Source organism: Leopardus geoffroyi, chromosome C1, assembly GCF_018350155.1.
Source record: "Leopardus geoffroyi isolate Oge1 chromosome C1, O.geoffroyi_Oge1_pat1.0, whole genome shotgun sequence".
NCBI lineage: Eukaryota > Metazoa > Chordata > Mammalia > Carnivora > Felidae > Leopardus > Leopardus geoffroyi.
In genome coordinates this window covers 69,127,518-69,199,606 of record NC_059328.1, presented here as the reverse complement: position 1 = coordinate 69,199,606, position 72,089 = coordinate 69,127,518, and the positions used below count along the sequence as shown (strand labels likewise).

Below are 72,089 nucleotides of genomic sequence, written 5' to 3'. Positions count from 1 at the left end.
TCAAATGATACAACTCTGGCTTAGATAATTTCTAAAAATCTGTCAGTGAATCTGATATTGCCACATTTATGAGCACTCTGTTCCCAGGGACTATCAAACAAAAGAGAAAAGAAGCCTGGATAAACATTTTATTACAAAAAAAGGCCAATAACACTATAAGCTGTCAGATCACGAAGTGGCCATTTTTCACTTATGTAAGAAAACATGGAGGTTCCTTTTCCCCCATCTGCCCAGAAACTCACAATTCACGACACATATGCACTTCAGAACAAATTAAGGTAAAAAAGATGCTCAGATATTAATGGAAATCTCCCATTTTCTTTTGATTAATTAAAAGGGTTTTAGGAGAAAACTAATAATGGTCCACAGGGAAGAAAAGGCCATTAAAGTCATGGAATATATATTAGCAATTAACTTACTTTATTTACAACCCATTTTTCTGCTGAAAACTGGAATGCATAAAATATATAAATTGTCATAAAATAATAAATATATGTAAAATTCATGAAAACCTGATAACAGATTGTGAGTGTAATGATATTATTAAGAATTAAAATAATTTAGTATTTTTCAGCGACCAAAATATATGAGATGAGCTTTCAAATAATGTTAAATAAGTAAAGTAGCATTGTAATTGGATATAGCCCTAATTAGATTCTCTCCATTTTGATCTTCATTTAAACATCTTCTAAATTCCTTTTTACAGAAAAAACATAGATTTGAAATTGGTGTAAGATTATATAATCAAGCAGGCAAATTCTGAACGTTTATTATTTCATAGAGGTTGGAATATCAAGATGGATTCCCACCAGTAAACACAGGAACTTCAAACTGCAACAAATATTAACAGTATAGTCGTGGTCTAGATTTGCTCTGGGTGCGCACTGACCCCTTTACTTAAAAATGGAATAATCCCAGGAGATCTATGTTTCAGTGTCTGACCTAGAATTTGGGTTACAATGGAGGGAAATTCCTGGTGGGAGTCTCAGGATTCCAGACTAAAGAGCCAGTGTTGTGCATTTGAACACAGATGTTCACCTCAGTAGACCCAGAGGTCAAGGATAAATTTAAGCACATTTTCCTAAAATAAAGATCACTTCTGAAATGAACCGACATGTAGTGACTAATCACCAAATACTAATTAAGTAACTTTAGTACACAGTACACTTTCCGATTATAGAAAATAAAAGATGTGTTTTAAGTTTAATTTAAAAAACGTACACTATTCATTAAAGGTAAGTAACACAGGGTAGAGTGGGGAAAGCTTAATCTTTGAAGTTAGATTCCAACCGGCTTGTAAATTTCTTCCCCTCCTTAATCCCTCAGTTTTTCCTCTATACAGTGGGAGTGAAAAAGATCTACTTCATAAGGTTATTCTGATGCTTAAATGAGAGTCTATCAAGCATTTAGCATATGCTATGCACTCAACTGATTGTAGCCATTAAGTAGATTTAAAATACTTGGTAGTATATTAGGTGTCCTTGATAAAGACTAGGTTCCTTTCTCCTTACACCATATGCGTCAATTTGGTAAGTGCCAAAATAATCATTCAAAAAATAAGTATTGCAGAAATTCATTGAGGATTAAGGCAGCGACAAAAGCTTTCCCAATAATGCAGAGCTTAAATAAGAATGTGGGAGAAGACACATCAGGAAAGTAAATGTACAGAGGAGGGAATTATTTGAATGTCTGAGGAATAATAAATGGAAAATTAGTCAAACCAGAAGCAAAATAATGTAAAACAAAATGAAGAATGTTAAGACTGGAGAAAAGGTGGTTGGAGAAATATCGAGTTTTTCATGAACATCACATAGAATATGGATGGCATTTTAATCAAGTAGAAAGAATTTAAGGAAAAGTGCTCTGAAGTGCTTTATAATAAGATATTCAAAAAGAAAGCTTTTCAGCAATGAATGTTACATGAGTTATATCAAGTTGCACTTTGACCATCTGTACCTATTAAGTAAATGGTTGCTGCTGTGACAATCAGACCCCAAATCCCAGTGGCTTAGTACAATCAAGTTTATTTTTCATTCACATAAGTGATATGTTCCTGGTCAGTGAACAGCCTTCCATATTGTCAATCATGGAGCCAATCAATTACAGTTTTGCCCTCCTGTGGATCCATAGGGCACTCTCTATTTGCCAAAGAACAGGGAAAGAAAGAGGAAGATTACTATAGAAGGTTTTAATTGGTTGATCCTGAAAGCAGTGTTCATCATTTTTGTCTAAACTCCACTGGCCAGAATTCAATCACATGGGCCCCATCCAATTGAAAGAGAGGCTGAGAAGAAAGAAAAAATTTTTTCTTTTTTAAAACTACAGAGTAATCTGACACACCATCTAAGATGTCTTTTTCATTCAGGCTGGAATTTATAGCACTCAACTTTTGATAAACATATGAACAAGAAAAGATGAAAACTGATGTCTATATTGTTCATCCGGGTGTAATTTCTGTTTAGAATTGACTTATCAGCCTCGTAAGAAAACACCACAATTTTCATTTTTTTAACAAGTAGATCTGAGTCAAGATGGGTGATAGCCTGGATTCTAAACTATGTAAAATTAAAAAAATATATTCTAATTAGTTAGGTCTATCTTAATGTCTTGATACAAGGAACTATTTCAATATATCAGTGAATTTTACATGTGAATTGCTAAAGAAAACATTTGCTGCTAAATATTAAAGAGTAAATACATGGAATATCCAGATGTAAGATACTGTAAATTTTAAAATGCACCTAAAATACAGACAAAAATTTCTTAATTACATAAAAGTATTACATAAGAAAGGATATCATATAAACTAGCTTATAAGATGTATAACAACAAAGAAAGTGCACAGTGAAGTTTCATTCTACTTGCTAATTTAAGTCATGGATATAGTATGCCATGATGCTGTCGTGGGCTGAACTGTGCTCCCCAAAAATTTATATGTTGAAGCCCTAACCCCAGTATCTCAGAATGTGACAATATTTGGAGACAGTGCCTTCAAAGATTTGATTAGGTTAAATGAGCCATTAGGATGGGCCCTAATCCCCTCGGACTGGTATCCTTCTAAGAAGTAGAAATTTGGACACACAAAGAAAGTAGGGATACATGCACACAAGGGAAAGACCATGTGAAGCTACAGTGAGAAGATGGCCATCTGCAATCCAAGGAGAGAGGCCTCAGAAAAAATCAAACACTAACACCTTGATCTTGGACTTCCAGCCTCCTGAACTATGAGAAAATAAACTTCCGTTGTTTAAGTCTATGGTACTTCACTATAGCAGCCCAAGGAGACTAAGATAGATTCTTAGGAAATAATGAGACTCATTTGAAATTGAAGGTCCCAAAGGCAAATATTCATCATAAAGTTTTTACTAAAGGAAATACTTAAAGTACTTCTGTAATCAGAAAATCCAGCAAACAGCTGAATATCACCAGAGACCTGTAGCACAGCAATTCTTTTGTGTATAATCCTGGCAAATTGTGGAATGTCACCCAAGTCATATAATATGAAAGTCGTTTATAGCCTAATTATTTAGCATATAGCATGCAAATTTTTATAGAAAAAAGTAATAGTAGGGAGTTATTAATAATAAAAGGTTACATTACCAGGAAGATATAAAATATTACTTTGTATTTACCTAGGAGCATGATCTCAAAATATATAAAATAAAACTCGAAATACATAAAAGAAGAACTCAAAAATATATAATCATGGGACCCCTCGGTGGCTCAGATGGTTGAGCATCTGACTCTTGATTTCAGCTCAGGTCATGATCCCAGAGTCGTGGAATGGAGCCCTGCTTAGAGCTCCTTGCTGAGCATGCAGCCTCCTTGGAATTCATTCTTTCTCTCTCTCTCTCTCTCTTTCTCTCTCTTTCACCCCTCCCACTCCCCCTGCCCCTTTTCCCTGCTCAAGCTCTCTCTAAGAAAAAATAATAAATAAATTAAAAAATATATAAGTATATATAATCATGAAATAAATTAAATTAATTAAATAAATTTTAAAAATTAAATAAATTAAATAAATTAAAAAAATATATAAGCATATATATAATCATGAAAGAATATTTTAATACACCGTTTTCAATACTTGATAAGACAAGCAAACAAAAATCAGTAAAAATAGAGAAATCTGCACAACATGAATGACAAGTGAAATAATTGTTGTATGGAACATTGCTTCCTACAATAGTAGAACATTTACAAAATCGACCATATGCAGGGACATAAAGCAAGTTCAACAAATTTCAAATGGTTGAAATTATATCATTTGCTTTTGGAATAAAATTGCATTAAGCTAGAAAATAACATCAAATGTTAACAAAAAAATCCCTAAATGTTTGGAGATTAAGCACTATACTTCTGAGTAACTCATAGGCAAAGAATAAATCTCAATATTAGAACTGTTTTTAACTAAATGAAAACCAAAATTAATTTAAAACTTAAATACGCATATTGAAAGAGATAAAAAAAGGCTGATAATAAACTATGTATGTATCCACCACAAAAAGGTAGGAAAAAAGCAGCTGGTTAAACCCAAAGATAGTGAAAAGAAGAGAATAAAGAAAAAAGGAGTGAAAAGTTTAAAAAAAAACCTCAAAAGAAAAAAAATGAATCCAAATTATGTTCTTTGAAGGACAAATAAGAGTAGCAAAATTCTAGCAAAGAAAAAATAAGCAGAAAATAATAAAATAATACAAATAATATCAGGAATGAAAAACAGACATCAATACAGAACTTAAAGAGATTAAAATACAAGAGGAAGCTATTATGCACAACCTTAAGCCAATATACATGAAAATCAGGATGAAAAGAAAGGTAACTATAAAAACTTAAGTTAGTAAAACTGATGACAAAAACCCAGAAATCTGAATAGTCTTATATGTACTAAAGACATGAATTTGGAATGAAAATCCTCACCTCATTAGTCATGAGAAAAATGCAGATTAAAACCACAACTAGCACTATACACACCCACCAGAACTCCTGAAGCTAAGAAGAGAAAATAGTTAAGTATTCCCCTGATACGAAGCTACTGGAACTTCCCCTTACCACCAGGAATATACATGTGTGCAAGCACTTAGCCACATGAAAAGGCAGGGGATCAACCTCACATATAAGATGGAACAAAAGAAGCGTGACACAAAACGTTCATACTATGTGATTTCACTTATATTATGTTCAAAAATAGGCAAAACTAATCTATGTCACCTTTGGTGTGGAAAAGAAGGGATATTGGTTAGGAGGGCATATGTAAGAAGCTTCTATGGATTGTTCAATTTCTTGTTCTGATTGGTGGTAAAATGAGAATGTTCACTTTTTGTCAAGCTAATTACTTCTGAGTGTGTGTGTGTGTGTGTGTGTGTGTGTGTACTTTGATAAAATGTCTATATAATAATAATAGTATGATATATGATAGTTATTTCACATATGTTAAGTTCCATTACAAAATTCTCTGGCCCTGTTATTATAAAGCAAACAAGTTGTATGACCTGGAGAAAACAGGTCATTGTGAATCAATCATCAGCAAATGAAGCAGTGAAATATCTATAACAGTAACAAAAACAGCAGCTTAGAATCTCAGCGGAAGAAAGGTTATTCCAAGTTTGTTCCAGAATCAGAAAAAAAAATTATATTTGTTAAAGAAACAGGGAAGAAAAATAAAAACTAAGGTAAATATTGAAGGACACATTTTGCACAACTATACCATAAAACTGTACAGAGTTTGATTACTCTAAAAGACAAGAAGAATAGAACTAGAGAATTTAAAAGAATCAATTGAGACATTGTTGTTCATGCTAATTAACAAGGAGGTGTTAATGTGGCATTTAACACTTAGATTTTAACTCCTAAACAGATGAAAATAAACTAGGAAAGACTGGGCCCAAACTGCAGTAAAAGTCCTAAGGAAACATTCCTACACAGTAATTAACAGCACAGCCACTTTCCCCATCGAGCAACTTAACCCCCACTGTTTTCAGCCCCAAGCGCTGGTCTGATTTGGCTATCCAGAATGGAGCTAGATATAGGAGGGAATTCCTGATTAGTCCTATCTAACAATGAATGCTAGTTACAGCCTCCTTGTAGTAAATAGGCATTAAAAAGATGGTGTTGCCTAATTTTACCACTGAGAGTGCTTCATGGAAAAGTAGCTCTGGAAGAGACAAGAGGATCAGGTATTTATTCCCCACCCCCCCCACCCCCAATTCTGAATGCTGTTGTGCTCTGAGATGTTACGACCAGCTTGCTCCATGAGGGTAGATCATCTATGTTTTTGTGAAGAAATAATAATTGTATTGTTGAAATATCACATGAGCAAAACATTGAGGCATCCTTCCATCCTTTACTGCAAGATAATATATCCAGTTGTTTACCTCAGTGATTCTCAAAGTATGATTCTCAAGTTAGCAGCATCCACATTACCTGGGAACTTGTCAGAAATGCAAATTCCCAGACACCACCCAAAACCTACTAAATCAAAACTCTGGGTAAGTGATCTTGATGGCATATTAAAGATCGATAACTACTGGTTTAAATCATTTTGAGTTGGGTTTTCCGTTATTTGTGACCAAACTTCCTATTTGATACAACACCAGTAGCAAGTAAGATAAAAATAAACGGGGATTACGAGATAAGAGAGATAAAGAAAAACTGTGAAGAGCAAAAGTTAAGAAAAAAACTAAGACTTGGTGAATTTCCTCGTACGTAAATTATACCTCCCAAACACATACAAGAGGCCAAAACTGAGTTTATTCCTCAAAGTCTATGCTACATACCTTAAGCAACTCTGAGGCTGACAGCAGATTCATATGCTACGAATACCTCAGGATCCCAGCATCATCCTTATTGGACTCTTTATGTAAGTAAAGAGTCATACATTTATTGTAGCCCCCCAGGATTGAAAGTCGATGAACAGAGAACTTACACTCCTGTCTTTATCTTCTCTTAGAAACCACTGAAAAACGATGAGCATAACTGAGGAAACACAATTAAAAATACTTTTATCTTTCCAAAATGACAGAACATTGTAACCCTAAACTCTAATATTTGCTGAAGAACCACCAAATGTAGCAAAGGAGGGACAGGTATGGGAAAACACCAAATGAGAAAGTCTGCAGATCCCAAACACAGCCAGCAGAGCATAGTTATTCATAAGTAAAAACTTCATCTGAGGAGTGAAAGCAATGATCTTCTTTAAAATCATTTGTTTTAAAACAGAAGAAACGGAATGCCCAGGCTAGTGGGAAAATGCCATATGGTACCATGATGTATCAGGAACTCCTCAAGGAAACACAAAAACATATTTGGCATGATTGGAGACATTGGAGACAGATTGGAGGAGAGAAACTTGGGATTTAAGAGTCTCCTATAGCTGTTGATCTTTATTGGCTCTGGAGTCATGACTAAAATAAATCTCTCACACATCCAACAAAGCATCTTGGGTTTCCTTGTGTACCAAGGTGAATTCTTACCACCCCATAGTATTACCATGATCCCTTTTTCACAAAAGCTTCTTGCAAAAAGCCATGCCAAGAAGAATTCGTTCAAACAATCAAACTGAACCAGTACAGAATCTCCCCTCCCCCAAATACAAGAAAGTAATAAGTGAAGGCTAGAAACAACTAGAAAAAAATAATAATCACAATGCCAAACAATTTTTCAAAATTAACAAAATAGCCAAAAGAGTTCAAGGTAAGTATAACGTAGGCCTTAAGGAAAATATATGATGGGTACAGAGAAAAAGGAGCAGAAAGAGCTCAGAAAAGTTGAGTTAAAAAAAAAAAAAAACAACCAACAATTGTTAAAGTGTCACTGATCACACTGCAAATGGAAAACATCACGCTAACCAGACAAAACAAGTAAATGGAGGTCAAGATTGAGGGTGGGGGGAATGTGCTATATATAGAAACGATGACTTTCAAAAGCAGTAGCAATGATTGGGACAGAAAAATATTTTAAAATGTAATTCAAGAATATTTTTTTAGAATTCTAAGACTAACCTACAGAGTAAAAGGGTAAAGCCACTCTCCAGGAAAACATGGATATAGAATGATCAATGCTGAAACACAGACCATAAAGGTGTCAGTCTTCTCTAAACAAAACAAATCAGAAAATTCTATTTGGCTTCAAGTCAAAAGTACAAAGTCACCACATTAAGTGAAGATTCAGGCCAGCCTTAGAGGCTTCTGCTCAGCTTTCTCCAATGGTAATTGAGATTGGCAAATGTGTACAGCGTTTTCAGGAAAAAAAGTATAACACAAAAACTTGATAACCAGTAAACTGTGAATGAAAACAAAGCCAGAAGACAGGCATCTTTACATGTGCAAGAATTCCAACTCCCATGAGTCCTTCTTTAAGGAAACCAACGGAGCCAAGGAAAAGATTAATAAAGAAACTATGGGAAATGATTGGTTAGTACATTGAATTCAAACAACTGAGAATAAGACCAAATATTTGATTTGATAAAATTACAGTTATAATATCAAAAGAAAATATAACAAACCACAAAAATAAAGCAAATGTATATGAGCAAAAAATTCAACACGAAAGGAAGAAATAAGATAAGGAGTAATATAAGTATTTTATTTCTTCATTGTTTTCTTTAAACTTTTTTTTTTTAACGTTTATTTATTTTTGGAACAGAGAGAGACAGAGCATGAACGGGGGAGGGGCAGAGAGAGAGGGAGACACAGAATCGGAAACAGGCTCCAGGCTCTGAGCCATCAGCCCAGAACCTGACGCGGGGCTCGAACTCCCGGACCGCGAGATCGTGACCTGGCTGAAGTCGGACGCTTAACCGACTGTGCCACCCAGGCGCCCCTATTTCTTCATTGTTAAGCTGGTAACTAAAATATATTTTTTAAAATGGATAAAAATATAATAGAAATACAATTGTGTTTAAGTATATAAAGGTATAGAACAGACTAAGAAAAAATGTTGTTTATCTATAATTTCAAATGGAAATAAAAAGAAGAGATTGGGGAATTATGGCAATTTTGTTATTGCACAAAATGGAGATTCAATAGTTACACCTAAAGATGCAGAGTAGTAAGTATATTATATAAAATGATGGTATAAATGTAATCACTAAAAGAACTGACAATACAGATACAACTTACAACTTACCAGAGAGAATCTACATACAAGACAAAGCCAAGGAGAAAAACCACCATATAATACAGGAAAAAAAAAAATCAAAGAAGTCATAAAAAAGTGAAAGTATCATATAAAAGACTATGAAAGAAGTGAAAGTATCATATAAAAGACTATGAAAGAACTAAGCCCAAACAAATCTGTCACCTCAAGAAATATAGATAGGCTAAGCACTCCTATTAAAAGAAAAAGAATTTCAGGTTGAACAAAGCTTATAGAAACACAAACAAAAACACAATGTGTCAAAAAATTGAAAATAACATGATAGGGAGACATATAAAGTAAACGCAAAGAAAAATAAGGCAGGATTAGCAATCTTAATACCAGACAAGGTTACATTCAGGGCAAAAAGAAAAAAGAGTCAAAGCAAATCAGAAAACTGAAAACTATTAAAAATCATAAGACTTGGGGGAATGAGGCTTTTAGATTATCTCTATACAAATGGTATGACAATATAACTAGAAAATCAAGGAGAATTAATGCTAAAACTAGCTTACAGAACAGGAATTCATTAAGATGACAGGATTAAAATTAGTATGTAAATATATATACTAATATATACTTACTATATGTTACTATACAAAATTATATAGATATATAAAATAACCAATTGAAGAGAAAACCATTTACAATAACAGCACAAAAATTAAACATTTAGGAATAAGCTGAATAAGAAATGTGGAACAAAAGAGAAAACTGTAAAAACACTCCTGAAGACACAAAAGTAGACTAGAACAAATAGAAAGCATTCCTCGCCATTAGAAAAGATTATTTTGGGGGGCACCTGGGTGGCTCAGTTGGTTAAGTGTCTAACTCTTGGTTTTGGCTCAGGTCATGATCTCATAGTACATGAGTTCAAGCCCCAAATGGGGCTCTGTGCTGACAGTGCAGAGCCTGCTTGGGATTCTCTCCTTCTCTCTCTCTCTCTCTCTCTCTCTCTCTCTGTCTCTCTCTCTGCCCCACCCCAATCACACTGTCTCTGTCTCTGTCAAAATAAATAAACTTAAAAAAAAAGATTACTTTTCAAATTTATTTTTCCCAAATAATATAGATTAAAAATTATCTCAAAAACATGTCACCAGTTTTGTTTGGGCTTTTGTTTTGAAGATAGACAAGTTTACTCCAAAGTTCATTTGGGAAAAATAAATGCAAGAAAAACTGGCAAAAAAGAAAACCCTACCGCTACTGAACTCTCACCAGATTAACCAAAATTTAGAAACAAAAACAAAAATTAAGCAATTGAAATTCACATACATTAGATAAAAGAATTGGCAGTTCCTTATTATACGACTAACCATTCACCTGTCTCATGTCCCCCCCCCCCCCAATTTTACTGCTAGGTACTTACATAAGAGAAATAAAAACATATATCCCCTAAATAGTTATTTAACAGTGTTCATTACAGCTTTGTACATAATAGCCAAATATTAGAAACAATCCAATAATCCATCAGTAAAAGATACATAACCAAAGTTTGGTATAGTTATACAATGGAATACTACTCAGCAATTAAAAGAAATAATTTAGGGGCGCCTGGGTGGCTCAGTTGGTTAAGCGTCCGACTTCAGCTCAGGTCATGATCTCGCGGTCCGCGAGTTTAAGCCCCATGTCAGGCTCTGTGCTGACAGCTCAGAGCCTGGAGCCTGTTTCAGATTCTGTGTCTCCCTCTCTCCGACCCTCCCCCATTCATGCTCTGTCTCTCTCTGTCTCAAAAATAAATAAACGTTAAAAAAAATTTTTTTTAAAGAAATAATTTACTCATGCACACAACATGGATGACTATCAAAACATACTGCCAAATAAAAGAAATTTGAAACAAAAGTTTACATAGTGTATGACTCAATTGCATGAAGTCCAAGAACAGGCAAAACTAACCTATGGTGTGAAAAAATCTAAATAGCAATTATCTTTAGAACATTACTAGGCATTTGCTGGGAAAGACAATGAGAGAACTTTACTGTATCACAAGGTATATGGATTTGTGAGAACTTAATGGATGCTACACTAAAGATTTATGCATTTCATTATATGAAAATTTATTTTAAAGATAAGACTTTAACCAATATTTAATTCTATTTGATATTATAGATACTGAAGTATTTGGGAGGATGATAGTGATGTCTATAATTTACTTTGGAATGCACCCCAAAAATAAGATGGGCTGATGTATACACAGAGGGATGGATAAATGAACAAATATGTAATAAAGTAAGATTAAAAGAAAATTCATATTATACTATGTGCGCTGGTGTATGAGTGCTCACTGTAAAATTCTTTCAAATTTTCTAAACATTTGAAGTTTTTAAGTGATAAGATGACCAAATTTGGGGGCGAGGGGAGAACAGAAGTGAAGGGCAGTAGCCCTATCAGAAATGAAAACGTATTATAATGTTCCTAAAATTTAGCAAGTAAGGTGTTATTGTTGCAAGAATACATATGCCGGTAGAATAGAACAGGCTATCTAGAAATTGACTTAAGTAGAGATGAAAGTTTATATATATGATAAAAGTGACCTCTCAAATCATTGAGAAAGGATAGACATTTTAACAAATGATGCTGACATACTAGATAACCATTTGGATAACAGATAAGACAGGAAACATGTCACCAAACATCATAATAAATTCCAAATGGATAAGGTATGTATGTTAGGGTTCTCCAGAGAAACAGAATCAGTCGGGTATGTCTATATACATAGAGGGAGATTTATTTTAAGGAATTAACTCTTGCAATTGTGGAGGCTTTGTGAGTCCAAAATATGATGGGGTGGGCTGGCAGGCTGGAGACTCAGGGAAAAGTTACAGTTTGGGACCAAAGACAGTCAGCTGGGAGTATTTCTTCTTGTTTGGGGGAGGTCAGTCTTTGTTCTTTTATTTATTTATTTGTTTGTTTTTATTTTTTAGTCTTGTTTTGTTTTGTTTTGTTTTTTAGTCTTTGTCCTATTAATGCCTTCAGCTGACTGGATGAAACACACCCACACTATGGAGGGCAATCTGCTTTACTCAAAATCCAGTGATTGAAATGTTAATCTCATCCCCAAAACACCTTCATAGAAGCATCCAGAATAATGTCTAACCAAATATCTGGGCTCTAGATATAATACAAGTAAAATATTAATAATTTTGAATACTTACAACATTTTGCATAGCAAAAAACAAAACAAAACAAAAACAACCACAAAAAAACATTATAAGAAAATTCAAAAGAAAAATAACCAAGAAGGAATGAACACTTGAATATATATAACAAATAAAACAATCTTCCTGATATATAAAGAATTCCTAAAAATTGAGGAGACAAATAGTTAAAACCAAAGAGTGAAAAGAATAAACAAATAGTTCATGGGGGAAGGTATAAAGCTTACCCTTACACATATAAAAAATATTCAAACATAATGAGAGAAATTCACATTAAAACTAAACTGTAAAGATACAGTTTCTTATCTGTCAGATTGAGCAAAATATTCAAAAGCTTGAGAATACACTATTTCTGCAAACTTTGGGTAAACAGATTCTCTTTATACTGTAGGAAAATGTGCAAAATGAGACAATTGCTATAAAAAGAATTTGGCAATATCTAACAACACTCTATATATGTTTACCTTTTAACTTAGAAATCTCACTTTTAGAAATTTTTTCTTGAAGGTATAGCTCCAAAAATGTGGGATAAAACTATGTACACAGTTTTTCATAGCTGCATTATTTGTAATAAAGAATACTGGAAACAACCCAAATGTCTGGTTATAGGAGAATGACTGAATGACTATGGTAATTCACATGACAGAATACATTACAGATTTTGTAAAAAAAAGAAAAGAAAAGAAAAGAAAAGAAAAGAAAAGAAAAAAAAAAGATCCTTATGAAAAGACATCACTTCTTACACACAGGTTTAGATTTAATTATAAATATAGATAAACATCTTTTTTTGAAATGAAATATAGGAAGGATATGGTGAAATATAGTAAATTGGTTACCTACAGGTGCCTACAGGTGTGTGTGGATATAAAAACGTTAGGGAATGACTAAGACTATTCTTAGTATACCTATGTGTTAGCATCCTGTCAGGAAAACAGAAACCACATAAATTATATTCACAATACAATTTAGGAGCTTGTCTAGATTGTTGGAAGAATGAAAAGGCAACCATGGAACACTTAGGTAACATAGAGATTATAACTGCCTGAAGCAGCTCCTACCCAAAAAGCTGGGATAAAAGGAAGGAAACTGAAGGGGGAAATTCGCAAAGTTGGAACACATTTTTCTGAAGACAGAGCACTCCCCAGATGGTGCTAGAACTTCAGGAGCTCTGAGGAGGGGCATCATGAAACCCAGACTCAGACCACTGAAAAAACAGAGTTCTTAGTGGCTAGTCTAAAAGTATTGGAATAAGTAATAAGCTGAAACAACTACTACCAGAAAGATCTCTGTCTGGGTAAAGCGTTATTGCTGGAGAAACTCAGAAAGGATCAAGTAAGCGAGAAGAAGCAAGTCTTTTCTCCATCTTCCTTCTTTTCTCTAGTCTCCCGTGATGCCCTATGGTAGAACCTAACAGGACAATGGGGGTGGCAAGGGTGAAATACAGTTTAGAGAGTGCCAGCATCATAGAGAAGAACATCAAGGGGGGTATTTGGAACTGAGAGACAATAGCCGGCACAGCCCACGTTTTTGGCTACTCAACAGCCATGCACACATTTCTAAACACATGTGATATCCTATGTAACAAAGTAATACTTTTAGGCTTTGATGAACTTGATAAAATGTATTAAAATTTTATGTACCTAAACCTTCATTCAAATAAGAATCTTCCCTCTTTCTCCCCTAAAAAGGTAAACACAAAGTCTTCATTGTATACACATATTTTTCTGGACAATGTTAATTACCCCCAAAGGCGATCACAGTAAACTTGAACATTAAGTAACCTAAACCAACTATTCTTATATAAAATAAGAAAAGGAGAAGGGATTAAAAAAATTTTTTTGAATAATGAAAACATAGTTTCAAAAAGAAATCAACAAAGATGTACTAAAACCAGCAAAATTAATTATACACAGAGACAAATGGAGACAACCATATCAAATGGAAAATATAATTACATAGGAATAACAGAACTAATTAAATATCTTTGACCATAGTATTTCAGCTGTGCACCCTGGATATATTCTAACTACAAAAACAGCAAGAATAGCTTCATCTTTACTCAGTGGGGGTGTGTTTTGAAGGGTTTTATTTAAGCCTCCTAATAAGTGAAAGATGATGATGATGATCATGATGATGAGGGAGGAGGAGGAGGAAGAGATGATGACGGAGAAGTGATAGATAGATGATAGATAGATAAGTCAATAGATAAATCGATAGATGATAGACAATAGATAGATAATAGACAGACAGACAGATAGATAGACAGACAGACAGACAGACAGATACATAGATAGATAGACAGCTAGATAGCTAGATAGATATAGGGCCAATGAGTAAACAGATGAATGTTACTTGGGAACCAGAGTTCTCACTGAGGAAAGAAGTATATGAGAGAAGGATGGGAAGAAACTGGAGGTCCCTGCAAGAACACATGATTTTTATATTTTGTTTGTTTCCTGGATCTGTTCAAAGAAAAGCCCTAGAAATGGAATGAATCCCAGGAACAATGAACAAAGTGGCACCAGATCTTGGCCTGTAAATGCCATTTTGGTTTGTAAATACCACTTGAAGGACATAACTGATCACAAATATGGGCAAAGAAATAAAATACCTTTTTATGCCTGAAAGCAAACTATCAAAGGATTTAAGAGGTTTCCACTGACTAAATTGGGGGAATCATAAACATATAAAACTAAAATAATTTTAATAAATTATTACACATCAAATTTTTAAAATCCCTGATTTCTACCCTTGGCTGCCCCTCCCCCCAAAAAAGGCAGAGAAGAAAAAAGGAAAGAAGGAAGGCTCATCTTTACATCTTTACAGAAGACTTCCAGCTAATAAACATAGAAGGAAAAAATTAACGATTTTGCAAACTCTAGGATAAAAATAGATTTAGGCAAGGATTTTCAATGGATGTTAAAACCATTAGAGAAGGTTATTGAGAATATAAAATCCAAAGTTTTAAAGCCTTGGTGAAACAGAGTTCCCTACAGATTATGTATTAATTATGAAGGATAATAGATAGCTTACCAGTGAAGAAGTCTCATTGACACAACCTTAACTAAGTCATCAGCTTAATATCACCTAGATGTACTGAGGACACAATATCACATTTTTAGTATTATTTACAAAAATGTTGAATATGAACATACTCATGAGGAAACACACAAACCCAGGTTGTGTGGCATTCCACAAAACAATTTTCTGAACTCTTAAAAAATATGATTAAGAAAGAGGAAAGTGGGAGAGCTATTGTAAATTAAAGAAGACTAAAGACACAAATACAATCTGCGATCCATGACGGATTCCCAGTGAGAAAAAAAACAGCTATCAAAGACATTTCTAGGACACTGGGGAAATTAGAATACAGACTGTATATCAGGCAGTTGTATAGTATCAACGTTACATCCCTTGAGAGTGACAATATTATTACGGCTATGCAGCGGAGTGTCCTTATTCTTGGAAAATAACTGCGGACATATTTCAGGGTGATGTATCGTAATTTCTGAAACATTCTTCTCAAAGTTTAGCAATTTGCACGTGTACGTATCTATATGAAGATAAACGTGGCAAATGGGCGAATTTAAGAGATGCTTATATGCCTGTTCGTTGTACTTCTCTTTCATCTTTTCACAGGCAACTCTAAGACTAGAATGGCCCTTCAAAATTCCAAGCTGGGCTAAGGTATCCAGGCTTTTATGTCCCTCCACCCATATCATCAGTCATCTGACGGGGGCTGACCTAAAAAAAGCTTGGTGTGAGCAGGGTCACTCTCCACCTGAGGCAGTCCCGGAAGGGGATTCCTGAAAGCTTTCTGTCGGCAGCACTCCCAGCAGCTGGGCTAACAAGTGCCCCTTATAGGGGCATCTGGGCAGCACATCACAGTGTCCACTCTGAATACTTCAAAATACACAAAGAAACTTCAGAAGTTATTGCCAGAGGGGACGTTATTTCCCCAGCCAAAGAAAAACAAATGGGAAGGCGGATCCTCTGCCCTGATGCGACTCTTGATAACACTCCACATTCTCTCCTGGTATTGTTATTGCTGCCAAGGATTTATTTTTGCAGCTATCCATTTAAGCCAACTTGTGTTTAGGTGATTCTAAAGAAAACAACTCTTTTCACCCTGAAATTATGTGCCTGGTTTAGCTGAAAAAAATATGGTAATACATAATCTTAACTGAAACATAGTACAGCAATTTTCCTCTGAGAAGGTCAGGGTTAACCTTCAACGCCCTTACTCGCATAAAGAAACATCTTTAACTTGTATCAGCATATTTTCATTAAGTTCACATCGCCCTTCAAGGTGCAAAAGGGCTTTCATCTCTAAGAAGGCAACAACTAATTAGAAATAAAGTTGCAAGAAAGGCACACGCATTAAGCTGTAAGAATGGCACAGCCATTGCAGGCAAAGCATTCCAAAGGATCTAGAAAACACTTAGAAGTGCAAAATAGAAACCAGAAACTGGGCTCTTTCACGTGAAACATTTCAAAGGTGCAGTGGCCTTTTTGTTACAATTCTAACATTCATAAAGGATGGGGGTGGGGGGACGCACACTAATTAAAAGGCATTTTTTTTTTCTGGGGGTTTAATGGGATGAGGTCTGTGAATTTCAGTTTGTGTAGGACAATCACAACTGCAAGTTTTCTATCCTTTTGTTCCCACAGCATAATCCATTATTTCATCTGGAAATTCCAAGTTCGACATTCAGAATACAAGTATCAGTTGGTATCTGTGACCTGAAAATTAATTTACCGTTCAATGCATATTTAGAGGTTGGAGATTACAGATGATATACAGGAAACTGCAAGACCATGGAAAGTACAAAAAAAATCTACTTCCAGACTATGTGTCTGGTCTAAAATTTTTACTTAGAAAAACAGCAATTATGTTGACACACGATGACAATTATGCCTGGCACATTATAGGTGTGCAATATGTATTTGTCGTATAAATTTTCAAGAGAGAAAAAGCAGAGAAACCCTATCATTTTTTAGGAAGTATAAAAATAATGCTACTAATTAACATGCTTTACATGTTCTGAGCAATTTTAAGGGGTAGAATCTCATTAAGAGGACCTTATTTAACTATTGATATTTTATTCTTCATAAGCTCCATCAAATAAATATTTGCCTAGCTTTTTGGATAATATTGTCTATCTTTGTTTAACAAAATATAATTTCCAAAAATCAACAAGCACATTGAGTGTCTACTTCATATCTTGGTCCAGTGAGTTTTTGTGTTATTTCATGGCCATGTGACTAGTTCAGAAGATGAAGGAACTACAAATATATTTTTTCTTTCTTTTTTCTTTTTTCCCCCAAAACCCCGATGGAGTAGGGAAAAACTGTCTGATTATTTTTCAGTCTGATATCAAAGGTACATAAGATCATACTTAGAAGTTGTCAAATTGAATCAACTTTCCCAGTTTACCTTAAAGTGGCTGTTTATACAAATTGAATAAATATGTCCACATAGAGATAGAAAGGGGAAAAAAGTCAATAGATTGGAAAATTCCTACATATATGTATCTTGAAACAAGTTGCAAAAGCTATCGAAAGGTTAATATTTGTGAGATATAGTTTCAATCACAAATTTTAGAACTACTGAGATTGACAAAACAGTCTTAGGGCAATGTGAGTTATTACTATTTACTTTCTAAATTTATTTGGTACTGTCTTGACAGGACAGAAAAGATGAGTTGTTTGAACTTGAGTATAAAAGTCTGTTTTCTATCAATTAAGTCTGCTCCTTTCCATCGCCGCCCCCCTGCCCCCCGATCTCCTTAAAATGTTTCTCAGTATGGTACTTGTTCTGGTGTGTTTGATTTTATTTTGAAATGAATTTTTTTGTAGTTTGTTTTGTTTTGTTTTCCTGCTTGAGGTATTCATTTTGAATCTCTGTGTCAGGAAATAGAAGTGTTATCTGTAAATGAGAAGCGTATGCAAGAAACTCAGCCAATGTTGAATTTCAATGAGCTTAGTGGTTCTAATGTCATGAAACTCTGTCAAATGTTAACAGAAATTACAGATAGAATTCTTAAGGAAGCTTTCAAATCACAGCCTTTTCTGTCAGATTTGATAATAACCTAACATCTATGATATCTATCAAGATACTGAAGTGTGATACTGAGCCCCTGCGGAAGAATCATGACATTGTTAGGCCAGTATAATAACAATATTCATTTCAAATTTCAATCATTTCTAAATTTTCTGTGTTTTTTTAATCTACTGCATGGTAAATATGAAAAATAATGAGAAATTAAAATATTATTGCATTTGATATTTGGAAATACTTCTCATTAAAGTGACTTTAATGGTTCTCTCTTTTCACATGTTAAGAAAGAAAAACATATGAAATTGTATAGGCTTTTCTTTATTCAAATGTTCTAAATGGAAGCACAATAAATGTTATTTAATAACTCAACCACAGTGTTAAAATACACATTTTTAAAAAGTCTTTTCCACTTTGTGTGTCAACACCATTAGATTTCCTTAAAGACAAGTTTGTCGTATAGATAATGTTGCTTACCTTAAGTTAGTCTGGTTTTTTTAAATGATGCAAAAATCTGTGGAAATCAATAACCAAGTGGTAGTGAATGCCTTGGAATTCTTGTCACGGTTTGCAGAGTTCAAAAGTCTGTCACTTTTACTTAACTAAAACCAACCTCATACTTCTTCCGCTTCAACTAATTAACCTCCTATATTCTTGAATATTCAAGCTGGAGAAGTAGAGCCATGAACAGAAATTAGGAAGCAATGACGATTCAAAGAAAACTGAGACCAAGGACTATCTTTTTTCCTACCCTATTGGGCCCAATAGCAAATGATTTCGTGGCTGCTCATCTTGGTCCAAGTCATTACTTCCATCACTGTGAGGGAAGCTCTGGAATACAGAATAGCTACCTCCAAGAACAGGTGATGGAATTGAAGAGCCAACTTATAATGAACTGCTCCATAAACAGCTGCAGCAACAGCACTACACCACCCCATACTTATATGCAGGGATAGGGTTTTACAGCAATATATTCAGGTGAATTCAAAAGAAGATATGCTGTAAGCTCTGAAACAAGGAGGTCTCAGCTAAGTTCTGTTTACTGCTATCCTCTGTAATCACTGCTCCTAGAACAGTGCCTGAGACAGTAAATAGATGTTCAAAGAAAAAAAAAATGCAGCAAGGCTCAAGAATTACTGTTACCAGCTGTTTGGGTCCCTTCCTTCCTCATAGGAAGAATTCCAATGAATTCCAATTCTCCAGGTCAATTTCCTGAAGCCAAGCATACAACCACAGTCAATATTCTCAGGTAGATATACTGCGTGCATGTGACTATTATGAATGGGACACAGCAGTGATATATGAATTAGCAAGAATATGAATTAGCATCTCCTGATAATGCTTTAAGATACAGCTGTTAAAGTTATGCAACTTGAAATCAAAAACACAGAACGATGCCATATTTAGAATTAAGTCAAATTTTCCCTGATTTAAAGGTATTATTGGAGTTATTTACATTTTTCAAAACTCCATTACTAGTTAATAGGGATTTAGGTTTTAATCTTAACACTACTTGGAAGACTTGGGAAAATATTGCAACCAAAATAATGATTAGTTTCTACAAGACTTTAAGCCGAAAATCAAATCACAGATTGAAATTGAAATCAAAGAGAATAAAATATTTACGTACAATGGGAATAAATCTTTGCAATGCGATTTATTTGGTAAATCACAATACAAACATAATTTACTATTTATTTAGAGAATTGAGTCAAATTCACAACTAGTGTATTATTTGAATTATATTTTTATATACATCAATAAGAAGGAAGGGCTGTCTTCTACTCATACTTTAAATGACAATGCTTCCTACCCTTTATTTGTATGAGGTGTTTTTTGCTATCTTCACAGTTTACATTAATTAGGTAATTTCTCTCACAGCTCTAACTCTTGCCCATATTCCTGAATAACTTCAAACTGTTCTCATCCAAGAACTCTTTTGAGACATTCAGGCTTATATATCTACCTAGACATCTCCATCTGGATGTTCTACAGGCTTTAAAGTCTTCATGTCAAAACTGATCATGTCATCTCCTGCCCAACCCCTAAATCCCAGTACTTTTACTGTATTTATCTCATTATCTACTTAGTTACTCCAAATACTGCAAAGCCAACACCAACCACTTTCCTTTCCTCACTCTCTATACACAATTTAACCATCACTTCCTATCAATTCTACTCCCTAAAGGTCTCCTTAATTTATCCACTGCTGACTCAGGCCATCATTGTCCCTGGCCTGGAAGGCTTCCCTGCTCTGTTAACCTGTCTCTCTGCATCTGAGCTTGTCTCTGCCACTGACCCCGCCTTCGTTGCTCTCTCATCCTGCAGCAAGAACGATCCTTAAAAAGGGCAAATCTGATCACAGTAGCCCATTTGACAAAATCCTCAGTGGTTCCCCAGTGCCCTAAAATTTATTAACTTAGACACACAGTCTGACATTCAAGCATTATATGATCTTTCTCATTCCTTTACTTCATTGACTAGACTTGAGTCCTTTACTCTCTGTTATGAACTGTGTCACCCCTAGTTCCACCAAAATTCATATGCTGAAGCCCTAACTCCCAATGTAACTTAAGCAAGATAATCAAGCTAAAATAACATCATAAGGGTAGGGCTCTAATCCAGTAGGACTGGTGTCCTTATAAGAGGAAGAGACACTAGGAAGTCCATGCAGACAGAGGTTAGGTTATGTGAGGACACATTTGCAAGCCAGAGAGAGAGGCCTCACAGAAACCAATCCTGGTGATGCCTTGAACTTGGACTTCCAGTCTCCATAACTACAAAAAAAAAAACAAATTTTTGCCATTTAAGCCACTTAGTTTGTGGTATTCTTTTATGGTCACCCTAGCAAACTAATACACCCTTCCTCTATTCTGACCCTAGAAATACCCCACTTCCCCTTTTCTGAATCCCCTATGGCCTCCCGTCCCCCCTCCACTGGACAGGCTAATTCCTACTGGTCTTTGACCCCTCCTCTAAGGCAACACTGAATTTTTTTTTAATTTTTTAATGTTTATTTATTTTTGAAGGAGAGAGAGACAGAATGTGAGTGGGGGAGGGGCAGAGAGAGAGAGAGACAGAGAGAGAGACAGAATCTGAAGCAGGCTCCAGGCTCTGAGCTGTCAGCACAGAGCCCGACGCGGGGCTGGAACTCACAAACCACGAGATCATGACCTGAGCCAAAGTCGGATGTTCAACCGACTGAGCCACCCAGGCGACTCTAGGCAACACTGAATTAGTTGTTCTTTGTAGATTACAGACACTGTAGCTCCATATTGTTGTATTTCAATGGTCTAAATTTAAAATTCTAACTGCAAGTTATTTGCAAGCAGGGAATGTATTTGATACATTCTTTTATCCTCAGGGCCTAGAACAGGCAACTCCTCATATCTGTACAGCATCCCAGCACACAGTGGATGCCCAATAACTGAAAAGTAAGAGGAAGACAAGGATATCAAAACTTTCATCAAAACGAAAGACAGCGTCAACGGACTGTTGTTGTTAAAGAGCTACAAGTACCTGCAAAAGTTCAGTAAATGAGCAAGTGAAGGAAAAATCAAGCACTTCAGTTTGGCGTCCAGACATACAGGTAGCACAGAATGCATAAGTAACAGCAAAGCACAGATCAGACAGCAAATTTGGAATCGATTTAGACATAAGTAATTGTTCTACATCAAACAGCGTTGTGCATTTGTACAAGAGTGCAAATTTTATCTCCTTGGTTTCTTTTTCCTCTATATACACCTTTAGGAAAAATGGTTATAAAATAAACCTGTTAAGATTTCATGAGATATTTCATGTTTGGTCCTTCTAATGGTTCTATTAAGTCTCTTCAAAGGGGCACTTTTGTACCAGAGCAAACTTGAAAGAACAGAACATTTATCCCAAAAGCAATTTCCTTCCCCAGTTATTTTCTGTATTCCCTTGGCAGTGTTTTTCGACAGTTTTACTTGAATAAGAGCTTATTCGGTCCCAAACTAGTTTCTCCTGCTGCTTGAACCTATATTCAAGTCTCAGACCTTTGTGTGTCATCCCCGATCTGCTACCATGGAAATGATTACAATCATACGAGTACATATTTTATTGCAAGATGAGCTCAGATATTTATAAAGACAAAAATTAAAGCAAACTCTGACAATTTTTTTCATTCATTGTGCGTCTTCCTTTTAATCCATTCAGAGAAACTGAACAGTTTTCCAAATGGAACTTTTTATATTTAGAGGAAGATGTTAAAAACAAAGTTTCAATGGTGATGATAAGTATGATACTGATGATAATGTTTCCTTTTAATTATATACTGTAGGAAAGTTGGCAACAGGATGGTTTACAACACCCCTAGGAAGAAAGATGGATTAATTTCAATATCCCTATTTTGTGGATAAGAAAACAGATTCACAGAAGTTGATTTACTTAAAATTTTTAAGTTTTCCAATCAGAAGAGGCATTATAGAAATGTCGGGTGCCAGTACCTTTAATCTGATATAAGTAACTTTCCCACGATGAAACATCTAGTAAGTGGTGAGCCTCTCCCCTGACTGCTGTGTGCAAGAGAGCTGTGTAGGCAGCTGGGCTCTTCCGGTACATAAGCTCCACACCAGGAATAAAGCCAGTCTTAGGAAAGGTATGTTTATTATATCTTGGCCACTATTTATAAGATCTGAAGCAGCCAAGTGGCCCCAAGTAGCCATGAGTGTCCGTAAAAGAAATCTTCCTGGAAAGTATAGACAGCAATTAACAAAAAGAATCTGTAGACGATTAAAGCCTTTGAGGGTCTTTTGACGCAGATCTTGTGTCCCAATAACTGGTTTTCAGCACAGTGTTTCCTGAGTCTTTTGGAATGCCCCTCTGGGAGGAGAGCACATGAACTGCAGGTGGGTTCTTCAATTTCTTCCAGCTTTACATTTTCACCCTAACTCCCTCATTACCACTCCTACTGGAGGTTTCAAAAAAGTTTGTAGGAAAGGAAAATGAGCTCCTCATTAGAAAATGGTCATGGGTTCATGGTTTCTGAAAGCTTTCTGAATGCAATCAAGTTCAGCAAGCCTCCAAGGAATACAGTAGTTCCCCCTTATCCATGGTTTCACTTTCTTTGGTTTTAGTCACTTGTGGTCAGTTGCAGCCAGGAAGCAGATCATCCTTCTGACATATGGCCAGAAGGTCAATAGTAACACAATGCCTACCTCATTCACCTCACTTCACATCATCACAGAGGCATCTCACGTTATCACAAGAAGAAGAGTGAAAAGTTCAATATCTTGGGGGGAAGGGGCGGGGGGAGAGGGAGACCATCTTCATTTAACTTTTTTATAGTATTATTGTGATCATTCTCTTTTATTAGTACTTGTTGCTAATCTTTTACTGTGCCTGATTTATAAATTAAACTTTGTCAGAGGTATGTATATGTAAGAAAAAAACAGTATATATACTGTTTAGTATTATCTGCAGTTTCAGGCATCTATAGGAGGTCTTGGAACAGATATATGGGGACTATTGTACTTTTATGTATTCACAGAAGTATTTTAAACTATACCACTAATAGCCTGGCAGAAATAGTGTGATTTTAAAAAAAAAATATGCATATATTTTCCATACAAGGAGCTATGTAACAACTTGCTTCTGTTTAAAACCAAACTCCAAATCTGTTGTCTCACTCAAACCCAGACCATAACTTTATTTTTTTATTTTTTAATGTTTATTTATTTTTGAGAGAGACAGACAGAGTGCAAGTGGGGGAAGGACAGAGAGAGAGGGAGACAGAATCCGAAGCAGGCTCCAGGCTCTGAGCTGTCCCAAACCCACGAACTGTGAGATGGTGACCTGAGCCAAAGTTGGATGCTTAACCGACTGAGCCACCCAGGCGCCCCTGCCCATAACTTTAGAATTTATTTCTAATGTTAAGAGCCTACCTTCCAGTCAGGCAGAGCTTTCCATGAAGGGCAGCAAAAGCAAGAAGTGCAATCCCTTCCTGGTATACCTTTAGGTTTTTAGGCTACTCTAGGACGTTTCCAGATCATTTCTCTTTCTAACCAATCACATATGCCAAAGTAGCTTGGATCTCATCAGGTAGGGAATAATTACCATTTGGTTCTAGACATACACTTTGCATATCACTCAGCAGACTCCACCTGCCCCCTAGTTGTGAATTCTGGGAAGGAAATGGAGGCATTTCCCATGCTTCCAGCTCCACAGTAACACTACCTTTATGAAAAGACAACACAGGTACTATTGAATGCAAGATTCTAGATCCTCTACCGTGGTTCCCCAAAGTCAGCCTCAGCCTTTGAATATGCTTCCCCAAATCACCTTTCCTACTACATCCCCTCCTCCCTTCTTTTTTCAGCCCCTTGAAATAGTGTTGCTAGTGTTTGCTTTCCGAATGGTGTTTTAAGGTTGCAGTCCCAAGACGCTCAAGCTAAAATTCCTGGGGCAGAGAACATTTATAGTTCAGCATATGTTTTCATAGTCAGTGGGAAAAATGTCTTCCTCTACTCCTAACGGACTTTCTTTAGTAATATGCTTCATGGCACCCCTGGATGTGTGGGGAGACTGACGTTGCCAGAATATTTCTTTTTTACGGCTTTTGTTGCTTTGACAGCTTTGATTTTATGGCAACTTTAATCATGTGTGTCCTATTCCTTCACCTCTGGCATTTTGCAAATATTCCATTTTTCTATCGCTGCTACCATTACTGCCTTCAACAAATTGTGATTCATCAAACTGTTTCCCCTATGTCCTTCTACTACATCCACAGAGGAAACCCCCAAAGGGAATTGCATCAAGCAAACAAGGTGATGCTAAATGCTCATGAATGAGAAGATCTATTAATTAAAAAGGGGAGGCGAGAGGGAAGAGGAAGAAAGAAAAATTACACATCTAAGTTAACGCAGCCCCAAGACACCATCGGCAGTAACTTACACACTGACACTTTAAACAGGCTTTATGAGTCTGTTTACTCTATTCACGACTATTCATGAAAAAAAAAAAAAAAACGTGCTATCAAGTATAACAACACAATGTACATGTGTTATCTTAAAGACACAGTGAGTCAATAAATCATACCTGAGCTTTAACAATATTATATTTCCCTTTCTTGTATATTCATAGAATAATGGAAGTGGAAATGAAAAAGAGCTAGAAATGGAAAGACCAAATAGGTTATCCATTCAATCTTGCTCCGACAGAGGATCAGTCTAGAGCAATAATACATCTTAGGTTTTGTCATCTGGAAATGAGTGCCTTCTCTGTGTCTTAGCTTTCAACTGCTTTTCCTAGCAGCTTATTTCTGAGAAAGCAGAGTTCTTAGACTCTAGTTGTTTTCCCCTAAAGCCTGAACTTAACTTTGACTTTCCTAATTTCCTCTCCCTCTCTCATTCGAATTCCCCGCGATCTGTATAAAAATTTTCTCTGTTGTGTGTATTTATACTCTTCTAATATGCCTTGGATTATTCCCTGGTTCTTATTACTTATCCAAGATAAATCTAGTGGCTGGTTATATATAGCAAGTATATATCACCCTTCATGCCTACTGATCTATGTGTACTGTTTTCCCAAAAGGGTGGGAGGTGAGATTAGGACAATGTCCAGAAGATCTTTGTGAAAGGCAATGCCTCTTCTCAGCCACCCTGACTCCAGCACTTACAAAACTAGGGAGAGATTTGGCCATGAGCCCCTGCAGCTAACTCTCTTCTCCCCAGAAGCCATTTCTGCCTGTTGCACATCTAGGTTCCTGATGAATTTGTCCCACTTTGCATTTAAAACTTACTTAGTGGTAAGCCCTGTTCCTGCTCTAAGGCAGTGTGGTCCATGTTTAAGAGTCTCCTTTTCTGCAAATATTGGCATCATCTTCAAATTCCATTAAAATGCTATCTGCTCCCCTTTATAGATCATTAAAGATTTTCTCACTGAGAGTTAAGTTAATGCTACAGTTTACTAACTACCTCTTCAAATTGATCAATTCATGACATTTTAAAGCATTGTGATGTTTTGTTTGCAAAGCTAAGCCAGTTTTCAAGTTGTTGGCTTTGAGGCCACTCATAAAAAGGAAAAAAAAGAAGATATCATGCTACAAAATACTTTACAGAAGTCATTATTATTATCAAAAGTATATAAATTTCTAGTAAATGTTTTAGAGTGTGTCAATGATGCAAAAAATATAGATTAAATGCCAATAGTTTATTCACTTTTTACCTCCAGATCTGGCACAAGGTAGTTATTCAATAAATACACACAAAATTCAATGTGTATTTTTAGATAAGTCCATTATTTGTTCAGAGCCAAATAATTCCAAGTGTGTTCATTTTGCCATACAAAAACTTAGTCATAACTTCACAAACATGAAATCGGGGTTTGAAGATGCCTGTGTAGATGTCCAGAAATTGTGCTGTTCAATTTACATGTATTAAGTCTAAACCTTGCAAGAGCCCTACAAGTCAAAGCAGCAAACCAAGGTACAGGAAGGTAACTTGCCTAAGATCACTAGAAAGATTAGGAGACACAGACAGAATTTGAATGCAGTTGTGTCTCCCTAAATCAGGCAGAGTGTACAGAATGTCAATTGAAAGAAAAGATCGGAGCTAGGCGTCAAATGAGGGAGCTCTGTCCGTGGACCACAGTGGTGCAGAAGCATGAGGCAGCCTGGTACATATTGGGAACATGATAAATTAAAGATAGGTATGAATGGGAGCTGCAGTGATTACAGTGGGAGAAATAAATAAACAGAAGCTTGGGTAGAAAGACCTTGCTCTTTGCTGCTAAAAAGAGTTTAGAGTTATCTTATTGGGAAATAGAGCCATTAAACACTTTAAGCAAAGACTCCTGGCTGGTAGCATCAAGAACTGATTTGAAGAGAATAAGGAGAGATGAGAATAACAGTGATTATGCAATAGTCCAGGTAAAGAATGAGGAAGCCTTGCATTAAGACAGGGACTTTGATAGCAGAAATAATGAGTAATGTTAATTAATTCATTTGTGGAGGGGAAATGAGTGAAGAGAAACCAGCTTATTGCTGAGTATATGGTGACAGCCTCTACTGATACAAATGTAGAACCTAGAAACTCTTACAGAACAAAACATATATATATACGGGGGTGAGGATATTGAAGGGAAAGGAAAAGATGGACTGGACGAGTTTGTTTGGAGATTTTAAGGTCAATTTGGTACATGTTGAGTCTGATGGATAGTCCAGTAGAATACTGATGGTTGGAAGATCACAGGATTGACTGCAATTACGAATTATTTAAAACATTGTGTTCTCAATTGTGAGGATTTTCTAAAATATGTATGCCCATGCCTTTTCTTAGATATCATGATTCAGTATTTCTGAGGTAAAGCTTAGGCTATTAAAAACAAACCAATAATAATAACAACAGCAACAAAACATTGCCCAGCCCTAACAAAACACATCTGTAGGATTTCCACTGGATAGAGCCCCAAAGTCTCTAGGCTATCCCTGTTTCACTGTGTTTTTTTTAATGTTTATTTTTGAGAGAGAGAGAGAGAGAGAGAGAGAGAGAGAGAGAGAGAGAGAGAATGAGAGAGAGTGGGAGAGGAGCAGAGAGTGAGGGAGACAGAGGATCCAAAGTGGGTTCCGTGATGACAGCAGAGAACCCGGCATGAGGCAGATAGCCCGATGTGGGGCTCAAACTCACAAGCTATGAGATCACGACCTGAGCTGAAGTCAGATGCTTAACTGACTGAGCCACCCAGATGCCCTCACTGCTTTTATACTAGTAGAAGGAGTAGCACTAGTAGAACGTAGTAGTGTGTTACAAACTATGGGTCACAAACTATTGGTTGCTCATAAAATCAATTTAATAAGTTGCAACAAAGGTTTTAGTCAAATTTAACAAAAAAATGTCAGAACTAATTGCACATAGAATAAGTATGTTTAATAGTTTTTTTATCTGTTTTCTATATTTCTGTTTGTGTAGATGTATATGTAGTCTGTGTGTACATGCACCTGCACACATGTACTGGTTTATGATGTAAAATTATTTTTTTTCTTTCACAATCAAAAAGTTGTAAAGCCACTGTTATCCATGACAAAAGGAATTATAGCTAAATGTTACAATTAATTTTTTTTTTAATTTTTTTTTCAACGTTTATTTATTTTTTTGGGACAGAGAGAGAGCATGAACGGGGGAGGGGCAGAGAGAGAGGGAGACACTGAATCGGAAACAGGCTCCAGGCTCCGAGCCATCAGCCCAGAGCCCGACGCGGGGCTCGAACTCACGGACCGCGAGATCGTGACCTGGCTGAACTCGGACGCTTAACCGACTGCGCCACCCAGGCGCCCCTACAATTTATTTTTAATGTCAAGGTTGTCAAATCTTATGAAGAAAACTGAGCCAGGTATGAGGTGTGATTCTATTTCTAGTTTGGCTACCTATACAATGTTGGTTCCATGAAAATCAAGATTTCCAAATGGCTTTATTTGTAAACAAGAAATACCATAGCACTTGTAAACCACCTCACTAACATTAATTTAATAAGACCACTTATGTCAAGTACTTTGAAATCTGAGAGAAATAGACTAACAACTTTTGAATTTCATTTTATTGTTTACAATGAACCTTCACAGATGTAATCATTTTGGCTCACAAAGGAAGTCTATGAGATAGCTAGGAAAGGTTGCTTTATCCACATTTTACAAATGAGGAAATCAATCACAGAGACGTTAAATGTACCTAGGTAATCATAACATTAACACTTCTCAAATATTAATAGATATTTCTGAAAAAAATTGCTTCCATTTGTATTCAATAATCACATTAATCAACGCCTACAAAGCTAATGATCTCATGACATTTTTCCTCCATCACCCACAGAAGCCAATATTGTAGACACATAATCTAACCCTATTTTGCTATGAAAATATTTTTCCTTCATATTTTTGTTCAACTCTTACAAGATAGATTAATAGTTGCCTACCCATAATTTCCTCATTCTTATTTGCTAAGGAGACCCCAGTTTTATGCATGTACCTATACCTCAGAAAATATATTTTTGTTCTCAGCTCAAGAGCAAATCATGAGCAATTTAACTCTATCAAGTTTATACAATTCTCCTTAACAATGATTGGCTTACAAATGGATATGACCCATTCTGGACAATGGGCTGTGAAGAGAGGTCTCCTACATCAAAGGGGAAGGACTTAGAGTAAGAAACACAGAGAAGAGACTGTCATTTTATTCCTCTGGATGGTCACATTATCTGAATGCCTCCTGGAACTGTAGCATCCATACTGGGACCACAGGAGCAGCTGGCCTGACAACCAAGGCGATTCCCTGAAATTGTGGGAGTGGGAAGATGCAGAGAACCTTAATCTCTGCTGGCATTGTGGGACTGCTTAACTACCTGACTTTGGAGTCATCTTGCATGCCAGTGACTTACATGTGAAGTGATAAACTTTCTCTAGAGTTAAGCATTTTGAGATATGTTTTTGGTACTTGCAGCCAAACACATCCTAATCACTAAAAGTCCCCATCCATTTGGCAAACTTTTGAGATTAAATACTTTAAGTTTCCACCTAACTGATTTTTGTTTACCACTTTAACAGTAAGTTAGGAATATTCTAATTTTGCCTATGTTTTTTTTAATCCAGTTAATATAAAATACTATCCTATACCTATTATGTTTATTTATTGAGGGACTATTTTCCAAGATTTTTTATATATTCAGGGAATCCAATGTTTTTATAAATCATTCAGAGACACACTGGATAAATAATGACATCCAATGTATAAAACGCATTCATATGCTAATAATATCTCCGGTGTGTAATTTTGAAAATATTTAGTTGACTCATTTCATACTACTTTGACTTACTACCTTTTGAGTAACATGGTACATGTGTGAGAAACATGATATATGTGTAACCGAGCCAATGGACATAAAAGAGACATGAATGGCCGCAGGGTGCATCCAACACTTTTTAAAATTTTATTCAAAACTGTTTATGTGCGTTTACACATATTTCTCTAGGTAGACTGTCCATAGCATTTATCAGTCTCAAAGGATTAAGAGCCACTATGTATGAGAAAATTAATCTTTTCCTTTACTATTTTTGAATCAGATTGACACAAGCCAACAACCATTCATTCAAATAGAGAAGGAGAAGGATTTGATCTCTGATTTGCCACTTCATATGAGCATAGCTCATATACATAGATTATATAGGGGGCTATACCACTGGGTAGAGTCTGAAAAATACTACTAAAAGCATTCGATGCTTTTTAAGAAAGGAAGACATAAGTTAGGCAATTGGATTTTTGGTTCTGCATCATTTCGTCCACAGCAATATAAAGTGGTTTAATTTTCTTTCCAATAAAATTTCTTTCTCAATAAAATAAGCATATGAAAAATGTAGAAAAAAATCCTTGGAATGGTACAGTACACATACAGTTATACTGCTAAACTTTGCAAGAATAAACCTAACACATTTATCATGGTGTCTACCATTCAAGGTTTATCTCTGAAAACTCCATCACACTCCCTACTCCATCCATACTTGGGCACTAGCTATAAAGAAAGTGCTCTTCCCCCTAGAATTAAAACTTCCATTTCTCTGTGCACCTGAACATACCATTCCCTCTTCTACAATGTCCTCTCCTCTCTTCTTTGCCTGTTGCCTGGCATATGTCCCATTATTCAGTACTTGTTTCAGAACCACCCCCGCTGAGAAGAATCTCCTAGGGAATATATGGCACTCCCTGCTCTTTGCTCTCATAAGATCCCAGGCACTCATTCAACAAATATTTACCTAATGCCTCTAAGCACTGGGAAACACAGCAGTGATCAAGCGACATTCTTGCTCTCATAGAGATAATATTGTAGTGGGAGTAGATAGATAATATGCAAATAAGCACATAAAACAGAAGAGGTAATAAGTTCTCTGAGGAAAAAGAAATCGGGTAAGAAAGGGTGTTAGGGGCAGAAGACAACTGTTGCAGGTAAGGTAAGGAGATAAATCCTCCAAGAGAGCGGAGCATTTGAGCAAATCTCAAAATTAAGTGACTACCTAGAAGAAGAGTATCCGAGGGAGAAGGGGCAGTGAACGCACAGGCTTGGATGTAAAGGCATTCGTGGAAGTTTAGAGAAAAAAGAAGGAACAGAGGTAATGGAAGAGGGTGAGAGAAATGGGAGATAAGGTCAAAAAAGTAGCCTGGTGCCAAATGGCAAGGACTTGCAACTTGTATGTTAGTAAGATAAAAGCACTGGGAAATTCTGAGCAAGATGTGACTTGACCTTATTTCTAAAATCTCACCACAGCTGCTTTGAGTAGGGCACATATCTGTCAGTGAGAAAGCAAAGAGACATACAAGAGGCTACTGCGGTGGTCCAGATGGAAACTGGTGGTGGCAGCTTGTCCTGGGATGGCTGCAGAGGCAGGGATGTGAAAACTGTGAATACTGGCAACTCTTGAGGGAGTTTGGTTTAGCAGAGAGAAGGGAAATGGTTAATTCACTGGAGAGGGCAGTGAGGGCAATGGATAATTATCGTTACAATATATTACAACATTCATTACACCAATGGGAAAGAATGCTGGTGATGTGGAATTGAGAGGGGCTAACTGCCATGTCCTTTAGTAGGAGAGAGAGGGTGGGATCCAGGATGACAAAAAAACCGAGATGGCCTTTGTGGGCCAGGGACATATAGTTCAACTACTGTAGTGGACAGAGATGCAGAATACTTGAGTGCAGTACCAGTGGGGTAGTAGACTTTGTGGTATAACTATACAGCCATCCTGTAGATGAGAAGAGAGGAGAGAGAAGAAAAGATCGTAAGAAGCCTTTTATTGGGTGTTCTGTTACTCTTCGAAGGAGAAACATACTATGGAACAATAGTAGGCAATTCACAGGATTTTGGGGAAGGTCAGAGAATCACTGGAGGTGATCTAACTAGGACAATATCCAAATTGCAATGACATAATCGCTCACAGAACAGTTTTCCGCTGCTGCTGGGAACCCCAGATTTTCCTGCCTATAAATCCCCAGGCCTAACTGTTAGAACTGGGACATATAACACTGGCTACTTCTCAGTCACCTTCACCAGAAAAATAGATACTGCACCGTGCTTCTTTCTTCCTGCGGTATGTTTCCTAATCAAAACCTTGCTTGGGAACATTTGATGGGAGAAATCTACAAAAAATTCTTGAGCTATAGCTGTAAACGAAGTTTAAAATTTAAGTTTCTGGTGTCTGCCTTGGAGATTGAGATCTCATAAAGGGAGAGATTCCCCATGCATAAAAAGGGTATCCAGAAGATGGTGGGCAACCAAACTTCTCAACAAACTTAAACTACAAGTGTTTACATATTTGCTGTTATACTCCCCCCAAATGTTTTCAACACACAATAAAAAAAAATAAGCATGTGATAATTTTTGTTGCATAAAAAAAGGTAAATGAAATGAGGAACTTCATTTTTATGCACAGCCATTTGTTATTTCTTTAAATCCTGGTTCCCACCCCAAATTATACAAATAATATAAACTAGGGGCACCTGGGTGGCTCAGTTGGTCAAGTGTCTGACTTCGGCTCCGGTCATGATCTCACAGTTTGTGAATTCAAGTCCCACATTGGGCTCGCTGCTGTCAGCATGGAGCCCGCTTGGGATTCTCTCTCTCCCTCTCTCTCTCTGCCCCTCCCCTGCTCACGTGCTCTCCCTCTTTCAAAAATAGAATAGACATTAAAAATAATAATAATATAAACTAAACTGTGGTATTAGAGCATAAATTGGGGAATCTTAGAGCATTAAAATATGACCTTCAATCTCTAGAACTGTTCTAGAAATTAAGACTATTTGGGGGGGCTGGATCATTTTGAGCTTCTGTTCATTTCAACACAACTGTCCTAAGAAGGTGTTGGCTCTCTGGTATGGTAATGTTTGAGAATAATAGAACAGAGTGAGAATTCATTCATTAAACAGATATTTATTAAGCCCCTAACTATAGTTACACATTCTTCTAGGTGTTGAACACACAGCAATGAACAAAAGAGATAAAATCACTGCTGATGGCATTACAATTCTAGAAAAAAGGGATGCGCTCAATATCACAATTACCTTTAAGTGATGACAAAATTAACACGTTTATGACAGAAAAGCATAAGAAAAAAATCACCTATTATAGCACTAATGTAACTCTTGTGCTTTTTGATACATGGTACTGTGGGGTTTTTTTTAAGTATCTAAATCTGCATATTTATTACAAAAATAGAATGCTACCTAAACATAGTTTTCCATTTTGCTTTTTTCACTTGATACTAGTTCATGAATATTTTCCTATATGATTATGCATTTTTTATAAAATTTTGTAATGTGTACATATTACTCTGTCATAGAAAAGTATCATAATAAGGTCCTTTTTACCGACCATTTAGGTAGGTTTCCAATTTTCCATTATTATAAACAATGCTGCAGTGAACATCCTTGGACTTCTATAGATTTGCACATTTATCTGATTATTTCTTCTGAATAATTTCACAAATGTGAAACTGCAAAGTCAAAGAGTAACCATATTTTAAAGGCTGCTAATATATAGGCCAACTCTTGTCCAGAAAAAAATTGTGCCAATTTTGTTCTCAGCTGTACTGTGTAAGTGAGCGCCTATTTCCTACACCCTAGCAGATTCTACTTTTTTGATTATTAATCAACTTCTGATGATTCAGCCAGGGACTCTCGCAGTAGGGAGAAAGGTAGTTGGGCAGCTGTCGCTAAATGATAAGTCAACAGATTTTTCGATATGTACCATTTATCCACAAGGATTACCCTGTGCCCAGTGGGATCCTCACCTGTTTCGTGCTGATAGGAATGCTTACGAAACTTCTGAGGGAAGAAAGGAAAAGAGGAGAGAAAATATGTCAGTAATTCTCACCCTTCCAATCCATTCTTTCATTGATAAACAATATTAATTGCATTGAAAAAATATTTAAATAACGTCAATACTGACAAGTACAATTTAGCTCTATGGGTATGTTTGTATGTAGTACACAGAGTTATCGAAGGCAAATGGAAATACAGTTGAGATGACATATTATGCATCATTAAATAATAAACACTGAACAATGTGAGAAACCATCTTCTATCTCTTGGAATGCCTATATCCTAACTTGACATAATCTGTAGAATCCAAAGGAAGAGATGATACTAAATGGATAGTCATTTTTCTTAATGTCTGCCCCACTTCCCAAATTGTACTAGTTTATACTTACTGACTTTAGTTCATTAAGTTAATGCTTATTGTTTAAGCTTTAGGTCAGACTGTTTCCTGAGATGTGGCCAATAACCACTTAACACCAGGGATAAAAGGATGTTCTAGTGAGACAACTCTAGAAGTCACTGGCATCTATTTCAGAATTAGTACCCCTAATTCAGAAATCTCTATCACATAAGATCCCATGAAAAACAAACAAACAAAAAAAAAGACCTCCCTTAGCTAGGAGAACCTAGCTATGCTGTGTCAACTGGGAAAACCACTCAGAGTACAGAGCCCTTTATTGTTATTATTGGTGCTGGCAGGATCCCATCTCTCTCTGCACAGCCTAAACCCACAGCCTTTAACCTCTCATACCAAGAAAGCTGTTCATAACCAGAACAAAGGTTAGAAAGCCCTTATCGTCATCCCAAGTGACATCTCTGCATCTTTATAGATCCACTAAATAGGTAAGTCCTAGTTATATCTGTATCCAGGCTCCTAGTCAAAATCCTCTTGTTTCTTATTAACTACACCCTTCTCCCTGGCTTGAACTTGTACTTACTGAACAAACCCCACCAAGTTAAACCAAAATCTGTTTATGGCTTCCATTTTGGACTCAGCCTTTCCCATCCATTTGCCACAGACCCCAGTTTCTCCAACAGTATAAACAGGTCCTCTGCTGGCACATTAACTCTCTGCATTTGTCTTAGCAGAACTAGATGATTATACAGCCTTTAGAAAGTGGAAGTTCAGTCTGAACTGCTTCAGGATTCAGACTGAGCATCTTCTGGATGAGTATGGTGTTAAATAAGTTTCTACAAATTTCCTCCCTTAACTTTCATAACAATTCTAAGCAATCAATTCTTACTCTACAAATGAGAAAACCGAGACACGGGCAGATTAAGGGACTTGTCTAGCTTTTACATAATGGAGCCAAGATTTGAATCTAGGGTCTCCTGAATACAAACCAGTGTTCTTCTGCCTTATGATATTGAGACGGAATCACTCAGCCCAGGCTTTAACACCTTCTGAAACAGAGGTGGTTTTCTCCCATGGCTCGATTTAGTAATTTTCAGCTGAATAAAAAATTCCTGTGTCCTGCCCATGTGAGTCCCTCGCCCACAGCACCAGACCAAAAGACAGACTCAGGAATCTGACAGGCAGCCACCCCCTTGCACATGATCTATAATGTCAGATATGAAGCACAATTAACAAACAAAAGCAGATCTGGCCAATGCTTAATAATAGATGGAGGAGTTAATTGACCTAGGCAAAACTTAAAAAGCACAGAGAAATTATTAAAGTGTAAAAAGTATCTTCCCGCCTGTCTTATACCCAACATGGTCCCCTCAGCAAGATATGTCATCCCTACGGGAGTTCCACGCAAAGGTATCCCAATTAGTAAGAGACCTTAGGCATGTGAACATGTAAAATAGCATTCAGAAAGATTGTGATTATATAACATACCAAAATTCCCCCCCCAAAAATGAGCAAAAGAATAATTCTACTTTATGGCTCTTTGCTTAATTGCCCTCATGGACTAATCAGGAAAGAGAATGATGCTATCTCCTCTTGCTAACCTTTGATCTGCTCCCTACCAAGGTTTGTTTCATTTCCTCAAAACCTCAAAAAAGAGTAAAATGAGGTGATCAAGGCTGAAGTCACCCCCTTTGCAGTTTTTCCCGGCTTAATCATAGAAGATTTCTGTTTAATAAACCACAGGGTTATTGCTGCTGATTGTCACAAAATTTCTTAACAAAATGCTCCTTTATTTCGGCTAAACAATGTTTTTCTTAAACCTGTTGCAGCAGTTACATTAACTGACTACAATTAAAATTCTACCTTGTAGTAACATGGTTTGACCTCTATCTCAACATACTCAAGAGTCTTGGAGTTGACAGAGCTAGTTTACGGTAAAAGACGAGTCAGTTTCTGAGACAGTCCTTATGCCAGGCAGAATATTACTGGAAATTCTATTAGGCTTTAAGACACTGTGCTGTATTATGAATACCAATACTATTATTCCCCAAGTTTGCACACAAACTGTATAATCATTCAAGACACTACAGGGGTTACTTAGAAAACAAATGTGACATCATTTATCATATTGATCCTTGTCTATAAACAAAGAACTTGTATCTTTCCTCGCGACAGCATTTTCCTAAATGTCATTCAGCATTAACCAGAGAAACAAAATAATAACATTTTCAAAATCAGGATTAGCATTTAGGTTGTTGCTGGACATTTTAAGATATGACGGAAGTAGCCTTTAGTCCTTGTCTGGGGGAAGAGAAGAGAAGGAGACTTTACCAATGCTCATGCTTATCTTAGTGTAGAAAATCTGTATTATACTTCTTTCCTCTAACATCAGAGAATGGTCACCTGCTTACCTGTTTTTGTCTGATTGAGTAATCTTCTCTGTAAGTTTAAAATAAATGAAAAGTGCTATACCTGTGGAATTAGAGAGTTCTTTTCATACCTTGAGTGGACCTTGGTGATTAGTGAATCTACATTGGAAAACTAAGATCCAGAGGGCAAATATGTCTGATTCTGCCTTTATTTTACCAAATACATGATTTTCCTAATCTCACTAGCAGCTTAATGAAGAGGTTTTCCAAGAAAACAACAACAACAACAAAACAAACAAAAAAACAAGAAGTGATAAACATGGTCAATTATTGTTCACCAACTTCCTATGCCTGAATAAGAACACATTAGGTTAAGAGAATTGTTTTTCTTAGGGCTCCTGGGTGGCTCAGTGAATTAAGCATCCAACTTTGGCTCAGGTCATGATCTTGCGGCCATGAGTTCGAGCCCCACATTGGGCTCTATGCCGATAGCTCAGAGCATGGAGCCTGCTTCAAATTCTGTGTCTCCCTCTCTCTCTGCCCCTCCCCCCGCATGCTCTGTCTCTCTCAAAAATAAACATTAAAAAAAATTGAATCCCCTGCTCGCACTCTGTCTCTCTCTCTCAAAAAAAAAAAAAAAATCAAAAACAGTGTTTTAAGAAAGGTGGGGGGGGGGTGGCGCATGGGTGGCTCAGTCAGTTAAGCATCCGACTTCAGCTCAGGTCATGATCTCATGGTTCATGAGTTCAAGCCCTGTATTGGGCTCTGTGCTGACAGCTTGGAGCCTGGAGCCCGCTTTGGATTCTGTGTCTCCCTCTCTCTCTGCCCCTCCCCTGCTCGCACTCTGTCTCTCTCTCTCTCTCTCAAAAATAAATAAACATCAAATATGTGGGGAAAAAAATGAAAAAAAAAAAAAAGAAATGTTTAAGAATTGCTTATCATTGCCATTTACTGGACATTTTACTTGATAAAAGAAAATATGTCTTTATGCTATTTGTCCACAATTCTTCACACCAATATAGCTACCCAAGTCAAATTAGCTGCCTAATTAGAACTGGAAGAGACAGATGTATTTTAAATGGCTCCAAAATACATTATGGTACATATAAATTTTCTTCTTTGATTCTACATTTCTATTTGTAATTGGAAATGGTCACAGTTCACATCAAGAAGGTTTTAGAATTCCCTCGTGACCCTTTTATAGAAGAGCTCTAATCCATACTGACCAATGTAAGTGTTATTTTCCATTCCCAAATTCAGTCAGAACACTGCCTCTTTATTATCTTGAAAAAAAAAAAAAAAGGAACATAAAACATGTTCTGCATCAAGATGGTTCTCTTCTTTCTTATCTTTCTCTTCAAAGTTTCTCTCTTCCTAATTCATACTTTTTACCTGTACTATAAACATTATTCCTTTGCATTTTTTATGATGATTTAATATCACAGTTCTCTCCCTTGTTTGTTCAGTTAACCTCTCCATATTGGCTCTTGTGTTTCCATTTTCAAAAGTTTGGTGTGTTTTTTTTTTTTTTTTGAGGTTATTCTCTTTTTTAATTTCAGTAACTAGATGCTTGTACCTTTTAATTTCTTTTACCTATTTCACCTACCTCCCACCCTGCCCCAGAACTATCAGTTCGTTCTCTATATTTACGACTCTTTGTTTTGTTTTTTAGATTCCACATATAAGTAAAATCCGATGGTATTTGTCTTTGTCTGGCTTAATTCAGTTAGTATAATATTCTCTCAGTCCATTCCTGTAGTCACAAATGGCAAAATTTCAATCTTTTTTATGGCTGAATAATATTCCATTGTATATACCACATCTTTTTCCATTCATCTATCAATGGACACTTAGGTTGCTTCCATATCTTGGCTACTGTAAATAATGTTGCAATAAACGTAGGAGTGCATGCATCTTTTTGAATTAATGCTTTCATTTTCTTCATGTAAATACCCAGAAGTGGAATTACTAGATCATATGATATTTCTATTTTTAATTATTTTAAGGAACCTCCATACTGTTTTCCATAGTGGCTACACAATTTACATTCCCATCAATGGTACACAAGGGTTCCCTTTCTTTAAAGCCTTGCCAACATTTGTTATTTCTTTCTGATACTAGCCATCCTGACTAATGTGAGGTGATATCTCATTGTGGTTTTGATTCACATTTCCCTAAGATTAATGATTTTTGAGCATTTTGTGTATCTGTTGGCCATCTATATACCTTCTTTGGAAAGATGTCCTCTAGCCAGAAATACACACACATATATGGTCAATTAATCTACAACAAAGAAGGCAAGGCAAGGCAAGGCAAGGGTATACAATGGGGAAAAGACAGTCTTTTCAATAAAAAGTATTGGGAAAAACTAGAAAGCTACATGCAAAAGAATGAAACTGGACTATTCTTTTACATCAAACAAAAAATAAACTAAAACTGGATTAAAGACCTAAATGTAAAACCTGAAGCCATAAAACTCTTAAAAGAAAACATAGGCAGTAAATTCTTGAATGTTGTCCTTAGCAATATTTTTCTGGATCTGTCTCCCCAAGCAAGGGAAACAAAAGCAAAAATAAACAACTGCAACTAAATCAGACTAAAAGGCTTTTGCACATGGAAGAAATCATCAACAAAATGAAAAGGCAACCTACGAAATGGGAAAAGATATTTGCAAATGATATAGCTGATAAGGAATTAATATCCAAAATATATAAAGAACTCATACAACTTAACACCAAAAAAACCCCACAAAATAATCTAATTTTAAAAGGTTACTGTTGTCTTAAATAAACTTCTAGCAATTATGTTCCAGTAATTTAGCAATAACCTCTTTCCAGTAATTCTAAATGGCATTTTCTGACTGATCTTAACATACTTTTTATGGAGATTTTTTTTGTGCTTTGATTTCAGTAACAATAAACAATCTTAAGTTATTGTCTAATTTTATCTCTTTGATTGGCTTTTCAATCTCTTACATTCAGTTGTGTTTCTCAGGACCCTGCTCTGAGTTCTTTATTCTTCAATCTTTTTTTGAATCTTTCACTGATTTTAATCACTATCTTCAACTATCCCCTCTATATGAACGATTCCTGTGTTATTCATGGAAGGCCAACCCCTAAATTTTTGGATTGTTCATGCAATGATCCCATGCAGGTGTTCCTGGTCAGTCACTGAGTCATTTCTCCCACAATTGCCCCATTCCATCCATAAAGATCTCAGAGTTCTTCACTAGATCCTCTGTGAGAAAGAGAAAGAATATAAAGTCTGAGTAGGAATTTTATATTTCCTTGTGTTTTGGTTCTGTTTTCATTTTGGACACACCCTAGAAGTTTTACCTATCACATTGAGCCTACATCATTTTGGCCAATACTTTGTGAGACAGAGAATCTAAAAGATCAATAAGTAACAGATGTAGAATGTGGACATGGCGAGGGGCTGCCTAATAGGGTGGTAAGGAGCACAACTTACAAAGCCATCTTGACAGTGGATGGGTCACTTAACCAATCCAGTTTCTAGTTTTCTCATATCGAAAATGGGACTAATAATATTGCCAAGCTCAAAGGGTTGTTATTATGATTATTAAATAAGCTAATATTTCCTGCAGAGCCTAGAACAGTGCCTTGCTCATGGAAAGTCCTGTCTAAGTACTTGTTATCTAGGTAAGTGCTAAGTGAAACAATAAAGCAGGGAAGATGGGAAGACAGTAGTTTTTAGAACTGCAGATCAGGTAGCCAGGGAATGGTTCACTGGGAAAGGTGAAATTTGGGCAGAGAGTTGACAGAAGTCAGACAGCAAATTGTTTTGCTATCTTAGGGGAAAACATTCTAGGGAAAGAAAGCTGCAAGTACAAAAGAACTGAGGCAGGAGTTTGCCTACTATGTTTGAGGAACTCTAAAGAGGTCAGGTCAGTGAAAAGGTAAGAGTCCCATTAGACAAATCAGAGTGGAAATGAGAGTCGGGTGGGGCACAGGCCTATTAGTCTTTTTGATTGATGATTACACAGGTTCATTCTGGCTGTGATACTGAAAATAGTTTGAAATGAGGCAACAAACTACTTATGAGGCCTACTGCAACAAAATCAGATGATAGACATTGATGGGTATGACCAGACAGGGAATGGCAAAGTGGTAACAAGGGGTAAGATGTATTTTTAAATGAAAGTCCGTAGAGTCTGCTGCCAGAATAAATGTGAGGTGTGAGGCAAAGAGATGAACCAGGGATTATAAGAACTTTAGCCTAAGCAACTGGAAAACAGAATTGCAATTAAATTAGATGAGAACCATTATAAGAAGCATAGGTTGAGGAGGAAGATTGGGAATGTGGTTTTCGATATATTAAGTGTGAGATGCCAACTGTTTCTCTGAGTTAAGATGTAAAGTACACAGTTGAGTCTAGAGTTAAAAGGGATAACTAGACTGAAAATATATACTTGGGAGTTATCAGTGATATATAGCAATTAGAGCCACAAGAATAGATAAGATAATCTAGGAAGTGAGCACAATTTAATGAAATAGAGAAAGAACATATCCAAGCATTGATCCCTGGAGTGCTCAAAGGTTTACAATAGAAATGACAACAAACATAGGAAACTGGAAAGGACCAGTCAGTGAAGTTGAAGGAAAACCAAGGAAATGTGGTGTCCTAGAAGTCAAGTGAAAAAAAAAAAAATCATTTTTAGAGGAAGTGATCATCAAGTGATCAACTTCATCAAATAGGTTAGTTAGAAAGAGGACCAAGAATTATGAGTTAGAATTAATAACTAAAAGGTCTTTGGTGAACTTGAAAAGATGAATTTGCAATGGAGTCATGGAAACAAAATCTTGGGATGAAGGGACAATGGAAAAGAAAAATTAAACAGAATGAACATAAATTTTTCAAGGAGTTTGTTATAAAAGTAAGGAAAGAAATGGGGTGGTAGATGGAGAGTTAAGTAAACAAAGAAAAATTAGATTTTTTGTGCAAAAGAATTTTTTGCTAATGGGAAGGGTCCAGCAGAAAAAGAAAGAAAGAAAGAAAGGAAGAGATCAGTAACATTTACTTCCAATTGAATCAATGAGCCCATCCCATCCCTGTGAACTACACTTTTACTGCTGCTCCTATCTACCTATTAATTTATTCAGTCCAATCATCAAAGGTCCAAAGCCAAAGCATTGGCATACCAATTTTACAAGCACTCCCATTTTTTGCTAACAAACTTGGAAATCATGAGAATCTTTTCCTAAAACATTACCTCTACTCTTTACTTTGCATGAAGACTGATTTTCCCAAGATGGTGCCTCTTCTCCAGAAATTTACACAAGTGAAGAATGCTCATGGTCTCAGGCTCACCTTGATCAGTTGGTCAATCTTGATTCATTTATCTGACTATTCTCTGGGACCCTTTGGACAATCACTTTGACCAAATCATTGTTACCAAAAGTTTAAATTCTCTTTTCTCCCCTTCTTATTGGGCCACACTTACCTCCAGCACTGGTTATACCCATAAGAAAGGTCTCCAATCTCAGTTGAACTTATTCCTATTCAACATTTTTCCCCCATAGTCTGCAGTGACTGCTCAAATCTCTTAGGTTTCCATTTTCATGTCTCTCTCTCATTCTAAGATTATTTGGTTCACTCATTTTACCTTTACAGAGGCCCTGCTACATTTTTAATTTGGTGCTTGGCACTAGTTATACAAAGGTCCTTGACTTCAAAGATCTTACCGGATCAAAAGGAAGAGAACAGGATTAAAAGAAAAAGTCAAAGAGAAATAATGGAAGAGAAAAGAATAAACAGAATCAAATAAACAAAAACATCTAATACAAACTGGTTCATGTTTTAACAAAGGCATTAAGCAAATTAAGTCAATGTAGAAGAAAAAAGAACTCTGTAAGAGGAGAAGAAGAGAAGTCTGACAGAAGACGTGGTATTTGGTTTGGGAGTTAAAAGATAACCATACGTTTTACAAGTTCCATACGAAGAGATTGGACAGAAGGTAATTCTAAGAGGAGGGAATTTCTAGAGCAAGAAAATGAGGCATAAAATCATGCCTTTCTCATGAAATAACCACTAACTTCAATGTTCCTGGAGTGTGCAGTACAAGCTAAGGATTTTGGACTACTTCTTTAATAATGTAAGAACCATGAAAAGTTTTTGCAAAGAATGAGTAGAGATGTGTCTGTATGTCTGTTTAGGAAATATTCCTGGGAGTAATGTGGAACGCAGACATAAGAAGGAAAAAGACAATACAGTTACTGGAACGGGAATACTGGAAACTGTGGCGGGACACCTGGGTGGCTCAGTCGGTTGAGCATCTGACTTCAGCTCAGGTCATGATTTCACAGCTCATGAGTGCAAGCCCCACGTCGGACCCTATACTGAGCTCAGAGTCTGGAGCCTGTTTCGGATTCTGTCTCTCTCTGTCTCTCTCTCTCTCTCTCTCTCTGCCCCTAACCCACTCGCATTCTGTCTCTGTCTCTCTCAAAAATAAGTAAACATTTAAAAAAAGAAAAAAGAAACTGTGGCAAGTGTCTAGAAAATAAATGGCAACGGACTCTAGAGCAATGTCATAAAAAAAAAAAAAAACCCAGTAAGAGTTTGGCTTGGTAATTTTTAATGAAAATATATAATTGAAAAGATTTGTTGATAAATTGGATTTAGCAAACTATGAAAAGAGAAGAGTTAAGCTTGACTTTGATACTCTTAGCTTGGGCGATTAGGTATATGGCAGGTGCATTAATTACAGTAATGAACACAGGAAGCTTTGAAATAGAGGGAATGGGAATGCAACAAATAGGTTAGGTCTGAGATGCCTTTAAAACATCTAAGTACATATGTCCAGTCAAATTCAGAGCTGGAGTTTCTGAGAGATGTTGAGGCTGGAAATATTTATTTAGATGTCATCAGGACCTAGGTGCAAGTTAAACTGGAAACATTGGACTAAATCCTCTGAGAGAATGTCAAGTAAGGGGGAGAAAAAGGATATCATGAAAAAGATATACGCTTTGAAGGCCGTTAGGGCTGTATCCAGAATATAGTCTCCTTACCACCTATACTTGGCACCTATTTCCTCAATCTTATTAACCAATAAAAACTGACAAGGCTTAGCTCCTAAACTTAAATCTTAAAAAGTACTAGTCCCTAGCTTTTTTTTTCCTCCCAGCTTTCTTCTTTTTTTCCTTTTAAAAAATTTATTTATATTTTCAAAGAGTATCAGATGATTTCTTCAAGTATCTCTTCCATAACAGCTAGCAGAAATGCCCTAGTAGTTGCATATTAGAGAATCCTTTTATCATTAGTTCCTACTAACACTGTTTAATTTGACAATTCCATGATTTTAGCACATTATCATCTGTTTTGTTTTTCTAATGGAGACAAGTACTTTATTTTTCAGATTCTTCTATATACCAACACATTGAACGCTCCACATAGGGTCACATCTCCATCAGACACCCAGTAACCTATGCAGCTTTTTTACTATAAATTTTCTGGATAAATTAGCCAATGTCACAAAGTACACAATCACAAAAACAACATTTTTTTTTTCAGTAAGACATTCAAAGTTTACACCCTCGCATACAGTACAGAAAGGTTACACCTAGATAGAGTATGACTTGATTTCAGCAATCAAATGTCAGTCGACACAAATAGGCAAAAAAAAGAAACCACTGCAGTCTTGAACTGGGATATTTTTAGACTTTCATTTGAGCACATTCAGATGAGAACCCATCCTTATTAATGGATTAGAAAGTTAATTGATCTGTATTATGCCTGAAAGTGGCCAGAGAAAATGAAAAATAAGGGTACTCATTCTGTGCCCTACTCCTATATTTAAACTCGCTCTATGTACTTTTAACTTACACCATCAGCACTTAATATACAGATAACTCATTTTAAAATTGAAAGGGTTATAGGGTTATAATTTTTATAATTTCTCCTCAGTAATGCTTTATATATTACATTTAAAGCACCCAGGAAAATACATCCAAGGATTTCAGTACCTCACAAACTTTACAGAAATTTCTTGGCCAGTGACTAAAACCCTGGCTTATTTGAGACTGAATATAATATCTACTAAATGAGGTAAGCAGTAAAATTATTCTTATGTGCATGCGCTCTCAATAATTTTTAAACTCCTTACATATCTTAGGAATTTAAAAATATGTATTTTAAATCTGAAATTGGGTTCTGGGCTTCTACCAATACTCAATCTAAATAGTCTTGTATCACTAGCAGATTTTGCAATTCACCCCTCCCTCTCTTCCCTCCTTCTCTCTCCACCCCGCCCCCTGCCCCCAGGTCATAAATATCCTGAACCACTTTACTCACACCGCAGCCTTCAGAGTATCCATTTACCTTGTATCACATACACAGTGGCCCAAAGCATCTTGTTTTTTCTTCAATAAGTGGTTTTTAAATCCCTAATAGTACCTTCAATTTCTGATCTTCTTTCACTACTTGATCTCTAAGGGCTTTATGAAAATTCTGTTAAAGTTTTCATCAATCATATCCTATAACTTTTTTTTGCATGTGAAGTTTTTCAAAACAGCCTTTCATGTGAGTGAAGCAAAATTATTTTAGAGGAAATCTCCCATAGTTGTGAGTGGTTACGCACAGCCACGTTTGATAACCAATTCCTACTTGTGGTACTGTGGTTTTGCAAATATACACATGAGGAATGGGGAGAACCAATGTTGGGCTGGTTATTGCTGAACAGACTCAAGGCTACTTCGGTACTATTTTCAGCATCAGTGATTTCAATATTATGTGATCTAAAATTCTTTCCTGCCAGGATCCTGTGTTTCCTTCCAGAAGATAGTGTTTCTCCGCCAACATGAAATGACAACATTCCCTTCCTTCACCAACAGCTGTACATCTTTCAATTCTTGCGTTGGATGTCACAGGCCCTACCCGGTGCCTCCCACTCTTCCTGCCATTGTACGGTGAATGTGGAGAGCGTAATTCTCTTAGTCGTTCATAAAGGCTCAAATGACAAATGAATTTTTCTACCCCTGCTGCTCTCTAAACTTTGGGAAGTATCAAGTGAACCATTAGCCATTTCATGATATTCAACTTGGGTGACCATGCTGGGAAGAGTTGCAATTTAATGCCTTTTTAAATGTATGGTTATGGGTTATATTGTATGTAGTTCTATTACATTTTTCTACCATGTTTTCCTTTTATTGTGCCATTAAAAATTTATTTTTTTTATTTTCATCATCACATTATGATAATTGTTACATTTCCATTATTGTTTTCTCATTTCTTTTTATAATGGTTGTAAGATTAATAAAATCTTTGACATTGTCTTGGGAGGTCAGCAGTCCATGAATTGCCCTCTGCAAGCTTGCCATTTTGCATACCTTGTTTAGGTCTTATGTGGGCATCTCCTGTATGTTTAACAGTGAACAATGGGTAACTCACTCAATTTACTATTTTTTTCATCTGTAAATTGTACATAATATATAAATCTAACAGCCAGGTGATGGTATTTATAAAGTGAAACCATTTTTCCTGGCAAACTAAAAAGGCTATTGTTTCTAAGAAAAATAAAGATATGTGTGAAAACTAGATACCTCAAAGATATTACTTAATGACATCTAAAGAACGTTAAACCACATAACAGCTAACCCATTGGTGGTGATAACATTAACAGGGCAGCTGAGATCTATTTTTAAAATTATAAATTAAGGATCAGAGGAAAGGAGAAGTTTAACTTTTGTTAACAGTAGGGAATGATACTGATTCAAAATAGGAATGAAAAAAAGATGCCCAGGCATGGTATTTAAATTTATTTGAGATTAGTTTCTTTCTAAACTAAAGAGGCAGTCCACTGTTTTAAAAAGACCTTGATTAACAGGAGTTCTATTTTTCCATTTCTGTCTAAATTGTCCTAAATGGTTGCATTCTTTGTGGAGAAAACTGTTCACATCTACAGCAAATGCTTAAGCGTGTGTACTGTTCATGAGGGTAGAGACCATGTTGAGCTCACTGCTGCAGCTCTAGCGTCCACAACATCAGAGATTCTCAATACATATTTGCTGAAAATCATTAAATAGGATAAATATGTGTGTATGACATATCATGGATATGCTAATTTAATATATAACTGATTTACACAAATATCATATCACATACACAGTAGTGCACTCAGAAAAAAGATAGCATTCAGACAAACTCTGTGCAATGTTACCAAAGTTTATTATATCGATGTTATTTGAGATCATACAAGCAAGGACAGTTCTTTGTATACCAGAGTGTCAGACTGTTTTAAAATTTATCTTTCACAGAGAACACATAGAAATCAAAGAAAAAAAATTTTTACTCTCTATAAAAATATAAAATATGATAATTTTTTGCTTTACAAAATTACATGCCATTGCATATCAGATATCTTTCTGATCCAACGCCTAGTGCCCTTTTGGCTGCAAACTGAGGAACTACCAACACTAATTAGCAAATAAAATACACATCTAATAGGGCTCCTAAAAGATATGCTGTAGTATAACCCAGTACTTTGAATTTTAGCAGAGCAGCCAAAGATAAAAGAAAATAGCATGTCAGTCTCATAATTGATCATTATGTCACCTACCTTTCCTTATACAAAAACCATGCTTGTAAAATATTTGCTAAAGGCCATTTGATTTCACTCAGATGTGAACACCAGACCTAATTAAAGAGTACATTTAATTTCTAATAAACCTCCTTTCTTTGTATGTTTTATGTTCTTGAATATATTTCTGCTCAGGTGTTGATTTCAGATCTTTGGAATTTTAAGTGATGCAAAAATTAAAACAATAACAAATTCCATTTACAATTTACTAAAATAACCTACCCTTTTATCTAATGTTTGGGTTAGTGATATAATTATATAGTTAAACAAATACACATCGAACATGAAACCTCACCATAATTCTATCTTGGAGGTCCATAACTGAGAGCATCTTATTTATAAAATCCATTGACAATCAGCCACTACTTTCTAAATAAGAGATCTTACAAAAAAAAACCCACTATGTATCAAATTCCAAAATATATATTATTTCATTAGCCAGATTCCAGCTTATATATTAAGACATGAAAAATGTATTTGCAGATTACTCACCCACTCAGACTCCTAATAATTAGATGATTGAAACCTAGAAATCTGAGTGATCTATACTGAGATATGTATTATTTAAATGTGCTTTGATTTTCTTATAAATTTGAAACTTTCTAGATGTAAGATAGGTGCTTATATTAATATAGAGGAAAAAAGATCAAGAGTGGTAGAATCCAAGAGCAGAGGCAGTATATCCTTCCAAGCATCCTAGCTGGAAAGAGATAGCACGTTGAAATTGGGTAATTAAAGAAGAGTTTTAAAGGGAGATATTTATAAAGATCTTGGCCTAGTAACAGTGAGGAGCTATTCCTTGGTCTGATGGGAAGTGGAAAGAAAGTATTAGCCTGAATGAAGAGACAGAGCCATGTGGAGAGAACCACCTAGCTTCATGCATCCAGTCCTGGTGACCCCATAGGAAGGGAGTTGAGGAAATAAACTCCTCATATTCACTTTTTCCTTTGTTGGTCACAACTCCTCAGACGCTCTCCTAATATACTCTAAAACCAGCCCCTGTTTGCAGAAGGTAAGAGAGACCAGAAAAAATGAGAGGCAGACCGCACCAGACTGGTAGGTGGCAGGTTTAATAAGTAAGGGGACTTCTCTATGATGCTTGTCTTGGGCAGCTGACAGATCTTCACACCCACCTACCAACTCTTGAAAGTTTATGTACAGCCCTTACCTAGGTTCAGTCACATATACCACCTGGGTGGTCTCAATACCACATCATTATCTCAAAGGCTATGTCCTTGAGGCAGCTTCCGGGAAAAGGGAAAGCAAATGGAACACACATTCCAAGGGCAGAGGAGGGGGTAAGGAGCTTCTGATTGCTGGGGTCCAGTTCACAAGTCAGCCAGTCATCACATGCTCTCAAGGATCTTCCCCAGCACCCTTTCTCCACTGGCCAAACCCATCCAGAAGCCAGAAAACATGGGGATCATTGATGTAGCCCATTATTAAAGCAGAGCAGAGGAGAGGAGAAGGCAAGTGAATCTACAGGAGCCAACAGAAGATATTGAGCACAAAAGACAACTGAAAAGGACATGTGTCAGAGGGTCAAGAAAGTAGACAAAGGAAATGTAAAATGCCCAAAGGAAAGCAATGGGTTACCAAGTAAATACGCAAGAAAAATGAATGAGAAGTCATCATGCTCTCAACTGGATGTCATAGTAGGGTATAAGCAAGAAAGTATCTAAAGGAATAATAGAAGAAATTCTAAATAAATAGATAAAGGAAAGGAAATGAACAATTGTAGCACAACTACTGTGTCTCAAACATTTTGTTAGGTAGTTTTTTTTTTTTTTTTAATAAGTGGTATCTTTTAATTCTCACAACAGACAGTGGAAAAGTCTTAACAGTTGTAAAGAAATGGAAACTATAACCCATAAGAAAATTTGCCCATGTATCTCTATTATACATGCCCCTGTATATTACCACTTAGTCGCCACAAAACAGTTTAACTACCAAAGCAAAGAGATCCAAAGTTGCCTTTAAATTAAGCCTAGTCTGGTGATGAATCATGCCCTCATGATTCTTCTGGCCTAAGAGTAATGAATAAAAACTTCTTGTCTCCTTTCCAACAACTTCCGCATCTCCTTGTCTCACCAGGATCTCTAGAGACAATGAGCATAAGATTGTACTGCTCTGTATGCCAAGTCACCTTCTACTAGATCTCTCATTCCCCTCCCTTCAAATGGAGCCAGGGAAAGTAAGTCAGGCATATAGTCTTACATTACTAATGTATGGAATCCATTAGGCAATTCTATTTGGACCTAAAAATAATAACGCTGCTTTTCTTCCAACATAAAATCGGCTGTCGCAATTCCACACTCTTTCAAAGCTATTTCCAGCAAGTTTACATTGTAGCTATGGTAGCATATATGTCTTATCAAATCCCTTTTATCAACAAAACGAATTTTATATTCTTTGGCTCTGGCTTTACAGTTTTCCTCAGCATTCCCCCATACATAACCACAACAAACTTCTGAGGTTTAATAACAATAACAGCTAACATTTAAAATGGGTCATGCCCTGGACTAAGGATCAAGACATGGTTTATCTCATGGAATCTTCCCCATGGATTTATGAGGTAGGTGTTATTATATAGCCCCATTGCAGAACTAAGTAACTGAGGCTTAGATTAAGCAGTCTGACATTATTCTCACAGCAGGAAGTGCTAAAAATAAGTTTTAAACCCAGGAATTCTGGCTCCACAACCTGCATGTTTAATCAGTGCCCTCTCTTGCTTCCTGATGTTTTAAACAAAACTCCATTCCCCACTTCCCCTCCCTTTGTCTCCCAAGCAACTGACAGAAGGCTGTGAAACTTGGCTTCTATTCCCTTTCTCAGATAGTCACATTTTCTTTTTCCTCTTGATTTATTTACTTATCACTTTCCCCTCATTCCCTTTCTGGTTACAAACAGCATTTATTTTCCTCTACACTTAGCCCAATATTAAAGCATCTCCCAACACACCCAGCTGTCTACAACTTTCCCAGCAACGCCAATTAGGCAACGGACATTATCAGGCCATCAAGTCATGTTCAAATTTGTCAATGTAGCAAAACTACATTTTGCAAAATGGTACGTTCAGACAAATTGTTGATAAGCACTACTTCATGAAGTGCTTGACCACTTCTGGTCAGGTAATTACCAATCAGGGAAATTGTGAAGAAAAACAAATGTGCCAATTCTGATGACTACATTAGTGACATGAAATTAAAACCAAAAATACTTCAGTCCTAGAAGCACTGAGGAGACTGGTTTCAATATGGAAAAAATCAAACCTGCTTCACTAATAATTAAAGAATCCTGTGTGGAATCTGAGACCTAAAGGCAAAATCATTTTATTTGAATTTTCAGTATAATAACGTTTTCAGTATGATAATGTTTGAAATAGCGACTAACCAAACTCAGATGTGAGAAAAGACAGCTTCAGAAATACCAGACAAAAGAAAATGAAAGATTGTCAGCATTCTCAAGGGAAGACACCATCATTAATAGTCTCATTTTGGTCTATATAGTAACATAAAGCTTCTATATGTATACATTTTCCTTACAGCCATGATAACGTACCCAGAAGCTTGCTTTCTCTACGGCACTGATTAGGATTATTGTATTTGAGTCTGCATTTTCACCTCTCCTTTCAAACACAGCTCCAAATCATTGTTTTTGCTCATTTCTTACGTTTCATCATATGTAATTAGTATAGGTACTCACAGGAGTGTGGGGCAGCTGGACTCACTATAAAGTTGGAGAAATAAATTTTGCAGCCAGCCTGACACTGATTTAAAATGCATTTCAGACTGATGAAAGCTGGTGGATTCACAGTCCCCGAGACTGAAGTTCTCTGGTTCTCCACGGAACAAAGAACGCCCGGGGAACTGCAGTGCCCCATAAACTTGCTTCAGCTGTGAGGTGACATTCACCATAAAGAGGCATGTTGGGTAGGTACAGCTGAAAGAACTGGATTATCAGAAAGCCACTCATCACTTAGGTCTGAAAAGAGTAGCTGGATTGCTTCTGTTGTTACATGAGTCAAATTAGAGCATCTGCGTTGTCATTCATTCAACGATGACTTTAGGATTGTTTATCATGTTTTTCCCCCTCAAAATACCTAGAGTTCTCAAATATAGGAGATTGCCTGGAAGTTTAAATTTGTCTTTATTCAGAACTTTTCAGTAACCTGCTGTGTAAAATTAGGCAAATTCCCATGTCTATGATTTAGTTACTATGCCTATTAAATGGAGGTTAAACTAGGTGGTCTACAAGACATCCTCCAGCTCTAAAACACAGATATACGGCCACAGTGTATCACGAGAGGAAAATGTGCCCCATGATCCCATGGAGATACCTTGACAAACTATCACATTGTGTTCTGTCATATTTTTTGGATTGTAAAACAGCTAGCGTTAGGAATAAAGACGATCTCATATGACTTTCACAATACTTTGCAGAGGTGTATCTCAAAAAGTTTTGGTTTTCTGGTCCCATTTTTACATGCTGGATGGGCATTCTAGCCATTTCCTGTCTCATTCATATATAATTTCAATTTAGAAAAAAGAGAGAACAAGAAGACAACTAGACCTTGCCCCTTTGGCAAGATAGATAAATGTTTTAAGACTGAGCTATAAGGAATCAACTCAGAAAAGACAGCTGTTGGAATATGCTCTAACAAATCTGGTTCTCCATCATTCAGAAATATTCTCATGCTATGGGTCATGCTATTTGCCTCCAAACAGATTTTTCCAGTTACATAGACCTTATATTGAAATAAAACTGGAGGAAAAAAATATAGCTCAGTAGAGTTGTCTTATTACCCAACAGATTTAAACCAGATCTAATGGAATGGCAGGAGAATGACAAGCAGGGCAAGAAAAAGCACAGCAAGAGACATAAAAAGCGTGCGCTCCTTTGGATCCTGACCGCAATCAGGGCTTAGGGTTTGGGAGCATTTGGACTCTTTGTGTGAGTCATGTCATCTTGATTTTCTTCTCTCCCTGCCTCTTAATCCCTTCTGCTCTAATTCACCTGATTCACACACATACTCACACATGAAATACTCCAACACACAAACATTTAATTCAATCTGCCTGTTGTTTCCTTACATCCTTATGTTGTTGAAACCAGTCATCACATTGCAGCATGCTATGTGATCCCAGACAACATACTCAGGTTGCAGGGAACTTCCAGTTACCTCCCTGTGTCACTCAAAAGATCATACTAGGCTTCTTTTAAGTGTGGTAAAAACTATATACAAGGAAAATTTTATCAGAAAGCCATCTACAATCCCCTTAATTTAATCCATCATTAAAGCAAAATCTGTTTTTTAGAGACACTAAACACATGGAGGAAATAATGCATTTATCTACTAGAGAGATCAGGCTTAACTGCTTGTCTTCTTTTTTTTTTAATTTTTTTTAATGTTTATTTATTTTTGACAGAGAGAGAGAGAGACAGAGCATGAGCGGGGGAGAGGCAGAGAGAGAGAGGGAGACACAGAATCAGAAGCAGACTCCAGGCTCTGAGCTGTCAGCACAGAGCCCGACACAGGGCTCGAACTCACAGACTGCGAGATGATGACCTGAGCTGAAGTTGGACGCTCAACCGACTGAGCCACCCAGGTGCCCCTAACTGCTTGTCTTCTAATAAAAGTCTATTAGATGAGGAAAGAAAGGAGGGGAGGGAAATAATGGGCAAGGAGAAGTGATTATCAAATAGAGAAGGAAGCTAGCTTTAATACCAAGTCCTTAACACGTACAGGGATACTATATGCTACGGGCAGCATTATATTTATGGTGACCTCAACTCTATGATTATGTGCTTTGAGTCAACTCTCTGAGCCAAGAAGGACCAGAACCAAGTAGGATAGACCTCTTGTCTACTGAACAGGAAGCGTGTACAGCAATCATACTTCTCTGTTTCCTTCAGCATCTGTTGCAGTGTGCTGTGCACATGATAGGTTACTGCACATCTTCAAATCAAGAAGATACTCTAAATTAGGTCTCCTTCACATCTAGACAGGCAACTGCAGGGCTGAGAAGCAGCACTGAATAGTGGAAAGAATCATGAACATTCCATTACGGACAAGAAAGCCTCCAACTAGTCCTGTCTCAGTTTCTTCAACTGTGAAATGATAATAATAATACCTTCCTTGCCTGCTTCACAGGTTTGCCATGAGCATGAAATAAAATAAATAACAGCATCTTTATTTATTGAACACTTAGATAATAAACATGCAAAAGATTTCACAAGCATTATCTCAATTAGCCGTTAAAACAAACCGATGAAATGAGCAATATTGATCCAGCTTGCAGTTGAGAATAGTTAGGCCCAAAGGAATTAAAATCCTACAGATTATAAATGGGAGCAAAGAGATTTCATACCAAGGATTTTATTTTATTTTTTTTAAGCATTTATTCATTTTTGAGAGACAGAGAGAGACAGAGCCCAAGCTGGGAAAGAGCAGAGCAAGAGGGAGACACAGAATCTGAAGCAAACTCCAGGCTCTGAGCTGTCAGCACAGAGCCCAATGTGAGGGTCCAACTCATGAACCACGAAACCATGACCTGAGCCAAAGTCGTATGTTACACTGACTGAGCCACCCAGGCGCCCCTGATCCCAAGGATTTTAAGTGACATCTTATGTAGGTGATATGAATGAGAATTTATCTATTCATTGAATACCAACAAGGAGACTGTTCTGTTCCTCTAGCTTCTTTGTTTTCATATGATAATGACATTTAGTGATGATAAACTGTACTTCTGCTGATAAAAAATTTCCACAGTCAAGTGCTAAATTAACAGGACACCAAATCACCAAAGTTTAAGTAAAAAACTCGATGAAAATTCAGAGAAAGGAAGTTTCTCCATTCATAGGTAAAGCTCTTCCCCCCCCCCCCACTTTCACCTTCTATTAAAAGGCTAAGGGAAGGGTCTTGCTACTTTTCTTTCTTCTTCGCCCTTGAATGCTGCTAATAATTACCTTCTGTCCACGATACTGTCCTCTCATGTACCTAAAGATGGAACTTTTTTTAAATTAAAACCTTCAGTGGAAAAGGTGATATTAGGCCGTCTAAGGTCCCATCTGCCTTTCGAAATCTGGTTAAGGGCATTTAATTTCTCTTATTCAGGAAAAGATGCAAATAACCCCTTTGACCAAACTGCTATCTAATTAGACCAAGAGCACTAAAAAGTCACTTGCTCTCCACTTACTCAATCCAGCTCTAAAACAGACAAAGGTCTGTCTGTTTGGGATGGTTTTTCCCTTAGGTAGATAATTGAAATGCTTCTAGTCTGGCGGCTTAAGCACTAAAGTGTCAGTGATGAGTGTCATAAGATAAATATAGGGATAGCTTCTTACAAATATATATATATACATATATATTTTTTTGCAATCTGGTGTTGCATATGGATGCCAGGAATAAGTAATATAAACTGGTCTCTTCTAATTTACATTTAAACAGGGGCTTAAGAAGGATCAGGGAGCACCACTCTGCCTTGAAAAGCTACAGCCTAAAAAGAGTGACAGGGATTGTCATCTGTATTATAATCATTACCAAGTTCCAAAAAAAAAAGACCCTTGTTAGGAATGGATCTATCTCTGCAGGGGATATCCAAGACTGTGGTGCTTGGATAAAATACAAATCAAGGACTAATGTCAAAAATCCAAGTTACATTTTTAAAAAAAGATGTTACATTAAAATAGCAATAAGCTTAGGGTAATTATAGAGAATTTATGTATCTTTTAACATAATTAGTGATACAAAACAGTCAAGTTTACATTTAAAGTCCATCTATTGTAAATATGCCTCTGAATTTACATGTATCATTAGAATAAAAATAAAAGTAGGATGGTGAGATTAATAATCTAAACATGGATTTGATTTTTGTCCGTTACAAAAGAAAGCAAGAATTTCTTCTTGGATTAAATAGATTCTAGTTAACTGTAGGGCATCTGCTAAAACTAATATTAATATTATCTTAGTTAACTTTTCCTATATAACAAGTGCTGGGTAAATAAACCCTGTATGAAATCTGGAATGTAATTTATAATGAATTTGTGCTAATGATATTTAATGTGCCTAGTTAAAATGGAAGCTTTATTGAGAATAAATGTTGCTCATTTACCTCAAAGGGAGTTACCAAACATGTGTAATTTGATGGTAATTGAAGAAATAAAACAATGTTAGCTAATATAAGTATGATTTACAAATTTCCTTATGAAAATGCAGTACATATGTTACATATCTTTCTTAATTCTTTACTAGTAAAAAATTTAAGACTCTATGAGCACACCAAAAATTCACACAGATTACTATTTGAGAATACATATTTGTGGTAGGCAGAATAATGCCTCCACTCAAAATCTGTACACATGAGTCCCTAGAACCTGTGAACACGGAACACTGCAAAAGGGGCTTTACAGATGTAATTAAGGTTATGGACCTTAAAACAAGAAGATTCTCATAATCCTGGATCATCCAGGTGTGCCCAATGTAATCATATGAGCCTTTAAAAGCAGAAAACTTTCTCCAGATGAAGTCAAAGAGATGTAGAAGAATAAGCCAAAGACATGAAGCCACAGAGGAGGTAATTGGGAAGTCCAAAAGGGCCCCAATCACCTTTGCTGGCTTTCAAGATGAAGGTTGTTTGGGCGGCTTCCTGAAACTGTGAAGGGCTGTTGGCCAAAAGCCAGCAATACAGTGGTGATCTCAGTCCTACAACTGCTTGGAACTGAATTCTACCAAGAACCCAGATGAGCCTGGAAAGAGCAGATTCTCCCCCTGGGGCAGCCTATATAGAAGGCAATTGAACTGCCACCATAGTTTTAGCCCAATGACACCATGCTGGCTTTCTAACCTACAAAACTGTGAGACAAGAAATGTGTGTTGTTTTAAGCCACCAAGTATGTGATAATTTGTTAAGGCATCAATAAACAACTGATACCACGTTGCATTTACATCTACAACATAAATACTTATAAGTAAGTGGATGTTAAAATGATCAGAATTCACTTTCACAGAACCTCATGGTATCAATATGAACTCGAATTTTGGAATCCTAAAATTTTATAAATAAATACATTTATATTTAGTTTTATAAACAAATTTTAAGAAATTATAAGAAATATTTGAATCAGCTCATGTGAAAAATGCTTTAATTTTAATTAATTTTAGGCTTACTCTGAACCAAAAATATGATTTGGCTTTATGACTGTAATCCAATCTTCTAGAGAATAAAATATGAAGATCAGATAATAATAATAACCACTATTTATTAAAAGCATAATATCTAATATATATTATCTCGATAACTTTTAATACTCTACAGTTAGGTATTAATACTCCATCTTACAGAAGGAGACACAGGTTCAGGGGTGTTTATTAACTTGATTAAATAAAAAATGAAAATCTTTCCTAGTGTGTTCTTTGTCTTATAACATGCAAAGAACTTCTTGTCCTACTGGAGTCTGTAAGCATTCGCCCAATACCTAGTAGGTTCTCAAAATTAAAAACAAACAAACAAACAAACAAACAAACAAAAATATATATATATATGGCTAATGCCATTAGAGCCATGATAGTTAAGTAGCATGGCTTTTATCCATCTGACAATTTCCTTTTGGATAATAAAACTAAAATGTTCTGTCTTTTAATATACTTACCATAAATTTGTTCTGTTTTGATCTTCAACTTTACTTCTATCTGTTTTTTTAGCCTTACCTAAAACTGTGGAATTATTACAAAAAAAAAAATTTTATTTTAGAACTTTGCATTGATCATTGATTTCTGTTGGCATACTCTAATTCTTTTTTTTTTTTTTTAATTTATTTATTTAAATTCAAGTTAGTTAACATACAGTGTCGTTTTGGTTTCAGGAGTAGACTCTAACCCTTAAAGAAGAAAGTATTTTTATACCAGATATCTTTGTTGTTTTATTCAAAATAAAATATGGCGCCCACATACCCATAAGTTCAATTTCCAGAAACTTCAATCAATTATTCCGTTTCAACTTGCTGCATCATTCAGCTGTGCCCCCACAGCAAGCTCATCCCTATTTCTCAACCTTCCATAGACAGAGAGGAAATTCTTCTCTCCCAGAAGAAAACAAAGAGCATGGAGTGAACAGTATTCTCCCTCTCCCCATCAGCACACATCCCCCACGGAAGAGAGAAGTTTTCTCTGCATGGTGAGATCAGAGGGTCCAATATCCATGGTGTGCCTATCAAAAATGTTCACTTTTTCTAATTCTGTTTTTGTATTTGGAAATCAGTACTGAATAATGGATTTCAACGTATACGGGAGTTTTGATAAAATAATAAAACATAAAGATCATTCAACAGCTATTTAAAATTTGTGTTTTTGGTGAGTAACCACCTGATTTTTTTCAGAGGGAAGCATAGGAAAATAATCTCACCATTATTTTCAGTCTCCCTATTTTGCTTGTGTAAAAATAATAATAATAATAAAAATAAATAAAGCAACAAATCTCCAAACTCTATAATGGAAATTCCCAAAGATCCTCAGATTGTTTACAAATACATCCCCTCCTCTGAGCTCAGTTTGCAATTTGTTCCTATCTTGGCAATAAGACTTAATACCTTGCATTGTGTTTTTTGTTCTTAGGTGTATTTCCTGTCCCTCTAGCTTCTGATCTCAGAAGTTCCTTGCTACTCCTGATATCTTTTCTCCTTTACATTCATTTTCAATTTTTGTCCAAGTCCTATAGATCTTATTTCCCAAACATGCTAAAATCTGTCCCCACAACTGCCACCAGCTGCATCAAAGCCTCATCACCTAACCCTGCAGCATAGGAATTGCTTCCTCACATTTAATCCTACATGTCAAATATATTTTCTACTCTACAGACTTGGAGAGCTTTCCAAAATGGAAACCAGATAATTTCTCATGCTCTTCGCTACTTCTCAGCCTCCTCTTGAGTTTTTACTCTCTAAGATTTACCCCTTATAGGTTGAATTCTTACCGCATGCTGAACACATTGTGTCAATTGCTTTACATATATCATTTCCCTTAGTCCCCTCACAGACCACTCTGAGGTTACTATGTAACTTGTGTGATTCCCTTAAACATTTGATAAAGTTGATACAGAACGTGGTTAAATAATTTGCTCAAAGAGCAACAGCTAGTTACTAGTAGCTCTTTGTTCAAAACCAAGCAGTATGGGTCCATAGTCTACACTGTGAATCACCACTTCATAACTGAGCTTTCATTTAGTTTTTTAAATGCTTCCTGTTCCTCTTCATTTTCTTTGCACATCTTTTTTTCCCCCTACCTGAGCCACCCTCCTCTCCATCTCTGCCTAGACAGCCACGTCTAGGATTCACTGTATTGGCTTAAGTGTGACTTATTCACAGATTTTCCTAACTCTCTAGTCCATCCTGTCCCTGGACCCTATTCCTTCCTTCACAGCACTTAGTGTCTAATCAGTCACTCATGGTTATATTTACTCCTTCAGTGCCTTGTCTTCAACACTGGACATTTCATTAGCTCATACACTCCAAGAAGCAGGAGACTTGACTGGTTCTGCTCACTTTTGTGAGACCTTAGTGCTTATCACTATCCAGCAAGCAGGTGCTCAACAAACAATAAAAAACGAAGTAGTGTTTCTTCCTACTTTCAACTGTATTGTAATTAACAACCTGATCCCATCACGTGGTACTGTGCAAACTGTGCAAACTGCTGGTACTTTTTGAGCATCACATCTTTTAGCACTGCCCTCAGAGACAGATTGCATAAAGCTCTTTCTCCTGCTTTACTTTGACAATGTCTAGGTTGGGATCTTGTTTGGCATGACTTGAATCCGGTCCTATTCATACTCTGATTGATTCTGATCAAAGAAGCCATATCATGATGCACTTCTGACTATCTGGACCATTCTGAGAAAGGGGAACATTACCCTTTGTTAAGAAGACACTCTATATCACATCCACCACAACATCTAAGTTAGATATACATGACTAGGTCTCAGAAACTAGTCCAAATGAACTGAATTAAAATAATGATAATATAATAACCAAGTACTATAAGCAAATCATGGCTAGATGTTTTGCTTATGGTATTCAATTCATATTGATGACAAGCTTGCGAGGTAAGGATCCTTATATGTATCATTATCCCATTTCGCAAATGAGAAATTAAGGCTTAGGGAGCTTAAGTCATTCACTCAGAATCACATAGCTAGAAAATGCAGAATGAACTCAAAATTGTCTAACTCTAAAGTTGGTTTTGTGTTCTGATCTGCTAAAAATCCTGCCTTGTTAATAGCAAGCTATTTGAGTATGGAAAGTGAGCCAAAATACTAGACGATTAGCTGTTCTCAGTACACAGACACAAAGGACAGAATCTGCCCCGTAATTAATCCCCGAGTGTGTACAAAGGTGGCATGTGAGGAGGAAGAAAAAGATGTCTACAAAATACAGTGGGGGTTATCTCTGTCTAATAATAGTGAAGGGGTAAATGTAAATAAGATTATGTGAAGCTGTATTAACCATACTTATGCACACACAAACACAGAAGCAGGGGTGGCTGGCTGGCTCAGTGGGTGGAGCATGCAACTTTTGATCTTGGGAGTTGTGAGTTCGAGGCCCATGCTGGGTGTAGAGATTACTTAAAAATAAAATCTCAAAAAAAAAAAAAAAACTATATGCAAGCAAACACATAACAAGTAAGCAAGAAATTTCAGTTTATTCCAATACTGTGTTGTGCACGACCCATCCTGGAGGTTGAATAAAGTCCTTCTCTCAAGATGGCACAAAAAGATAAATGCATATATTGATAAGAAAACCATAATTAGGTGCACACATTTTAATTTTCAAATTTGAAAAATTTATTTAATTCCCCAAAGCATTGTATTCTAAATCTAGTGTAGATAAATTTTTATAGGAGAAAATACAAACTGAATTTCATATGCTGACACTCTTTATTTTAGGGATTCAGGAATAAAAGATAAAAGAAACCAATTCTCTGTAAATCCTGATACATTATCAAAATGGTACATTAAATTTTTCGTGTTAAATTATTTAACTATTTAGCGTATTATAAAATTTGAAATGACACTTCTGTTTTAAATGATTACAAGGCATTGAATTTGAATACAATTTAATAAAAGTATGCAAAATGCATTACCATATGAAGTCAATCTGATCAATTTCATAATACTACATATTATGATGTAGAATATCATTAAAAATGTATTAACATAGTTCTCTTAAAAGCATTTTTTTCTCTGCTGTTGGGCATATGACCAAATGCTTTAATTTATTCCCTAAATATTATCTTGACACTACTGATTTCTGTAATTGTTTTTTGGATTATTTAACTATGAAACATTTCAAGATATTAGTTTTAAGAAGTATGTGGTACACAACTAGTAAGACTATGTTTAGAGATCTTAGAATGTCCCTACAATTAAACCAAAGAAGTAATTTATTCTAAATCAGATGTTTTTTAAAAAATGAGATGAAAATAAGTTTAAAAATCTGAGAAATTTAAAGAAAATGGTATATTTAGGAATCAGGTTTTAAACATCTATAGTGGAACATTCAAAAGAGATAGTTAATTTAAAATAAAATAATAACAGGGGCGCCTGGGTGGCGCAGTCGGTTAAGCGTCCGACTTCAGCCAGGTCACGATCTCGCGGTCCGTGAGTTCGAGCCCCGCGTCAGGCTCTGGGCTGATGGTGCAGAGCCTGGTGCCTGTTTCCGATTCTGTGTCTCCCTCTCTCTCTGCCCCTCCCCCGTTCATGCTCTGTCTCTCTCTGTCCCAAAAATAAATAAACGTTGAAAAAAAATTTAAAAAATTAAAAAATAAAATAAAATAATAACGAAGTCAGAGGCTTTTAACATAACAGATTTGGTTGACATTTTTATTTGTACTTTCAAACAATCAATTACCGCATGTATATAAAGTTCCTTCTCTGTAATAAAATATTTCTATATGCATTGAAAGCTAGAAGAATATTCAGTTATGTTTCAGTTATATTCAGTTCAGTTCAAATGACATCTGACTCCAACAAAAAATTTCTAAATAAATGGAAGTAGTTTTCTTTTAAAAAAATAATAAAGCAGCACAAGTACAGAGTAGTTGTCGATCAATGGGCCCAATCAATGGCATGGTGCCCTCAGTCCAACATTTGGGCACAGCTCATTAGTGGGTAGTATACAAACCTCTATGTTTGCATCTTCCACAGTGAAGTTCTCTGTGCCTCCCCATTCCTCATATCTTCTTCCTTAATAACTCAGCCCCCCACAAACATTCTACAACTAACAAACATCACAATGAGGCTCATTCTAAACCCTACGTCTAACCAATGACATTCAATTAATTCACGTTTACATGTGGTGGTGATGTGAATTGATATCACCAACCCTAAAATTTTCCTTTGCTTTTGAGAACTTACGTAGTTAAATTATGGCCGAATACCAGTCCATATACATAACCTATAAGCACTTTTTAGTTAACATCTTAAAAACTGAAGTCACACTATCTCTACTCCCTATTCTATGCCTGTTTCACCTGCATCCCCTGATTCAATGCACCAATATATAACCATTGCTCAAGGCAAGACTCGGGAGCTATTCTAGGTGCTTTCCTTTCCTCACTCCACATTTCTCATCCGCTGCATTAATTAATCACCACATACTGACTGGCTTCATTTTAGATTTATGACCAGTAAACTCTAGTGTGCTTTTAGCAATCCTACAGCACCTAGCCAGTCAGTTCACTCTGTCTCCTAAATGACTATTTCACTATTTCTCCTTCTCCTCAAACTACTAATATCCATCTCTGGTCTTCATTTTCAGCTGGTAACTGCATATTATGTCACTAAGAAATAGAAGCAATTGAAAAGACTTTTTTTTTTTAAATATAATTTATTGTCAAGATGGCTAACATACAGTGTATACACTGTGCTCTTGGTTTTGGGGGTAGATTCCCGTGATTCATTGCTTACAACATCCAGAGCTCATCTCCACAAGTGCCCTCCTCAATGCCCATCACCCATTTTTCCCTCTCCCCCGACCCCCTTCAACCCTCAGTTTGTTCTCTGTATTCAAGAGTCTCTTATGGTTTGCCTCCCTCTCTGTTTGAAACTATTTTTTCCCCTCCCCTTCCTCCATGGTCTTCTGTTAAGTTTCTCAAGTTTCACTATGAGTAAAAACATATGATATCTCTCTTTGTCTGACTGACTTATTTCACTTAGTATAATACCCTCCAGTTCCAACCACGTTCTACATCTGCCTCCACATCTGCCCTCTGCATCAAACTCACCTTCATTGTCTTCTGAAGCCAGTCACTCTGTACCCATCCAGCCTCCATTCCTTTTTTAAGAGGAGGCTCAGTCACCTACATCATCCATTTTCTCTCTCTTTCTCTCTCAGATTATTCCCATAAACATACGCTCTACTATTAAGAAATAATTGCGGCTTCTCCCTGCATACCTCTCCAGTTACTGCTGTTTCTCCATCCCCTTTAAAACAATCCTTCCTCAAAGGATAGTCTAATCACTGTCTCTAATTTCTGTTTTTTGGATTCTCTTCCTCTATGCCTATTTTTGTATTTATTTTTTATCAAAGTTTTACATGATAAGTAAATTTTTTTAAGAAAACAATGCTAGCCTATATGCTCTTCCTGAGTCAAAAGAAATTTTAAATCATTTAGGTGAGTTGTTTGGTATGTTATGAGTATAATTCACGGGTGACATTCATATGCTGAAGCCTGAACTCCTAGTACCTCAGGACGAGTTTGCATTTACAGGCAAGGTCTTTCAAAAGCTAATTAGGTTAGGGGCGCCTGGGTGGCGCAGTCGGTTAAGCGTCCGACTTCAGCCAGGTCACGATCTCGCGGTCCGTGAGTTCGAGCCCCGCGTCGGGCTCTGGGCTGATGGCTCAGAGCCTGGAGCCTGTTTCCGATTCTGTGTCTCCCTCTCTCTCTGCCCTTCCCCCGTTCATGCTCTGTCTCTCTCTGTCCCAAAAATAAATAAACGTTGAAAAAAAAAATTAAAAAAAAAAAAAAGCTAATTAGGTTAAAATGAGGTAATGACAATCTTATTATGAATTACTCCTTGACCAATAACATTTCTAAAACACCATTTATTGTAAAATGCTCCTAATTTTTAGATATGCTAAAATTTACAGGTTTGAATTAATAAATTTTAAAATGTTATCATTTGGTTATATATATATACACACACACACGCACATATATATATACACATATATATGTATGTATGTACTTACTATATATATATAATGTATATATAACATATGTATTATGTATTATATATATATATATATATATATATATATATATATATATAATGTTTACTTATTAGATCCATATAGATGTTAATCACTGCATAGGTGAATTTACTGTGAAGTTAGTAAAGGACCCTTCACTGGGATGAGTACTCTCAAGTCTGGGGGAGGAGACCCAGAAATGGGTTTGCATGATGATGTGTTTTGTTGTTGTTGTTGTTGTTTTGTTTTGTTTTGTTTTTGTAACAATTGCAAAAGTAAGGTATTTTAATGAAATCAGTTAAGTTCACAGGGCTTTTCCACTCTGAGTTTACATGTATCATCTATTACATTACTCCTTGTGGTCAGGTAGGCATAATCATATCTGTAGGAGAAACTGACATGAAGATAATTTGAGTTTGGCTTTCGAGGAATATCTTTATGTAGTTTGCTGCCACTTCCATGTGCTAGCCACCCTGTTAAGTTGTTACTGGTGCTGCTTACTGCCTTGATTCACCAGGCATCATGACCTGAAATGCAGGGTAAAGTCCGATTGCCGTAGAAATAGGCTTTAGGGCACCAACCACTGAGAATATATGGTGGAGAGAGTTTGAAATGTATGGAGCCTGAAATTAGTAAATCACACATGGAGGATTCAGTTCTCATTAAAGCCTACTCAAAATACTATTCTTCTTTTTTTTAAGTTTTTTTTGAGAGAGAGAGAGAGAGAGAGAGAGAGAGAGAGAGAGAACATGAGCAGAGGAAGGGCAGAGACAGGAAGAGAGAGAGAATGCCAAGCAGCCTCCACGCTACCAGTGCAGAGCCCAATGCGGGTCTCAATGTCACGAACCTTGAGATCATGATCTGAGCCTAAATCAAGAATCGACCACTTAACTAACTGAACCACTCAGGCAGCCCAATACTATTCTTCTTTCAGAAACGTACCCTATAGGGGCACCTGGGTGGCTTAGTAGCTTAAGCGGCCGACTTCAGCTCAGGTCATGATCTCCCGGTCTGTGAGTTCGAGCCCTGCGTCGGGCTCTGTGCTGACAGCTCAGAGCCTGGAGCCTGCTTCAGATTCTGTGTCTCCCTCTCTCTCTGACCCTCCCCCGTTCATGCTCTGTCTCAAAAATAAATAAATGTTTAAAAAAAAATTTTAGAAACATACCCTATAATGCAGTACAATCCTGGTGTTCACAAATATAACACATAATTTATAATATGCTACTACAGTAAGGACATCATTGACAAACTGCTTAGGAATTGTTGAATCAATGTACCGAAGACCAGTCTCTGCCTCAGAAAATTTGAAATGTCCTGAGATATTACTGTTAATATATGAAGATTGATACAAATTTTTTCCCAAATTTGACAAAAATCTTAAACTTAACGTCATCGTTAATAAGTTGCTTAAATAAAAGATGTTAGGGGCGCCTGGGTTAAGCTTCCGACTTCGGCCAGGTCACGATCTCGCGGTCCGTGAGTTCGAGCCCCACGTCAGGCTCTGGGCTGACGGCTCAGAGCCTGGAGCCTGTTTCCGATTCTGTGTCTCCCTCTCTCTCTGCCCCTCCCCCGTTCATGCTCTGTCTCTCTTTGTCCCCAAAAAAATAAATAAACGTTGAAAAAAAATTAAAAAAAAATAAATACATAAACATTAAAAATTAAAAAAAAATAAAAGATTTTATTAATTATCAATAATAAAGCATATTTTTTAATGAATAAGATTTTTTGATGTTTATTAATTTTTTTTGAAAGATAGAGAGAGCACAAGTGGGGTAGGGACAGAGAGACAGAAAGAGAGAGAGAGAGAGAGAGAATCTGAAGCAGGGTCCAGGTTCTAACCTGTCAGCACAGAGGCCAACATGGGGCTTGAACTCACGAACTAAGATCACAACCTGAGGCAAAGTCCGATGCTTAACTGACTGAGCCATCCAGGTGCCCCATAAAGCACCAATTTTTGAGGAGAGACTGAAAAATCTTTCTTTCCTCTCTCTACAGAAAATGATATTACAATATTATGTTCACAAGAAGAAAATACCCTAATACATAGCCAAAAAGGTAGGAAAAATGTATTACAGAGGTTTGTGTCAGGCAGTTAGTTAATATAAGTAATGTTTTATTTCTCTGGATTTTGTGATGTCTGCAGTATTTTGTGTGTTTTTAATTCTGTGATTTTCTGTAGACTATTTTATCACAACTAATTTTTGCAACTTTGTTATTTTTTTGAAAGACGATACTCATAATTGTATTCACTTCAGCCCCTAGTAAACCTGGAATTTTCCCCAGCTATGATTACTTCTCCTTTCCTGAAAACTGGCCTCCTTTCCATCTTTGGAGGACATCATGCTCCTGGTTCAGGCCTTTGCCCTTGCTGTTCCCCTGTCAGCATGTTCTTTCCAGACATAGCGACAGGACTGCCTCTGCACTTCCTTCTGGGCAATACTCAAAGATTACATATTAGAGAGACTTCACTCACCATCCTCTATAAAGAGTACCTCCACCCATATGTAGAGTAGTTAGATAAAATACAGGAAACCTGGTTACATTTAAATTTCAGATGAACAGTGAGTAATTTTTTAACATAAATATGTCTCCCCAAATGCATGGAGTATACTTATAGTAAAAAATATATACATTGTTCATCTGAAATCTAAATGCAACCAGGCATCCTATATATATATATATATATATATATATATATATATATATATATATATATATTTATGGTTAAATCTGGTAACTATCCCCATACTTTCTCTCCCCTTACCCCACTTCCTAGCACTTATCATCATGTAATACACTACACATTTACCTTTTTCTTATTGCCTATCATTCCCACCAGAATGTAAGCTCCATGATGGCAGGGATGTTTGCCTATGTGGTTTCCTCCTGTATCCAAGTACCCAGACTGATGTCTGGCACATAGGTACTCCATGAATATTAATTTAAAAAACTAATGCATAAGCGATCTAAACTTTACAAACTTACTTCCCAAATATTTCTCAGATTGACTTTTTTCTACCCTAATAACTCCTGCTCTAATCAAGGACCCAGACTGTCACTATTGGGTTCCAACTGGTCTCACTGCTTCCAGCTCTGCTGTTATGAAATCCATTAACTACAGACAGCCATACTGACTGACCTAAAACACAAATCTAACCAAACAATTCCCCTGCATAGACCCCTCAACAGAATCCTATCAACTCAAGGGAAAAATCCAAGCACTTTGGCATGGTGCTTATGGTGTTCTTCATGGTACTCCCACCCATTTCTTAATGTCATCTGCCACAGCCCTCCCATAGTTTCCTCCATAACCTACCCTCCACATCTTCACACAAATATTGATGCACTAAATTCTGCCGATAGTACATTCTAACCTCTTTTTCATCTAATTCTTTCATATCCTTAAGGACTCATTTTAATCACCATTCTTCTATAGGAATCCTTCCCTTAGATGCATAGGCTGGACTAAGTGTGTGTGTGTGTGTGTGTGTGTGTGTGTGTGTGTGTGTGTCTGTTTCCATAGCTCTCTGTGTGTAATTATGTCATGGTATAGTTTGTGTTGTATTAAAACCACCTATATGTTTCTCCAACTAGTTAAATTCTCCAACTAGAATTTAAATACTCAAATACAAGGACAGTGTGGCATTTATCTTGGAGTCACGGCATCCAGCATAATGCACTGCACAAACAGCCTTTCATTGGTGTTTGTTGAACTAAATAAATTCAACTAAGTTACCCAAATTAAATAGATACTCAAGTATATCACATGCAGACTGCTAAATTGAGGTTATTGAAAGATCTCTAATGCCCAGGAGCCCTAATAAAAAAAGATATCAGTAGATTTATCAAAATAAAGGGAAACAATCTGTGAATAGGCTATATTTAGAGATGGCAAAAGCTTCCATATCAATGAGATAATGAAGTCCAGAATGTGATTATAACCACAGGGACTAAACAGAAAAGAGTAGACTCTTGGAAGGGACTGAAACACAAGGGTAGTGTCAGGTGGACAAGTGATGGTAGAATTGCTGAGATCCACAGTAGGAGATGGTATAGAGAGGAAAGGTATTAGGCTGGTGCTAAAATTATCAACCTCAGTGCAGTGGCTCTCTGAAAGCAGTAGACATTAGTATTTAGGATTTGGAAGGTCCAGAAATGTTGGGCTTCAAGTGAAGAGAAGCAGAGTGACAGGAGTTGGCTCGTGGTATATTATCTGTTAACTAGAGACAAGGGACAGGCTCACCCTACCCACCTAGGCCAAAAAGGATACGAACAGACCAGGCTTTTGTGGGATACATTCAGTAAGGGAATAAAAGAATCACCTCACAAGAATACATTTTTATTTTTAAAAAGAAGTCTTAGGTTGGTCTACATGGTACATTTTCTACCCAAATTTCACAATATTTCTATAATCTCCCATAGAACAAAATCCCTTTTACGGTCTTCAAAAATAATCAGGATGAAGTCAGGAAGGCAAAAAGAAGAAAAGTGAACGAGGAGAAGAGAAAAAGAAATCCACAAAGAAGTCCTAGTAGAAAAAAGGATTTACCCTCTTCACTGCCTGAACAACCTCTCATCTACAAGGTGGACCATGGTCTCTGTCTTTTATGGGAGAGCTGAGTGACAAAAACAGAGGATTCCCTACTGAGAGAAAGACTCTGTAGTCCTCCACTCAGTAATTCATCAACCTTCTCTGCCTCAGAATCTGTAGGAAAGCTTTAAAAATTGAATGGATTTCTATGGTGTGCCCCACCCCCCCGCCAGCTGTCATTCCTATTGAATCTGATTTTTGCATGCAGATCTCGTGACTTTGTATTTAGAAATCTCTCAGATGTTACTAGATGTGGCTGGGCTACTTGAAGGTTTTGATGACATGCTCCTCCCAAATCCTAAGCCATCTTCACCTGATGTCTTCCTTTGCCAATGCCCCAGGAAACTGTAGTTGTCTGAAGAGCTTTTTCACTTCACAGCCCCACAAAAACTTGTTTTTAAAAAAAATATATAGAAATATGACACAAATTTTCTTTCTCTTTCTACTTCTCTCTTTTCTTCTATTCGGACTCCATCAGTTAACAAGAATCAATAAAATAAATCCACACAGTATTCCACCAGCCAGGAACTTCGTTTAAAAAACAAAACAAAACAAAACAAAACAAAACAAAAAACAAAAGTCTCATTGTACCTCTTACTCTGCTTCTCTACACAACTTTTTCCTTCCTATTAGACTGGCCCAAAAGTGTATAACCTATTTCCATAAAGAACAAAGCTCCTGAATTAGAATAACTTCATGGAAAAATATAATCCAAAAGAAATATATCAAATAAAAAATGTTGAATAGGAAAAGTAAAATATAGCATCCCTGAGGAGTCTGAGAATAAGGTCTGTGCACTACAAGATGGAATCTCCCACCAGATTGCTGTTCAACTTAATTATGGCTTAAGATGTGCACATGTGAAATTAATATTTGGGATCCTGGTGATTTAAAAAACGGCAACCGGCCACCATTTGAATTCACAGTCTTGTAATCCATCTTTTCCCATGAAACAACTAGTACAATATGATATCGGTGCTCAGATTTCAGGAGAGAGAAAGCAGTGGTCCTACTTTTAAAAAATAATAATGAATATGTAACTTGAATACAAAAGGGGAGATTATGTTAATACCAAGGGGAAACTACAAAGCTTCCATCATTTTAGTCCCAAAGCAAGTAGAAATCCCCATTTAATTCTTTAGATCTATTCGGAATATCATTACACACAGACCAATGTCATAGTCTTATACCATGCTCTGAGCCTTGTGCTGTATCCATGTCAGTCATAGCTTTGCATGGTCAAAAGTAGACACATGAAATTCAGGCTGAGACCTAGACTAGTCTGATTGAAACTGCACTGATAATACCCCATTTCTACCTGTCACTCCTCCCCATGGTTGCTAACAAACACTGTCCAGGGACATACGCCCCAGGGAAATAAGCAAAGTGACTGTCCTCTCCAAACCTCCACTTGCATCCAAAGAAGTTGCTGACTCCTGCTTTCTAAGTCTCGGTGTCTCCTTTCCACAAATGTCTAATACAGTCCCCACCTCTCCAGTGTCCAACAAATCTCTGCTAGGGAGCCAACACAGCCTCTTGGAACTTTCTGGCTCCTCTGTATCAGATACTTTTGGGGGGATCATTTGATCATCCCCTCCATTCTGCCTTGTCACTATCACAGGGAAGAAACTCAGCATAGTAGAAGGACTTCAAGCTTGAGGTTGAGTCAGTCTAGACTCTATTACTCTCTCATGGCCATGTAACCTTAGGTAAGTTACTTAACTATGCTGGATGGTTTTTGTTTGTTTGTTTACCTAAGTAACTATAGGTGCATTTTATTTATTTAAAAAATTTTTTTTCAATGTTTTATTTATTCTTTGAGAGAGAGAGAGAGAGAGAGAGCATGAGCAGGGGAGGGGCAGAGAGAGGGAGACACAGAATCCAAATAGGTTCCGGGCTCTCAGTTATCAGCACAGAGCCTAATGTGGGGCTCCAACTCACAAACCGTGAGATCATGACCTGAGCCGAAGTTGGACGCTTAATCATCCAGGCACCACTAGGTGCACTGTATTTATAGGATTGTTAAGAATCAAATGAGGAAAGGGGCGCCTGGGTGGCGCAGTCGGTTGAGCGTCCGACTTCAGCCAGGTCACGATCTCGCGGTCCGTGAGTTCGAGCCCCGCGTCAGGCTCTGGGCTGATGGCTCAGAGCCTGGAGCCTGTTTCTGATTCTGTGTCTCCCTCTCTCTCTGCCCCTCCCCTGTTCATGCTCTGTCTCTCTCTGTCCCAAAAATAAATAAACGTTGGAAAAAAAAAAAAAAGAATCAAATGAGGAAAAAAAATACATAAAACATCCAGAACTGGGACTACCACAGAAGACGTATCTGGTAAGTCTTCATTCCTGCCACTGACAAGAACCAAGAACAAAATCAATGCCATTGAGGTTTTGTTGTGCTGATGGATCCAGTCACGTAGTTGACCGAGTACTGAATCAAGCTGCCTCCGCTACTGTTGCAAGATACAGCTGCTTCACCCTCTGAGCTTCCTTGTAGATGTAGAACCTTTGCTCACGGCTGTGTTCCTGCCATATCGGCCTTCCCTAAGTGGAACATTCTGAGTTCTTACTTTCCCCAAATGTTTGCTGATATGTTTCTCTTGGCTCTTCTTATGACTATCTTGTCCTTAGGTCTCATTTGGAATGTTATCCCCTTAGAGTAGCTTTTTCTGACTATCCTTATCTGAAGGAAGTCCTTGATATTTTTTATTCCAGCATCTCTCTGTTTTTTTTTTCTGAACACACACCACAATATGTAATGATCTTATTTATTTGGTATTATAATATAGTCTACCTGAAGATCTTTGTATCCTTTGTATACATCCAGAAAAGTAGCTGGTGCACAGTAGATACAAAATAAATATTTTTTTCAAGAATTTTTAACGCTTATTTATATTTAAGAGAGAGATAGAGAGAGAGATAGAGTGTGAGCAGGGAGGGGCAGAGAGAGAGAGGGAGACACGGAATCCGAAGCAGGTTCCAGGCTCTGAGCTGTCAGCACAGAGCCTGACATGGGGCTCGAACCCATAAACTGTGAGATCATGACCTGAGCCAAAGTCGGATGCTTAACCGACTGAGCCACCCAGGCGCCCCCAAAATAAATAATTTATATTTGTTTTTTTTAAATATATTTGGTGAATATTTGTTGAATGAATGAACAAATATGTGAACAAATTATTATCATTTCATTATTATCTATGTTTTTAAGAAGCTCTTTTGGCTGCACTCCCATTTAGGTGATGCACTGGTAGGCATTGATTCTTTTCTTAGCTTTTTAAAAAATATTGTGAAAAAATAAATGAAATGTTAGCACTGGGATGGTCTCTTAATGAGTTGTCAATATATATTAATAATTTGTGGTAATATTTTCATTAGAGAACAGTAGCCTCAATACTGTAAGAGCACACAGTACCTTCACCTCCCTTTGCCTCAGCTGCCTCGACTGTAAAATAAGGAAACCAATCAAATGTGCATTGTGTAAATTATGAAGATTAAATAGGTTTTTGTAGGTTCAAGTACCCACAAAGTACTTGAAATGGCATCTGGAACACAGCGCTAAAAATGGCATTTCCAGACTTGATACTTTAGTCTACAGCAAAGATAATTTCAGGCCAACAAATTAATAAGTTCAGGCTCAATAAGGCCACAGATATGGGAAAAGGCAGAATCTATGCAGCATTGATCAACAGAGCCCTGCTGTCATACCCAAGGTTAAAGAAAATCTGTACTTTCTATTTAGTGAGAATTAGTGTAATTTAATACTTATATTACCTGACAAAATGAAAATTTT

The 72,089-nt window shown here is 36.6% G+C and overlaps 1 long non-coding RNA gene across 1 annotated transcript; it reads right to left on the bottom strand.

Moving 5' to 3' along the window:
* Positions 1-18,819: 18,819 nt before the first annotated feature.
* Positions 18,820-61,704, bottom strand: LOC123600012. The gene is made up of 4 exons (XR_006713421.1): positions 61,645-61,704; positions 57,124-57,187; positions 34,130-34,163; positions 18,820-18,856 (listed from the first exon to the last, which is right to left on the bottom strand). It is a non-coding gene; the product is annotated as an uncharacterized LOC123600012 (long non-coding RNA).
* Positions 61,705-72,089: the final 10,385 nt, after the last annotated feature.